We start from the raw sequence: 71,707 nt of genomic DNA, 5'->3' as shown, positions 1-71,707 counted from the left end.
GAATTCTTCTTATTAATCATTTTTCCTTTCACCATTCTTTCTGGAGGTCTAAGGCGGTTCAGTTTAAGTACCCACTCCGGAAGCTTAATTTCTCCTATAACATCAATAAAAGAAAACACCTCCCACACGCATGTGGGATAAAAAGAAAATAGGAGAGCATTAGTGTGGGTAAAAAATATATCAAGAAATGAATCACATCTAATAAAATCAATGAATGGTACCTTTATAAAATTTTCTGGTAAATCACAAGAAATACTTATCATGTTGAAAGGTACCTAAAGGTTCTAGACTGGTGTTTATTACCTCCTCATCATCAACTAATAGCTCAAACTCCAGTTCTAGTGAATGTTCAGCTTCATGTAGTGATTCTTGGGTTCTTGGCTCCATAGCACAAGTCCCTACACTTACATCCTCATGATCATCAAATCCAGGTGATTCTTGAGGTAATGCTTCCAATAAGCATTCCCTTACACTTAAATCATCTTCAATAACAATACCTGCATTATTCTCAACATCTAAAGTAACAACATTAGCAAAATCAGAAATTTGAACAATTACATCATCACAACAAATAATTCTAGAAAATTCTTGTGAAGAAATGAGAGTAGGGTTAGGCCTGACAGAATCTCTACTATCCATCTCCCCATTGGAGTTCTGTGTTTGCAAATGATTGATGGATGATGTAATTTGATCCAATTGTAATAGTATGTTTTGAATACTTGCAAATTGTTGCTCTTGATGTTCTCTCATTTGTTGCATAACTTCATTGAATTTCCATATTGACTCTGCAAATTGTTCTTGTACAACCTCATACTGATATTCAAGCGCATAAATCCTAGTCTGAGGCTGATAATAATAACTCTGACTCCAATATCCAAAATGCTGATAATATAAATCCATAATAAAAAGAATTTCCTATTCTTACACTAAAAACTAGCAAATAAAATCAGAAGACTCATGGATAAATAAAATCAAACACATGGATATATAATCATGAAAGCAATTGAAAAACCAAAATTTTTTAAGTTTTCAAAATGAAGAACAATCCTAAAATCACCAAACACCGCTACAATTTCCCCGGCAATGACGCCAAAATTTGATAACAAATCTGTCACACTCGTAAAATAAATTAACAATGTATATTCACTGAACCCCTTAACTACACAATAATGTTGTAATAACGAGCCCAAGATCGATCTCTCGAGGAACTAACGGTAGGATGTAATCTTATGATCATATTTTATTTCTATTTTTAGGGTTTTTAATATGTAAACGGGAGAGTTTAAGCTTTGAATATAAATCTAACAATTGACAAGCAAGTAAATAAGAAACTGATCTAATGCATAAATGAAATCTACCTAGGTGCCAACAATTAAACCATAACACATTGTCACTCTACGTTGTGATTAAATCATTAACACACTCAATCTAAAAATGAAATACAAAACACAAGATAAATCTGATCTAAAGCATAATTAAAACCCTAACTTAGAAATTAAACACTTAACAATTAATTAAGCATCAAACAAGAATTAAACTAAATTGTATCAACGAAATTACAACTACTAAATATGAATTAAACTTCAATAAAGCAAAGAAATGCTAAATTACTTGCATAAAAATATAACAAACATAAAAGGAATCTGTTCTAAGCTATAAAATAGTAGCAAAATGAAATAAAACCCTAAACCATCTCAACACCAAATCACTTCTAACGGTAACTTCTCCTTGCCGTCACACAAGGAAGCTCGGTGAAACCTCACTTCGGCAATCGTTGAAAACATTCTCAGTAGCTAAACTCAGCTCAACCTTTACCAAATTCACCGGACACCTCTCCAAGCGAAGCTGATGAAGATCGAAGCCACCCAACTCAGGAAATCTGACAATCTGTGAGCTGCAACCTCGGATCTGATGTGGAGAAGATGATGGATGGAATGCCATCGGGAATGGTCTAGAAGCAGTGGAGGAACACCGCCAATACTCTCTGATGGAGATCGGAACCACCGATTGAAAGAACGCCTCCAAATCGGGCGATAGCAGAACAGAGGTTTGCGAACAGAATTCTCGTCGTAGGAACGCCTTGGAGCGAGGTCAGATCACCGGAAGATGGTCGCAAGTATCTGAGAACGTCGTCGCCGATGAAGTTGGCCGGAGAATAGATCTAGAAGTGGAGAGGGGTCGGAATCTCCGAGTTGTGCCGCGACACGAAGCGCAGGGAATTGACGAAGAGAAAACACTGTAGCTTCTCTGTTTTAAATCTGATCCAGATCTGAACGGACAGCTGAAATCGATTTGGAGCTTGATCAACGATGGAAAGTCACTTAAAATCTGATCCGAAGGTACTGATCTTGATCTAGGGTATGGATCTACTCTCCCTTAGATCGGATGGACTAGATCTTCACTGGATGGCTCAGATCTATCAAATATTTGATGAACGACCCATAATGCTTCGTAGCTTGATCTTCTCGTTTAAACTCCGATTCGAGCACAAATTCGGTTCGAATAGATCTAAATCCAAGATCCTTTGATGCCTACAAAATAAGAATAAAATATTAGCATCAAATACCATGATAATTAACTAATTTACAATTATGTCCAAAATAAATGAAATGCATGAAATGTGATGTAACCATGATTTAAACCTATGAAATCAACATCAAACCATGCATATATGAATCAAAATAATACAATAAAATCATGGTTATCACCCCTCTGACCAAATCCTGGGTGATCCAACTCTAGGAGTCATAACTAGGTCATCTTATAGAAACCTAAGTCAAATAGTCCTCATTTCAAAAATTGAACCTAAAACTATAGATGAAGCCCTACCAGACCCAGACTGGACATTAGCAATGCAAGAAGAATTAGCCCAATTTGAAAGAAACCAGGTTTGAGAATTAGTACCTAAACCCACTAACAAGTCCATAATTGATACTAAATGGGGTTTTGGGAACAAGTTAAATGATCAGGGTGAAATAGTTAGAAACAAAGTAAGGTTAGTAGCTAAAGGGTTCAACCAAGTAGAAGGGTTGGACTATGATGAGACTTATGTCCCTGTAGCCAGATTTGAATCCATTAGGATACTGCTAGCCTATGCAGCACATAAAGGATTCAAGCTTTATCAAATGGATGTAAAATTCACCTTCCTAAATGGATTTATCAAAGAAAAAGTATATGTAGGTCAACCCCCCAGATTTGAGGACTTAGGATATCCAAATCATGTCTATAGGCTAAAAAAGACCCTATATGGACTAAAACAAGCACCTAGGGCTTGGTTTGAACGTTTATCCAATTATCTAATATCTAAAGGATTCAACCAAGGTCAAATAGATCCAACCCTATTTGTAAAAACCCTAGAAAAAAAAATTTTTATAGCTCAAATATATGTAGATGATATAATTTTTGGTTCAATGAATTCTAAATTTTTAAAATAATTTACCAAATTAATGGAAAATGAATTTAAAATGAGTCTAGTAGGTGAACTTAACTTTTCTTAGGTTTACAAATTAAACAAACCAAAGATAGAATTTACATCTATCAAACTAAATATGCTAAGGAATTAGTTAGAAAATTCGGAATGGAAAACTCAAAAAATATTAATACACCAATGGCTACTAATATTAAAATTGACTCAGACATAGAAGGTAAACCAGTAGACTTGAAATACTATCGAAGTGCGATAGGGAGTCTACTGTACCTAACTGCAAGCCGTCCAGATATTTTTTTTACAGTAGGTAGTGTGCAAGATAGTAATCTTGTGCAAAAGAGTCTCACTTAACCTTTATCAAAAGAATATTTAGGTATATTAAGGGAACCCTAAATGTAGGATTATAGTACCCTAGGTCTTGCACCCTTGACCTGACTAACTATTCTGACTCAGACTATATCGGGTGCAAGCTAGATAGGAAAAGCACAAGTGGTAGCTGTCAATTTATAGGTCAGTGCCTAGTAAGTTGGTCAAGCAGAAAGCAACACTGTGTTGCTTTATCTACCACTGAAGCTGAATATATAGCCCTAGGTGAATGTGCATCTCAATTATTATGGATGATGCATACCCTAAAAGACTATCAACTAGAATATCAGAAAACTAAAATTTCAATTGATAATATACGTTTAATTAATCTAACCAAAAACCCAATTCACCACTCAAGGACTAAACATATAGAAGTAAAGCATCACTTTGTAAGGGATCACGTAGCTAAGGGTGATATTGTATTTAACTATGTTGAGTCAAAATTAAACCTAGCTGACATATTCATAAAGCCCTTACCTGAACTTGAGTTCAATTCACTTAGAAGACAAATAGGGATGTGCTTAGTAGAATAGAACTTATTTTCTGCTTATTATATTTGCTCAACTTGTTTTTAAAATTGGTTTTAAAATCCTAGGAAAAATATTTTTCAAAATTCCAACTCTTGTTAGTTTTTCAAAAATCTGGTTTAGCCTAGGATTTTACCTCCTATAAATCATGTACACCTAGTTCCAGCCAGAGCATCTCACAAGTACACTAGGATTAACTTGCTTGTGTTTGAAACACTTAGAATGGTGTGAGATACATAGAGTATTGCCTAGACTTCAGTATGTTTATGTCTATGCATCGACATAAGTCTGGACGTTAAATACCAAATAACATTAATCAAGTTAAGTTATCCAGACTTAGTCAAATATAACTGGATCACTAACTTAACTTGACTAACCAAGTGAAAATTATTGCCCTATAAGTAAATAGCTAGTAGTTAATGGTTAGACATGCGACCAAGAAAATTAAGTATTAAGTTTACTCATGCTTGAACTATAGGATTTTTTGATTTTTTTTTTTTTGTAAGGGTGACCTTAACTAAAATTATTTAAATCAAGCTAAAAATTAAATCAACCTTTTAACCCTAAAAGAGCTCTTTTCTAGAAGTTTTTTTTTATTTATTTAAACTTTTATCATCTTTTTACAAACTGTTTAGCTAAGTTACTTTTCAAATCAAAACTTTCCCTTAGCTAAATTTATTTCAAAAATTAATTTTTCCTGCAAGAAAATTTCCTATTTAATGCTAAGTGTGGTAGTTCCTATCAAACTCCCTTCTTTAAAAACTGGCTAAGTACTTTAAATTTGACTAAGTACTTTTCAAAAAGTTTTTCAAAATGGACTAAATACCTTTCAAAAAGTTTTTCAAAATTGGCTAAGTACTCAAATGTGGCTAAGTACTTCAAAATTGGCTAAGTACTTTAAATTTGACTAAATACTTTTCAAAAAGTTTTCAAAATTGACTAAGTACCTTTCAAAAAGTTTTTCAAAATTGGCTAAGTACTCATATGTGGCTAAGTACTTCAAATTTGGCTAAGTATTTTTCAAAAGCCTTTTCAATTTTAACTAAATATTTTGCAAAACCCTTTCAAATTTATTTAAGCACTTTTCAAGGCTTTTCAAAATTTAAAGTTTTTTTTTAAAAAAAAATCCTTGAAGTTCACTTAACTAAAAGTATTACAAGAAAATTTATTCTAAAAAGCTAAGTTGTTATGAAAGTATTTCTAATTCTCTATTTTAGACGTTCTAAAATGATCTCTCAAAAAGAAATTATTCTTAGCTAAGGCCATTGATCACTTTCCTAATTTTTCTTTGTTGTCTTGCTTATTTTGATGTATGACAAAGGGGGAGAGTATGAGAAAATTCAAAATAAAATTTTAAAAGGAGCTTTGATTAAGGGGGAGTTTTGATTAGGGGGGGCTTTGTATTAAATTTATGCTTGCGCTATTTTTTCAGTTATGCTTGCACTGTTATCTTTACAACACTTCTTTATTGTGTCTTTTTGCTTAACTTTGAATTTTAGTTGCCATAATAAAAAAGGTGGAGATTGTTGGTACGGGAAGCATCTGACGATCGAACCCAAGTTTTGATAATGGAAAAGGAATTCAAAAGTTAAATTGTTTTGTTATCTAACATGTGCGAATGAGTTTTTTCAGGAAAGACCTAATTACGGTTAGACAGGTCGAAAACCCTAGGGGGTGGTAACCCTAGGTCCTAGAGGGCGGTAACCCTAGGTGAAGGAAAACCTTAGGGGGTGGTAACCCTAGGTGGAGGAAATCCTAAGGGGGGGGGGGGGGTAACCTTAGGTCCTAGGGGGAGGTAACCCTAGGTGGCGAAAAAACCTAGGGGGTGGTAACCCTAGGTCCTAGGGGTTGGTAACCCTAGGCATAAAGTCCAGTCGGTCTGGAGGACCAGACTGACATCAGGTATGCTCTCCTGAGTGGAGTAGGTGAGGTCGCGTTCCCCAGAAGAGGGAACAGTAGGCGTCGGTTCGACCTAGGGGTTCCGGTCGGAAATCCGAAGTCAGAACCGGACAGTCTGTGACTGTCAAAACTTTCATATTATTATGTTTATTTTGTGTGCTAACTTTGTTTTGCAGGATACGTGGTTGTGTTGTGGACTAACCTATCTTGCAGGGATAAAAGAGCATATTCGGCCTCAGATGAACAGTACCCGAGGCGTCCTCATGGAGCTTTGAGGCGCCTTCAAGGCTTATGGAGGCACCTTCAAAAGGATCAGCGAGGACTTCTTCAGCGTTTATCCGCGCGGCTGACTCGGCTCATTGGAGGCGCCCTCAAGGGGCTTTGAGGCGCCTCCAACAACCTTTATATAGGGTATTCGACCAGCAACTCAGATCATCAATTTCAAAGCTATTCATCCTTTGTGTGCTGCTCAAGAAATGACCTGGCTAAGCTACGACAAGTCCCCGACGACCCGGAACTTCTAAATTTCCATTTTGTTGTCGGTATAGCATTTATTACACTTATTGTAATATTCAATTGTACCTTTTGCGCTATATTATTTGTTGCCCAAAGTAAATGCTCAAGGAGCGTGAGCCTTGGAGTAGCAGTCGCCCAAGGCTCCGAACCAAGTAAATCTTGGTATCTTTGTGTCTTGTTTTTATTTATTATTCCGCTGCTTTACTCTTGTCGATTTTCGAATCCAAAACATGTGAAAGCCATGAGCGCTATTCACCCCCTCCCCCCTCTAGCGCTTCTCGATCCAACAGATCAAACACAATAGGACCTAACTAAACTTAGTTGATACATCAAAACTACCTGGGGATACTAACAGTAAGTCTCTTATTACATAAAGCCGATCAGATAAGGGTCTGGTCGGATCACCTTCAAGAGACAACATTGATAGGAGATCATAGAATAACAACTATTCATCATGGAATATTCTAATATCTGACATATACAAGCTATAGAAACTTATTATGAGATATGCTACTCAGCTTCTATCATTATTACAGAGGTTATAAAAGACTATTCATCATGTATAATGGACGATTTCTCAGAGGAAGACGAGGAAGACTATACGCTTTCCATCACCCGATAGCTTCTAGCATCGAATATTCCTTGAATGGCATTACTAGACCATAGTATAGTTACCGATTGATACTCATGCATTTACATCACATTTCAATTATATAATTAGCCTTGTACCTATAAGTACACCCCTGTATACCTACTCAAGTGTATATATGTTAACGAAACTATACCTACCTACACTTGATAGATATTATATCCTAACAAAGGGGTAGAGTATTCCATTGGCTAGATCCTGAATATACATTTGTTGTAGTGTTGTATATATGGAAATTGTAAACAAGGTAGATCTTGAATATAAATGATTCCTGATTTTTTTTAATTACTAACGGAATCAATATTCTATCGGTAAATATCGATTGTTTTTCAACGAAAACAACATTTCCATCGATAATATCAAAATGAACTTTCCGACAGAAACTCCATTTTGATATTACTGATGGAAAGATTGTTTTCGTCAGGAAAATTTGCTACAGAAAATAAATTTTCACAGTAAATTTTACCAACGGACCTAAATTCCATCTGTAAAATCATTTCCGATGAATAACCTTTCGGCAAATAATTTTCTGTCATAATTTTGTCCCTAAACCACTTCACCGATGGAATTACGATGGAATATTCTGTTGGTAATCTCGATTTTTTTTGTAGTGTTAAAAATTGAGAATGAACAATTGTTTATGATTGTTTTGAAGATGCTCATGAAAGCCATTGCTTGGGAAGAAGGAGCTAAATCTACCTTTGAACATGTATAATCTTAACACAAATACCTCCTTAACATCATACTTTGTACATCGTAAGTAGCCCTCGAAGCTAGGGTGAAGTGGAAGGGTACTCAGTTATCACATAGACACCCACGGTTTGATTCTCAGCTACGGGGCATTTGCAGGATTTTTTTTTTCTAAAAATGGGACTCGCCACCAAGGGATGCTAGGCTTCTAGGCCGCCAACTGCAAGCACTTCCCGATTTACTCTGACAGTCGGTGGGAAATTTTCGTAGGACCGGGTATTCTCTTTTTTTTTTTTATGTTTGCCAATTCATTATATAAGCTAAAGAAATCAAAAAATGAAATGGGACATAAAACAATCTCTCCCTACACCTAAGCTACCCATGGAGCTAGCTAGGAAATTTCCAATTTCCACCATAGGAAAATAAAATTTCTAACTTTAGACTTTTCCCTTCTCCCCATTGCACATACCTCAAAGGTATGCACAGACAATCTCTTCTTTATATTTAATGCATCTAAGGTCATGAATAACTTGTATTCAAAATATCCCAAATGGATTATAATTAATTGGGTAAGTCTATTATGTTGGGAGAAGTAGGTTGGTCAATTGTATTTGGTGAGCGGGGCAGATTTCATTTTATGAGAGGACCAAGTGGGTTAGCTAAGCTAATTAAGCATGTCAATCAGGCTAGTAGTAGGCAATGGTTTCAATCAAGCTAAGTATGCCGAACAAGCTAAATGAAATTATCGCATCGTCGTGCTAGGTGGCTCAAAAAGATTCGTCATGGCAAATTCGATCGACTAATTATGTCCAAGACGATTCAAGAAAGCCAAATGAGTTAGACATATAATTAGAGGGATGGACAAATCACATCGATAGTACATATAATAAATCAAACAAGCTAGATGTGTTATGAAAATCTTAGTTGAAGTGAGCATGTCGACAAAGCTAGGTATGTTGAGAAAAAAGGTTGGGCGGATGTACCATGCATAAACTTTTTCATTGATTAATTAAGTCTAGTTCAATCATATATATATAATTGCAGCTTAATTTGTAATTTAAAAGGTACAATTAAACACCATAATTTATAAAATTGACGCTTTTGTCTTTGTTAGCATGATTAAACCTAGGTTTCAAACAAAATGGAATTCGTATTATATCATTATTCAAATAAAATATCTCATCATCATCATCATCATCATCATCATCATCATCATCATCATCTTTATTATTGAAATAAATTAAATGGCTACATGACAAATTACTTTATTAAGTAAGTCAATTATACTGGTTATAATAACCCATGCATAGTAACGATAATATTGATAATATATATGATATTCAAACGTCTCATATATATCTAATTGTTGTTATCCATCCAGAATTGAGCTTGGAGTCGGTCAACAATCTTCCAATCCACCTGGAAAGCCTTAGTGAGAACTTCATCGGATATGGAGGGTTTTGAGCCAAAAACTGCATTTGCAATGGTTATGGTACCGGGGTTTTGGCTACTTAGAGCAGCGATTGCAGTAGCTCTTGTATGGCCACGGTTGAATTGGAAGTGGACAAGGCCTTGAGGGAACACAAACACATCACCCTTCTTCAGAATCTTGGTGAAAAGGCGGTTGGTTTGGCCGATGTTGGATGTCACAAAGCCAACATAGAGCTCTCCTTCTAGCACGGTGAGGATCTCAGTGGCGCGAGGGTGAGTGTGGGGTGGGTTGAGTCCGCGAGGGGCGAAGTCGATGCGAGCCATGGAGATGCCGAGCGTGTTGAGCCCAGGAATTGTATTCACATTGACTGCACGGACGTTGGAGCCTAGCTTGTTTATGGTGTTGCCGGGCTTGTCGAGGCCATAGGTGAAGAAGTCTTCGGCTTTCACGTCATCCATGCTCTTGCAAACGAATCCATTGACAAACACTGTAAATCAGGGAACCAATGAATATATAAGATATAATTAGACAAGCCACTCTAAATTAAATCAACCAAGCTAAGCTAAGCTAAGGGAGAAGAAGTTATGTTTATAAACCTTTGGAGCTGTTATCGGCGACGCAAAAGTCTTGAAGTGGACTAGGATCAGATGCCCATACTACACGAGAGGTAGCCAATTGCAAAGCAAAGAGAGCAGCAATGACCAGAAGAATTTTAGCCGTCATCTTAGCTAATTAATTTGTTTAGGAGATTAATATATAAAAGAGTAGAAACGCTGCAATGAATGAATGATATGCGAATAGGTTAGAGGAAAGGGATGTATATATATAGACTATCAGACTAGAAGGTTTGAACTAATCTTACCTTACTTTGACTTTGACTTATTATAAATGTATAATTCAAATATAAACATTAATGGGAACGTGGATTAGTTAAGTACAAGCCAATATAATCAATTAATTAATACGATGATAAACGCATTAATTATATTGTGTTGCCCATTCTAATTTGCTTCTATGTTGGCCAAGTAAATTAATATAAAGGACGTAGAGGATCACTAAGTCAATTAGCTTTAATTAATTGTGCATGTCTTGTATTTGGTAGCTAGCACCATATGATATGGTCAAATTCTCAGGCGAAAATTAAACTTTTAATTGGTCAAGTAATAAGATAAGACCAAGTAGTTAATTACTCTGATGATTAAGGAGCAGGTGAAGACTGAGCATGTCATGCGCTTTTAGTTTACCATTTCATGATCTCTCTTCTCACGCCACGCTACCAAATGAAAGCTGAGCAGAGCAGGGCAGGGAAGAATGTTTCAACTTTCAAGCCTACTTAGCTTCTTCTCTATATAAACCTATTAATGCATGCATAGCAATACCAATATACCATTGCTCAGCTCAGTGATACAATTAATCAAAGACATGGCTATGAAACTGCTCCTCGTCGCACTCCTCGCCTTGGCTTTCGCTCATGCTGTATTGGCTTCAGATCCTAGTCCCCTTCAGGACTTCTGCGTCGCAGATGATAGCTCCAAAGGTGCATAGCTTTACAATTAATTAAGCTAAGCGCTTTCATTTCCATTTTCCAGTACGCATGGATGCATATGTTTACCAATCGGACCTTAATTACCTTTTTGCAGTGTTCGTCAACGGCGCCGTATGCAAGAACATGAACGACGTCACAGCCGACGACTTCTACACTTCTGGCCTCGACAAGCCCGGCAACACCGTCAACAATGTCCGCTCCAACGTCACCGCCGTCAACGTGAATAAGATCCCCGGGCTGAACACCCTCGGCATCTCCTTGGCTCGCATAGACTTCGCGCCTAATGGGCTCAACCCTCCTCACACCCACCCTCGCGCCACTGAGATCCTCGTCGTGCTAGAAGGAGAGCTCTACGTCGGCTTTGTGACGTCCAACATCGGCCAAACCAACCGCCTCTTCACTAAGAATTTGAAGAAGGGTGACGTCTTTGTGTTCCCCCAAGGCCTCATCCACTTCCAACTCAACACGGGCAAATACAATGCCGTTGCGCTCGCCGGTCTCAGCAGTCAAAACCCGGGCGTCATTTCCATTGCCAAGGCTGTGTTCGGATCGACGCCGCCCATTTCCGATGATGTGCTCGCCAAGGCTTTTCAGGTGGACAAACGCCTCGTTGACTGGCTCCAAGCTCAACAATGGACGGACAACAACAATTAGCAACTTTCACTTTCTCAACCAACCCTCACTCACTTGCTTAATTAATTAATTAATTAATTAATTAATTGCCAATAAATCATCTGCATGATGTATTCGTTGTTGTTACTCTACGTTGCAATTCTGTTGCTTTACTATTTTTGGATTCCAAATCAATAAAAGAAGCTAAGGGAAAATTAAAGAATATATCATTATTTATCTTTCAATGTTAACCGTGCTAATTAATGTCGCTTTTGAGTTGACTTCATCATTCCTGAAGCTAATGTCTCTCTTAACAAATATTATCCCAAGCTATGAAAATTTATCTGTTTATGGAAGTCTCCCCTGAACTCCTACTATCCTAGGCTATGAGAACCTCTTTGCTCATGGAAGTCTCCCCTAGACTCCTACTATCTCAAGCTGTAAGAACCTCCCTGCCTGTGGAAATCTCGTCTGAGCCTCAATTATGACTACAAGAACCTCTCTGCCTGTGGAGATCACCCGTAGACCTCAGCTATCCTAGGATACGAGAGCCTCCTTGCCTTTGGATATATCCCCTGAACATCAACTATCCCAAGTTGCCAGAGCCTTTCTGCCTTTGAATATCTCCCCTGACCTCAACTATCCTAGGCTACGAGAGTCTCCCTGCATGCCTTTGAAGATATTCCTTGTACCTCAACTATCCTATGCTGCAAGAGCGTCCCTACCTTTAGAGATTGATCTTGTCCGAGTGCTGAGTCGATGGACGCTGGGGACGTGACACTCTTGTTGATTGGTCGAAGAATCCAAAGATGTAGATCCCTTGCCGTTGTGGACCTGCAAACACAGTGTCGAGACGGGGAGGGGTTCACTGACGATGGCCCTCCGACGCTCAAGGCAAACCTCCGACAGAAAGAAAGAAAGAAGTAGAGCAGAAGCGAGAACTGTAACTACAGTAGAGATGTGTGAATACCTCCACCGTACGATTCTCTGTCCGACCAGGCCGCTGGCCATGCCTCTTATCAACGACACTGGTTGCCAGGAAGATCTCTCCACCCGCTCCCTTTGTCCTTTACTGGGCCGAGCGGAGGAACCGCTCGGCCAGTGCCTTTCCTGGGCCGAGCGAAGGAACCACTCGGCTAGTACGTTTCCCAGGCCGAGCGGAGGCCCATCGGCAGACGGCCTTCAGGCGGATGCTCGCTCGTCCGAATGCCGCGTCTACTGTTAGCCGAGCGAGATGGCCGTTCGGCCTCCATTTCTTCCCACTTTGCTTTATGAGCGTCGGAAACTTGGCGTTAGGTTGAGCTGTCGAGATGCCGGGTAGGCTAATCCTCCTGCTAATCAAGAAGATAGCCTGCCCGATCGAACGTCTGCCGGGTGTTGACCAGTTTGACCTTCCGCTGGGCCGACCCCCTCTTCTTACCGCCGGATCACATGTCTTCCCTTCAAGTCTAGTCGAAGGAGGCTGAAAGTCCAACTGACTGGACAAATAACCTGGTGAGTGGTTGGCCGGTCGGTTATTAGCTGAGTGGGATCCCGCTCGGTCTCCACTGGACTGATCTTTCTCCCCCGGTCGGCGATTCATGCCTATGCACCTGACTATTTTGGATACTTTTCCTTGCCGGTTTCGAAGGGGTGCGGGCCGGTCGACTAATGCTGACGCCGTCCAAATCTCCCCATGATGCGTGCAAATCCTTTCCATTAAGGTCGAGCACGCACCCATTAAATGCTAACCTGTGGGACGACACCACATGCCGCTGGCGCAGTTGCCGCACGTCCGAGGTGACAGCTACTGATGTGACATTTGACGGTTCGAATTCAATGGTCGAATGTGCGCCCTGATTCCTGCGCCCTAATCGGACGACCCCGATCAGCCACGCCCATCTTTATAAAGTCGTGGGGCGGCTACCGTTGCATCACTTTCGTCTTCCACAAGCTCCAGCGGTTCTGTGCGCATGCTGTGCTCCGGCAGTTCTGTGTCTCAGTGCTCCGGCGACCCTTATTACGTAAGCTCCTCCTCCCTCCACCACTGCGTTGTTTTTGGCTTGGTGAGCCCGCCTTCAGTCGATCTTTCTTTTTGCTTTTTCCGGCAATCTTCTGTATCGAACCCTCCGCCCTTGTTTTCCGACGATGGTTAGTTCCTTGCAGCTCGCTGACCTTACTCCCGGCCCATGGTACACCGCCATGGAGACTCGGTTCGATGCAAGTGACGCAGTGAGCCTGGTAGGTGCCTTTGAAATCCCTTCTGACCATGAAATAATTTTGGCCTCACCTTCTGACCGGCCGCATATCCCGCCGAACGACACCCTTTTCTTTTACCGTGACCAATTTGTGGCCGGTCTGCGATTCCCCATCCATCCCTTTATCATTGAAGTCTGTAACAATTTTAGCCTTCCGCTTGCCCAGCTTGTCCCTAACTCCTTCCGTCTCCTGTGCGGGGTTGTGGTACTGTTCAAAGTCCACAACATTCCCCTTAAGCCTCAAATATTCCACTACTTCTATTACCCTAAGCAGTCCGAGCTGGGCACTTATCTCTTCTAGTCTCGGATCGGCTTAGTCTTTTTAAATAAAATGCCCACTTCCAATAAACATTGGAAGGACTACTTCTTTTATATAAGGCTCCCTAAGTTGCCTCCTTTCTGAACCAAGTGGCAGGTTGGACTCCCCCCTCCCCCCGAGCTGAAAAGATACAAGACCCAGCCAGCGTACCTCCATGCGGCCAACATGCTAGCCGGCCTAAAGCTGGATATCAATAAGTTGTTACCGGAGGGCATGCTATACATGTTCAGGCTGAGTCCGATCCGAACGTATCTCCCGGGCGGCTTAGGTGAGAAATTTCCTTGACTTTTTTCTTTGGATCTAACTGATTTCCTCTCTTTTTCTTGCAGCTAACACCATGATGAAGTTTGTGGCGCTCAACCTGCTAAAACTTAAAGCTGTCGAGGCTGAGGTAGCTGCTGCGAAGGAGATGGAGAGGCTCGGGCTGACGCCAGCCGGCTCCCATGAGGGTGAGAGCGAGGAAGCTCTAACTACTGGTGGTGGGTCCGTCGCCCGGACGTCACATATTGAGGTTGCTGGGGAGGCTGCCCCCTCCGGCGTGCAGCCGACTGCTCGACCTGAAGAAACCGAGTCTGCTAGCGATGAAGAGCCACTGAACAGACGCAAACGACGCCGAATGGGCACGCCAACCCCTTCGGCTTCCTCGGCGGTGAGAGCGTCCGAGGAGACGAGTGCCCCCCCTTGGCCACGGAGATCGTGGAAACTATCTCCTCCGATAGGACACCTTTGCAGTGCGACCTCCCATCTGATCTGGTCGCCGCTCAGCCGCTCAACGTCTTGCCCCCCACTCGCAAGAGGATTCTTCGATTAGGAATCCATTCCACTCCGATCGGCTCCTCCTTCAGCCCGGCGGTATCTGCTCAGTCCACCCAGAGCGGTCGTCGGTCGATAAAGGCGACCTTGCATCTCCCGACTTAGGAGTTCTGTTGGTGGCCGATCAACCAACCTCCCCCGAACATCAAATAGTTATCCGGGGGCAGCTGGCTAAGGTTTGGGAGGAGGCTCGAGCTCGGGTTGCGACCATGTCGCCGGGGCTGCTCGGCAATAGCCATATGCAGATGGCAACCGGGGTAAGTTGTCTATTTTATGATTTATTTTCAACTTGGTATTAACCTTCCGCCGATCGACTCCAGTACTAGGTGGAAAGCGTGGTGGTATGCAACCGCCTGGCACTATTGGAGGAGGAGCTCAAGGGGCTTAAAATTTCTGGGGTGGGTCCCTCCCAGGGCCCTACATATGCCAAGTTGCAGGCGAACCTGGCTAAGACCCAGAAGTTATTAGAGGAGGAGCGGAGGAACTCCTCCGACCTGCAGACCATGGTGGGTCGGCTTGAGACCCAGGTCAAGTCGTATGACCAGAAGATCGATCTGGCCACCACCAGGAAGAACAGGGCCGTCGCCGACCTGGAGGTGAAGAACATGGAGGCCCGAGCTTTGGATCAAAAGGTTATGGAGCTGATGAGTCTGTTGGATGCCGAGCAAAAGGGTCGCTCGACGGAGGTGGTTGTTCTTCGAGAGGACTTGAAGACCTTCCAGGACACGTTCGAGGCCTCCCGTCTCGCCTTTAAGGAATACCAGGATGCTCAGCCGAGCCGTTTTGCTGTAATTAGGCAAAACTACATCCGTTCGGAACAATTTGTCAAGAAGACGTGCGAACGGCTTGTCAGTGCCTTTGAGCTGGCCATCGATGCCACGGTTACCTACTTGAAAGCAAAGGGTCACCTTCCCGAAGCCACAGCCATTCCGGTTTTGGACCGTGCCGAGCTGCTCACCACCATTCCTGACGAGATCTTCGATTACTTGGAGTGAGGAGTGGTATTGTAAAAAAATTTTTGATGTCTCGTATGTATGCCTGCCGCTCGGCAGGGATTTACACTAGTTAATGGAGTTCCTTTTTGGTTTTTCGTATGTCCCTTGCCCTTAGTTGACTCTATAAGCCTGGGCGGATCGCCTACTCGAATCTCGTTCCTTGTCATATTCGTTATCTCCTGTCCTTTGGACAATCGTTCGAGCTTCGATTTTACACACGCTCTCCTTTTGTTCCTGAGCACAGAGTTGCCATTTTACTCAGGTTTATGGTCATGAATGACCCTGGGGTTTAACGTCGCCGCTTGACTCTCTTCAACGCAGGGTATTTATGATCTCCGCTCCGACCCTGGGGTTTAACGTTGCCGCTCGACGGTCTTCAGTGCGAGGCATTTATTGTCGCAGCTCCGACCCTGGGGTTTAACGTCGCCCCTCGACAGTCTTCAGCGCTGGGTATTTATGGTCGCCGCTCCAACCCTAGGGTTTAACGTCACCGCTCGACGGTCTTCAGCGCGGGGTATTTATGGTCGCCGCTCCAACCCTGGGGTTTAACGTCGCTGCTCGACGGTCTTTGGCTTTAAGCTTGCCGTTCGACAGTAATTTTGATAACCTTTGCCTTTGATTCAATACTGCAATTTGAAAGGGACAAGAACATAGGAGACACGACATTGATTACATCAGCGCACCTTTCAGCCAGCTCGGTACGGCTGGAGATGGTTCACGCTCCAAAGGCGTTCGAGCCGCCGCCCATCCTCGTCCTCCAAGTAATAAGTGCCCAAGCGGAGCTTCTCCACAACTTTGAAAGGTCTGGCCCAGGGAGCCTCCAGCTTGGTGATGTCATCGACTGGCTTCACCTTCTTCCATACGAGATCGCCTACCAGAAAGGATCGAGGTATCACTCATCGATTATAGTTCTGATGCATCCTTTTTCGGTAGGATGTCAGCCATACGGCAGCCCTGGTTCGTGCTTCGTCCACCAAGTCCAACTCCAGCTATCTCCGCTCGGCATTGTCCTCATGGTATCGCTGCACCCGATCAGACTCCACCCCCACCTCGACCGGGACGACTGCTTCTCCTCCATACACTAAGTGGAACGGGGTTACTCCTGTTCCCTCCTTTGGAGTCGTGCAAATCGCCCATAGGACTCCCGGAAGCTCGTCCACCTAGCTGCCTCCTATATGGTCAAGCCGAACTCGAAAGATCGGTAAGATCTCCCGATTGGCGACTTCCGCTTGTCCGTTGCTCTGGGGGTATGCTACGAAGGTGAAGGCCAGATGGATGTCATACCCTTTGCACCATTCTCTGAGTTGCTGGCCAATGAACTGCCTTCCGTTGTTCGAGACGAGCCGATGCGGGATGCCAAACCGACAGATGATGTGTTGCCAAATGAACTTTTTGACCATCTGCTCGGTTATCCTTGCCAACGGCTCGACCTCGACCCACTTGGAGAAGTAGTCGACTACCACAAGCAGGAATTTCCATTGTCCGATCGCCATTGGGAACGGTCCTACGTTGTCCATTCCCTACTGGTCGAACGGGCAGGACACCATGGACGACTTCATCTCTTCCGTAGGCCGGTGAGAAGAGTTATGGTACCTTTGGCAGGATAGACAGGTTGTCACTTTTTGAGCGGCATCTTCCTGGAGAGTCGGCCAAAAGTATCCTGCCAACATAATCTTCCGTGCTAGTGAATGGCCGCTCGGATGCCCCCACATGACCCTTGGTGCACTTCTTGCAGTATGTAGTCGCTGTTCTCCGGCCCGACGCACTTGAGCAGCGGTCGGGAGAAAGCTTTCTTTTATAGCAGATCTCCGATCAACGTGAACCGACTCGCCCTTCTTCTCAGTCGATGGGCCTCTTCCCGGTCGGGAGGCGTCGCTCCGGATTGCAAAAACTCTATCAGCAAAGTTCTCCAGTCACTCGGGAAGGTGAGCCCCTCCATTCGGTCGATGTGTGCCACCAGGGAGACTTGCTCGATCGACTGCTGGAGGACGACCGACGATATGGAGCTGGCTAGTTTTGCCAGCTCATCCGCCGCTTGGTTTTCTGCCCGGGGTATCTTTTGTATAACTACCTCCCGGAAGTCAGCCTTCAATTTCTCAAAGGCCTCGGCGTAAAGTCTGAGCCTCAAATTGTTGATCTTGAATGCCCCAGTAAGTTGTTGTGCGGCCAGCTGGGAATCTGAGTGAATCAAAACCTTGATAGCTCCGACGTGCCGGGTGGCCTGCAGGCTGGCTATGAGTGTCGCGTACTCGGTTTCGTTGTTGGTTGCCCGGTACTCCAACCGAATGGACAAATGAATTCATTCTTCTTGGGGGGAGATTAGCAGCACCACAACTCCACTTCCCTGCCGAGTGGATGATCCACCCACGTATATCTTCCAAGCGACCTCTGGTTCGGGAGTCTGCACCTCAGTAACGAAGTCTGCCAAGGACTGCGCCTTAATGGTCGTTCGGAGCAGATACTAGATGTCGAATTCGCTGAGCTCCTCGTCCACTTGATTAACCGCCCTGACGCTTCTAGATTGAGGAGGACTCCCCCAGGGGGTTATTGGTCATTACAATGATTGTGTGCGCGAGGAAGTACGGGCGAAGCCTCCTAGCGGTGAGTACTAGTGCGAAAGAAACTTTCTCGAGACCAGTATATCGAGATTTGGCATCTTTTAAAATATGGCTCAAGAAATACACCGACTGCTCCTCGCTGTTTGGCCTTACAAGGGCCGAGCCGACTGCATGCTCGGTCGAAGACAGATAGATCTTGAGAGACTCTCCGACGACTGTCTTGGCTAGTACCGGTAGTGAATTGAGATAGGCTTTAAGCTCTTCGAACGCTTGATCGCACTCCTCGTCCCATTGGTACTTGATGGCTCGGCGCAAGATCTTGAAGAAAGGTAGACTCCGGTCGACCATCTTGGAGATGAATCGGGATAAGGCCGTTATCCGACGGTGAGGCACTGAACTTCCTTCAAATTCCTTGGAGGTGGCATATCTTGCAGTGCTTTTACTTTGCTAGGGTTCGCCTCGATACCCTGCTCGGTAACTATATAGCACAAAAATTTCCCGCTCTTCGTGCCGAATAGACACTTGCCCAAGTTCAGCTTGATCCCGTACACTCGGAGTGTTCGGCAGGTTTCTTTGATGCCTGCGTAGAGGTCAGTAGCTCAGAGGGATTTAATAAGTATATCATCGACGTATACCTCCATATTCCGACCAATCTGCTTCCGGAAGACTTTGTTCATGAGCCGTTGGTACATGGCGTCGGCGTTCTTTAAGTCGAACGACATTACATTGTAGCAATAGGTGTCATCCGCCGTGATGAAGCTCACCTTCTCCTGATCTTCCCGGGCTAGCGGCACCTGATGGTATCCTTGGTATGCATCCAGCATGCATATCAGCTCGCACCCAGCGGTCGAGTCCACCATCTGATCGATTCTGAGTAGGGGATAGAAGTCCTTCGGGCACGCTTTGTTCAGGTCCCAAAAGTCGATGCAGACTCTCCACTTGTTGTTCGGCTTGGAGACGAGTACTACTTTCGCTAGCCAGCTCGGGAAATGGACGTCCCGTATGTGGCCGGCTTCCAACAGCTTCTCGACCTCCGCCCGGATAATCTGATTCTGCTCGGCGCTGAAATCTCTCTTTCTTTGCTTTACTAGCCGAGCATCTGATCGGACATGAAGCTCATGCTGCGCGATGCTAGGGGAGATGCCGGGCAGCTTGTGTGTTGACCACGCAAAGACATCATGGTTCTGCTGGAGGTAGCTGATTAGCTCAGCTTTTTGGTCGACTCCCAGATTAGATGCTATGAAAGTCATGGCCTCTGGTCGGCCAGGATGTATCTGCACTTCCTCCTTTCCTTCATAAACTAAGGTAGGGGGTTTCTCGGTTATAGTGTTTACCTCGATCTAAGGGGCCTTTCGGGCGGACTTAGCCTTCGCCTTTACCGTCTCGACGTAGCAGCGCCGAGCAGCCAGTTGATTCCCTTTGACTTCTCCGACCCGATCTTCAACCGGGAATTTAATTTTTTGGCAAAATGTTGAGACAATTGCTCGGAAGTCATTAAGGGCTGGTCAACCCAATATGTCGTTGTAAGCGGACGGGTCGTCTACAACGATGAAGGTAGTCGTCCTTGTTCTTCGGAGCGACTCTTCTCCGAGGGATATGGCCAGCTTTATCTGGCCGATCGGTTGGACCTCATTACTGGTAAACCCATACAATGGAGTCGTCATCGGTAGCATCTCGGTCTGGTCTATCTGGAGTTGGTCGAATGCCTTCCCGAAGATGATGCTGATTGAACTCCCTGTATCAATAAATATGTGGTGGATTGTGTGTTGGGATTTTCGAGCCGCAAAAATCACTTTTTGCGTTGCAGAAGCCCCGAAATCCCATGCCACCGGATCCGTGCGAAGTTATAAAAACAAAATTTTCGTGTACATGTTTTCTAAACCTAGATCTACATGGTAGAGAGATTACCCTTGATGCGAAGCCCTTCGCTTATCCCGCTCGTCCAAGTTTGCCGGATCTTGAGAGTGTTCAAGTGGGCACTCCTCTATACGTATCCACATAAACGATTAGGTAGAGAAAAAACCAAACAAAAGGTGTGCTAGCACCTTTGAAGGTTCGACCAAGGTGGAGGAGAGGGAGAAGAAGATGAGAGGAGGAATAAGAAGGAGGTTACGAAACCAAAATGAAACTCACACAAGAGTTAAGTGGCCGACCACTACAAAAAGCTTTTAAACCTCCATGGGGTATCAAGAGTCAAGGCTCTTGATCTCCCTCATGAGGTGACACACACATGTGCTAGCCTTGATGATGTGGCACATCATCATTAGTCCACTTAATGCCAACTCACAAATGAGGTGGCAATGGTCAAGTCAAACTTGACCTTTCATCTTCCTCTCAAGTCAAGTCAAACTTGACCACTTCTTTCCCATGGTTGATCAAATCTAATCATTGGTTCAAGTCAATTTTAATTTAATGAATCTCTATTCATTGAATTAAATTAGCTCAATGAGTCTAAGTCCAAATTAGACTCATTTAACACATGAACCAAATTGAGTCCAACTCAATTAGTTTACTTTGGATTACTCTTAATCCAATTTGGTTTATCACATGAACCTAATCCTCTTGGTTCATCAAATGAACCTAATCTCCATCTAATTGCCCTTTGTGTGTGACCCTATAGGTTCTTGTAACGTTGGCAATGCTCCTAAACCATTTAGAAGCATGAGTAATGAGCGGTATCTAGCAACACATCATTACTACCCAAGTTACAAGAATGTTGAGATCCAACATCACCTTGTGACTACTAATTGTGACTCTTCACAATATGTGACAATATCCTTCTATCCTAGACATCTAGATTGATCAATGTGAGGCATAGACCGTGTCATCCTCTAATCAATCTAAATCTTGAACTCCAAGTAGACTCACTATAATCAAATGAGCTCAATATCTCATATTGACTTATTTGGGCATGACCATTCACTTAGTGGTCTCACTCTATCAAGAATAACGATGTCACTCCCGTTATATAGGAGGGATAGATCCCATCTACATCACTCACATCCCTCCGCATAATTTGTTATATACCCAGTAATCGCCTTTATAGTCCACCCAGTTACGGGTGACGTTTGACGAAGCCAAAGTATGTAACTCTTTATGTAGGGAACCATGGTGACTTCAGGTCCAAGGGCTAATAGTCATACTAATAGCCATATGAGAAAGTATATGACACTCATCTAATGATCCATGATACTTTCTCATGGCGGGTCATTCAGTATACATTCTCCAATGCATACCCATGTGTCAACTTGATATCTCTATATCCATGACTTGTGAGATCAAGTCATCGAGTTGACCTACATGCTAGTCTCGTCGTATTAACATTGTCCCTGAATCTTAATACTTGACTAGGAATGATTAAGAGTAGTGTTCTCTATATCATCTCACTATCGATTCAATCAATCGATTGATATAGATAAGAACCTTCTACTCAAGGACATTATTATACTTAGTTATTTGGCACCAATACAAGTAAGTATAATAACCAAAAAGAAATGTCTTTATATACATAGGAATATGATACAATGCGTCCATACAACAATCATCATATGAGCGGCTCTAGGGCTCTAACTAACATTGTGTAGTTAGCAATTACCGCTCGGATGATGAGGGCGTCGTCATGCGGTACTTAGATTCCCTCTAAATCTCTAGGACCGAAGCGGATCTCTGGTCCGCTCGCCCTTTCTTGGCTGCAGCCTACCGCGTGGATTTCCAGACGCCGCGCGTATGTCTTGCGGGCTCGGTTGGAGTCACCGCTGGTCGGCCCGCCAGCGATGATGTTGATCTCTCCCCAAGCGACATTGTTTCTGTTCTCCTCCTCCTGAGCGGAGTGCCCGACTTGTCCATGCGAAGCTGGGGCGTGGTCGTCTTCATGCTGATGCCGCTGCTTGGGTGACCGCCTGATCTCCCCTCGTCGTTCGGTGCTCGACCGCCTATATCACAATTTGGGGGAAGGCGATCGGCGGCGATAACTCTTGGGAGTCGGCTGAGCGACTGCGGGGACTCCGCGGCAGTCTCGTGTGTTGTGGTTGGTGGATTGATGGACAGTACAGAACATAGGAGTCCATACCTTTCCCTTGGGCCTTGGCCGTTCGGCCGCCACGTGTTGGATGGCGTATGGCCTTGCTTCCTGCTGTGGGCATGCCATATCGGCTCGGGGCCCTCTTGGAGGCTGATGGCTGACTGGTGGTCAACGATCGGCATGCACAGCCGATTCTGATGGCGCTTCTTTCCTTCGGGCCGCCTGAGCTTCCTCCACGTTGATATACTCGCTGACCTTCTTTAGTATATGGTCGTAATCGCGGGGCGGCTTCCTGATGAGCGAATAGAAGAAGTCCCCGTCGATGAGCCCTTGGGCGAAGGCGTGCATCATTGTTTCGGACGAGACCGTGGGGACGTCCATGGCTGCCTAGTTAAAGCATTGAATGTATGTCCGAAGAGTCTCTCTCAGCCCTTGCTTTATAGAAAACAAACTGACGCTGGTCTTCTGATAGCGCCTACTGCTCGTGAAGTGGTGGAGGAAGGTCGTCCTGAAGTCCTTGAAGCTTTGAATCGACCCATCCAGCAACCTTCGAAACCAGCGTTGTGCGGAGCCGGACAAAGTAGTGAGGAAGACTCGGTACTTAACTCCATCCGTGTACTGATGAAGGGTTGCCGCGTTGTCGAACTTGCCGAGGTGGTCGTCTGGGTCTGTCGATCCGTTGTACTTACCGATCGCCAAGGGTGTGTAGTGCCTTGGCAGAGGGTCCTGCAGAATTGCTTCGGAGAATTGACGGTTGATGAGTCAGCTCGAGGCGCTTTGCCCTTTCTTGCATCCCGAGCGGGGGCTTCGTCTGAGGAAGACCGGTCTCGATTTACTTGCGCGATCTCAGAGGGTGTCTGGAACAAGGCCCTGTGGAATGAGATCGGCGCGGGTGGTGCCTCTACTTGCGTACCGATTGGACCTTTGTTTTGACCCCATTTGGATAGCTGTTCCGGAGGTCCTTGTGCACGGCTCGGCCTCCAGATGCTGAAGTTTCTTGTTGTGCCAGCCACACGGCTAGCGCCTTCTATTGCTGCTCTATCATCTTGGTCGCTCGCGCTTGCACAAGCGGGTCAAGTTCCTCTTGAGAGAGCATCACCGTGTGTCACCGTCCAACTTCTTACATCTTCTTGACTCGGATTCAGGTGCGTGTACGAGGAGCGTGCACGCGCCTATGGGGAGTCCTATATAAGGACCCCCAGACGCCGATGGAGGGATGCACACATCTCTACTGTAGCTACAGTTCTCACTTCTACTCTACTTCTTTCTTTCTTTCTGCCAGATGTTTGACTTGAGCGTCGGAGGGCCATCGTCGGGGAACCCCTCCCTGGCTCGACACAGTGTTTGCAGGTCCACGGCGGCAAGGGATCCGTCTTTGGAGTCTTCGACTAGTCAACAGGAGCGCCACATCCCCAGCGTCCATCAACTCAGCACTCAGACAGGATCAGAGATCTTTCCTGAACTTCAACTATCACAGGCTGCGAAAGCCTCCCTGCCTTTACATATCTCCCCTGTACCTCGACTATCACATGCTGTGAAAGTCTCCATATCTTTGGAGATCTCTCCCCTGGACCTCAACTATCCCAGGCCGCAAAAGCCTTCTAGCTTGCTGAAGTCTCCTCTAGATTGTAACTCCTTCAATGATCTTATTTTATTAATTTTATAAACACTTCTCAAGCTAATATCCTCTTAGGTGGTGTTGTCCCTCAAGCTACGAGATTATCCCCACCTGTAGATATCCCTCGCGGACCTAGTTTCACAGACTACTTTACTTCATTATCGTTGTTAGTCATTCTTAGACCAGGAGCTAATTAAATAGTGAGAAGTGAACTAAACATGGCTATAGTGAAGGTTAACCAAGGGAGGTGATGGCAACAGTGTCGGCGAACTGGGCAAGCAGGAGGATTTGTACCCTCACTAGTATTTATTAGACGTGTAAGTAAGAGGTTGTTTAATAGAAGAGAAAATAACAACCATACTTCTTTCCATGTAGGGAGTTGATTGCAACAAACATATGAGATGATGGACAAGGCATGGAGGAGTCCATGTGGAAGGAAGCTTCATGCCAATATAAGATAAAGGAAGTTCGCAAAGAAGAAGGTTCTCTCTTCCATGCATGCTCTCTACTGAATACAAATTCTATGAGTATTTTCCATTCAACGCAGCAATTGATCGGCTCCACCACTATTCTAATTTTTCATCCTTGCTCCACCAAATATCCCTTCCTCAATAGAAGGCACTTGCTTTCACAGCTTGCTATAGCTCTTCCCTAGCGGAAGCCACTTTCTTTTCAAGCATAAGCCCTTCCCCTTAGAGAAGGTAAATTTTATTTCCAAGATTATCCTCACTTAAGTATTGAAGGGAGTCGGCTTTGCTGGTCATAGGCGAAATCTGCAAGTGCACGACTTTCAACAAGTAATAAAATATCTATCATATAGGATCAAAATCAATGCTAGAGGGGAGTGAATAATGTTACAAATTAAAAATGAGCAAATAGTAAAATAAATAGTTGAATCAATCAGAGTTAGCACGAAAAAAATAAATTTAACTTTAGACTGATTCAATCAAGTAAGACAAAATAGTAAATATGCAGTAAATTAAGCTAACAATTTCAGCATGCAAGTTTATCAATCAAATCACAAGTAAGCATACACAATAATATAAAAAAAAATATGATTCTTATTTCTAATTTCTCTTAGGTGGGGAAACCTTTTAGAAAAAAAATATAAAAATCAAATCACAATAATAACACATAAGACAACACTAAAATAAATGAAATTGTTACTCTAGATATTGCTAATCAGAAATAAAGCACAAGTTACAATGTGTCATAGTACAAAAGGAGAAAAAGAACTTAGAGTATCAAAACAAGAGAGAATTGATACTAGATGAGTTGTGTTGAAGCTCTGCTTTGAAACTCCTTATATATACTTCATTAGTCACTCGGAACCTTTTCGATTGCCTATACAAATACTGACATGGCCACAACTTCTATCAATAATATACCGTTAACAAAGCTCTCAAGTTGCTTGTACACCCCGTCGGACACCTAGGTAAAGGCCAATCTTCATCATGATCATTTTATTCTAATTGTGGATAACACCATCCCTCAGACGCCTGGAAGCTACTCCGGTCACCTGTACACTCTGGTTGCTTGGACTTGTACGATCGCCTTGATCTTGTTAAATCCTTTCGTTGAGAGTTAATACCAGCCAATCACCTCCGGACTCCATCTGGTTGACTAGAACTGACGAAAATGCTTCACTATAGTGGTTATACGTAATGAGTATGATATAGAATGTAAAGTTACAATTATGTTGGAACTAGATGTTTAGCCTCCAACTGACTCATCTAGATTGAGTTGCCAAGCCACAGCTCCCAGCTGCTTCCACCTATAATTGTTTGCCAAGCCTTCAGCTCTCAGTTGACTCTACCTAGACTTAATTCACTTAGCACCTAGCTAGAAATTTTACTACCAAGCCTTAATCACTTGGAAATGATTCACCTAGCCCTAAGTTACAAATTTAACTACCAATCCTTAATCACTTGGACTTGATTCACCTAGTATCTAGCAAGGAATTTGTTGTTTGGTCTCCAACCAAGACTTAACTCATGCTTGATCCAAATTAGGACTTTGGATGCTTATATTCACTATGACTTAGTCACCTCCTGGTTCACAACCAGGACTTTTAATATCTGTCAAGTAACCTGCACCTACAAACTTGACACAACTAGTTAGATCATAACTAATCTAATTTTAACCTTATTCATATATCAAAACTCTAGATTAAATATTGTGCACTCAGCACAAGCAATCTCCCACTTTTTGATGATATAAAAACTAAGTTCAAATTAGTAATTAATAATCAAAAATAAGTTTGAAATTTAGATTAATATTCAATGCATGAAAGAAGATAGAGTTAGTGCAGTCATACATGAATATAATAATTGAAAATATGTCTCTCCCAAATTTTTGCTCCCCTTAATCATATAAGGAATATTAATTTGGGAAAATAATTCTTTTATCTCACGTTTTTTATTTCTCTCCTCCTTTTTCATGTATAAAAAAAATATGATCCCCCTTAAATTTTGCTCCTCCTTAATCAGATAAGGAATATTAAGTTTGGGGAAATAATTCTTTTATCTCACTTTTTTCTCCCCATTTTTTATATATAAAAAATGGGTAAAAAGAAATATGACATTAAAAAATGAATTAGGTAACATCGAACTTGGAGGAACCAGCCATGCCCCATGAAAGGTTTCCACCAGTCGCTAGGGTAAATTGAGAAGTACACGCGATGGGCAGCCAGAAGCCCAGCATTCCATGATTATGCGCTCATTTGATGGGAAAATTCATACAAATGCGTCTTTACTGGGGATTGAATCGCTGGTCCTTGGGTGACAACGTGATGCCCTTACACTGTACTATAGCCCCAAGGGAAAGACAAGAAAAAAGCAATATGATATATAGTAAAGAAATAAGGCGGTTAATAATAAGCTTATGTTAGACCATAATTGGATAGTTAAACAAGCAAACTCAAATCATATATCGAAATGAAAGTCAAGAATAAATAAATGTAATTAAGTCTAGGACATATCAAGTAATATGTCAACTTCAAGTCAAAGCATAATAAAGCACAGATGGTTCGACAAAGCCGAGGAAAAAGTTCTCCCTCGCATTAGCCAACTACAACTTCCCAATTTACCTCTTCATAGAGAGTGGTGGGGCCGACCGTGTGGGGCTGCTGGGGTAGCAGGTTCCACCTTTTGCTACAATAATAAAGCATAGATGAATTAAAATTCAAAATATAAGCAAAAGTAGTAGAAGTCCGATACTAGATAATAAAAATAATTGTTGGGATAGAATTTGTGGTGGTTGCCTAATAACTATCATTTTATCATATTTTTTAGGATCATATAATCGTATTTTTTGAGTTGATTTTGTGTTTAAATTCGCATTTATATTATATTTCATGAGTTTTGAATCATTTAGAGTTTTGATATGATTTAAATTATTTTGTGGAATTATGTGCTAATTTATGGAATTTATTTTATAGGAAATTAGGGAGGACTAATTTTTATTGATCTAAATTGTTCATCTAAGATTTGAAGGAATCTAAGCCATCCATCATGATCTAGTCCATCCAAATCAAAGAGAGAGTAGATCATGACCATTGACCTAGATTTGGAGCCTTTGATCTAGATCTAAATTAATCTATTCGTTGATTAAGATCTGAAACATTCTGGACCATCCATTCAGATATGATGGGATTCAAATGGGAAGCTACAGTAATGAGAAAATGATCATTAATTTTCTATAGGGGCGAGGAGATTACTATTCCACCACAATCACTAGCCACCGGAGCTTGATGCTTCCCATTCATTGAGGTCTAGGGCTTTTCCTACATCGTCCATCTTCATTTTTGCATCCATTGAAGGTTTGGCTATCATCTTCACCATCAGTGAGGCGCGTGATAGAGAATGAAGAGGAAGAATAGTGATCCAGATCTGACAATTCCTTGGGATTTTCTAACTCACCGGAACCCTAACTTCACATCTTCACAACTTTGATGACCATCACTGCCATCTTCACATTTATGATCAGTCCTCAATCATCGTAGAATTTATAGGTAGTAATCCTAAACATCTCACACCATTCTATGTTTTACAAACACAAGAAAGATATACCATTGATATTTTATGAGATACTAGCTACCTAGATCTATAGGAACATGTTGTCTATGGTAGATCTTAAGCTAAGTCCATTTCAACTTGATAAGAAGTAAAACAAAATTCTTTATGAGATTAAAATACTATAATTTTTGAAATCATATTTTGAAACTAATAAACATGAAAATATGATTGGAGCAACTCCTAGTCTAATTGTTCAAAAATTAGCTCCTCCTAGGTTAGAGCTCTAATAGTTATACTATTATTACAAAATAACATATATGTATGCATGAACATATGAACATACTAATATAAACAAGATAATAGTTATACTATTAGTACAAAACCTCATTGATTCAATGAAGGAAAGAAAATAATAAACAGCGGTAGTAAAACAAAAAAAATAAAATAACTCGAACATAGATCTAAACTTGAGTGAAATCGACAGTCAGTGTAGGATCGAGACGTGCTAGAGGGGGAGGTGAATAGCACTCGTGACTTTTTCACTTTTTGTAAACACAATTAGAGATAAACACAACGAAATAACAACAAGTAGAGAAAACAACGACACAAGTTGGTTAGTTGGTTTTACTTGGTTCGGAACCTGTGACGACTCCTACTCCAAGGCCCACACTCATTGAGTATTTACTTTGGGAAATTCACTAATAAATTAGAGAATTGCAAGTACAACAATTTAAATAAAATAATTAAAATTATATCAACTGATATGGGTTATGATAAGTGGACCCTTTGTAGGAGAGAAAAAGGGGACAATAAGGAAGACGGGAAAAAGATTTGACTTGGTAAGAGTGTTGCTACATGTTGGGTAGGCAGAGACTGATCGAACATAATGGACCGGCCGAGCATATGAGTTCGGCAGGCAAAGAACGGCCAAGTGGAAGAGACCGACTGAACATAGAAATAGTTAGCCTTAAGTTGTCCAGAAGACTTATATATGCCCGACTGGTTAATCTCGGTCGATAAGGTAGGACCGACCGAGCTCAATAGACTGGACGAGCACAGAGGCATTTAGTCTCGCACGATCCTTAGCATACGACCGACCAAGGGAAGGTCTACTGGGCAATAGTATTTGTATACGCCCGAATGGTTAATCTCGGTCGATAAGGTAGGACCGACCGAGCTCAATAGACCAGTCGAGCACAGAGGCATTTAATCTCGCACGATCCTTAGCCTACGACCGACCGAGGGAAGGTCTACCGGGCAATAGTGTTTATATACGCTCGACTGATTAATCTCGGTCGATAAGGTAGGATCGGCCGAGCTCAATAGACCGGCCGAGCATGGAAAGTAGATCGAGCATAAAGGTCTTCAACCTAGCAAGGTTGCTGACATATTTATAATAGTAAAGTCTTGGTCGGGTATAAATAACCGATAGAGTATAGAATTTCTAGGAAATGAATTGTGTGTACCTTAGCGAATCTCAGTTACTTACCTTTTCTCCGAGATTCGAAAGTCCGGTGATGATTTCCTTAATATTCGAGTGCAGATGTGCGACTGTTCCATTTTCTTCAAGTCGCAGGTTGGTGAGCTGGTTGCGAAGTAAATCCTGTCTTATGAGCTTGGCTTCGGACGTTCCTTCGTGCATCTTAAGGAACTTTTCCCACAGTTCATTTGCTGAGTCGTAGTTGCTGATCCGGCTGACTTATTGTGGCGGAAGAACGCTCAGCAGATGGAATTCTGCCTTGCTGTTTACCACGTAGTCGGCCTGCTCCTTTTTCGTCCATTGGTATTTTTCTTTACCTTCTGGTGCTATAAAACCAAACTCCATTATTAATAATAAATCGAAATCGGTTTTAAAATAATACCTGCATTCGCTTTTTCCAGCTAGTGAATTACCCTTCGAATTTCGACGGATAGATGCTTGGTCCGACCATTGATTCGGTACTTCATTCGGCGATTAGTCCTCCTGAAGTGGCTCTGATACCACTTGTTGGACCACGTTGGCCGGCTAGAAGGGGGTTGAATTGCCTTGCAAAAGTAAAAGAAAACTACCCTTCTCGAACTATCAGAATAGCACTTGCATAAAATAAATAAAAGCAATAAACTAAAAGTAGAGGCACCGGATTTGACTTGGTTACAACCGGGGAGGTTGTTAATCCATGGAATGTGTCACACTAGTATCTCTTTCAGGCGGAGAAGCCTCTTATAGCAATGACTGATGTGCGTAGATATATGATCATTTATGCATGCTTTAACGCACATCTACTGGCATTTCATTAGCATAATCTATGTTTATTGCACCCTATTTCATTATAATATCATACTTCCATTATATTTTGTTCGGAGATCTACTCTTTGCTTGTTTTGATTGATAGGACGCTATTTTGAGCGAAAATGGAGCAAAAACGCACACAGGAGCTTGGGTCATGCCATTATCATGCCTTGGCCGTGCCAAGAATGGATGAGAAGAAAGCCACGGCCGTGTGCCCCCACACGGCAGTGCCATTATTCCCATGGCCAAGCAACACACGGACGTGCCAACGATCCAGAGGAGAGAAAGGTCACGGCCGTGTGAATCCACATGGCCGTGTGACCTTGGCACAGAAGAAAAAGGCCACGGCCGTGTGAGTTCCACACAGCCGTGTGACTCAACCCGAGAAGAAGCCATGTGAGGCCATGTGGATTCCACACGGTCATGTGACGAAGAACACGGGCCGTGCCACGCCAAAATAGGGCTGTGCTGAATTCTGGGCAGATTGCAGACCGTTCGTAATTTCTCCATACCTTTGCACTCTATTGGAGTTTCGGAATGTTCTTTATACCGAAACGTAGCTGACTTCAAGATCTACAACTTTGCTTTAGATCCAAAAGAGAGAAAGCATTGTCTGCCAATGTTAAATGGCACGGCCGTGCCTCCCAACAGCGGGTTCAACTGGACCTCCGCCCAGACCGTAGACCAAACTTCGAACCACCATAACTTTCGGCTCGGTTGGAGCCAGGGCTCAATCCAAGTATCAGATTGAAGATAATTTCAAGAGATACAACTTTGGTTTAGGGTAAATCATGAGAAAACCTGGTTTAATGGGTGAAAATCTCGGTTTACCGGACCCCTGTAATCCTGGTTTTCCTAGACAGCTTGAAGGAGGTATAAAAGGGTCAAGAACCCAATTCTTGGAGGATCTTTGGTTTGGTATTTCACCCCATCTCCTTGGGAAAGGGTTCTCCCCTTCGGGGGAAACCCGAGAGCTTCATCCGCCACCATCTCTTGACGTTCCGTCCATCTCCAGAGAAAGGAGGCATCACCAAGACATCGGAAACCTCGGCAAGCATCTCTTCTTCCCCTTCTTCTCACATCAAGGGTTGTAAGTGTTCTTTACTTTATTTTTTGGGGGTTGTTCCTCTCTCGCAATGGAGTAGATCTCCTTTTCTATGGATGTAGGGAGTAATTTTTGATAGGGTATGATGTAAGACTCATGTTCGTGCCTTTACTTTTTGGATGATTTCTCTTGCTTCGTTTCTATTTGATGTGCATGAGACTTGTTGCCTTGTCATGTTAAGTGATAGTGTAGGAATTTCTAATTTTGTACATCCGAGGGGCCCTAGTGACAGGGGTAACCCGTTCATGGACGTCTAGGATATTCCCTTGAAAGGAGAGACAACTTCTCCACAAGGAAGTAAGAGACCAAACCAAACCCCTATCTTTATCCCTAATGATACCGATTAGATTTGTATTCTTATGATCTACCGAGGTGCCCTAGTGACAGGGGTTAACCGTAACAGGATTTCACAGGGATCTTCTCTGATTAGTACTTAAGGATAATAGCTTTAACTTCCGGCGAAGGTATGTTGATTGACAATGAGTAAAAGATCGAACATGATGCATCAGGTTCCACCATAACGAAACCGAAATCCTAGAATCCATTTCCCAAAGCTCAATTCCCTCCAAAATCTATTCTCTCATTCTTCTCTTTCTCTCTTCAATCACTCTCGTTAGTTTACAAGCGCCAAAGCCAACTTTCGATCGTCTAGATAACTTACTTTGCGACATCTCTAGTGCTTAATCATTAGTCTCTGTGGTTCGACAATCTTATATATTACTGACGACGAATCCGTGCACTTGCGGAATCGTAATAAATTTTTGGCGCCGTTGTCGGGGACTGTTCGCATTAACATTAGTTGATTAGCATATGAGTTACTCTAGACGTTTTTCTTTTTCCTTTTGCTTTTTCTTCCTTGTTTTCTTTATGCACTTTCTTTCTTGAAATTTAAATTTTGCATTGTCCTTCTTGTTTTTCATATAGCATTTTATTTCTTGCCCTTAATTCTTCATTTTTATTTTTTATCATAATTTTTTTTAGATATCCGTGAGCACTAACATGTCAAGCAGGGCCTTAAGAGAATTTTTCACACCCATGAGTGTAAGACCCAGATCTCCCATTGATGAAGGCTATGATCCAGATGAGCAACTTGAGTTCCTTTGTGGAGGATGTGGTAGCACGTCTCATCTGTCTGCCATATGCCACCTCTTTCAAAAGGAAGATGACCCTCCCACAGAACCAACTGATGATATCTGCACGGCTTGTGGTAGTCCATTCCATCCAGCTGCTTTATGTTACTTCTTCCAAAATACAGCTAGCTCTTTCACGGAACTTCAACACTTATTCCAACCTCAACACCAAGATGCGTATGAGCAGGTTCCTGATACTTATGGCTATGACTGAGGGGATTATCAAATTCAGAACTTTCAACCACAGTTAATTCTATAGCAGAGTGAGCAGTCATTTTACCAGCAACAGAACTCTGACCCAACTCAGCCCTACAATCAGGATTGGAGGAATTATCAAAATTTTGATTATAGAAGCGTGCAAGGTGTTGATCATTCTTTTTAAGCATCTAAGAGTTTCTCAGAGTTTCGGGATGATTTTTCATTGGACAGATCACATCATTTACAACCAGATGAGTCGGTTGACTTGGAGGACTCCCAACACACAAATATCCCTGCTCCAAGTCAGATGGAGACACAACACAAGTTTTTGAAGAGCTAATGGTGCAACGGGGGATCTCAGCTTTACGAATATTACTTCAAATTTCTAATAATGTTGTTGATCTCTCTATTGATGACATTAGTGTTAGTGGACTCTTCCCCACTTATGATGATGATGTGATAGATAAAAGTGTAGGGGCATGTACTATGGAGGAAATGTCCTAAGGATCACCTCTCTTGGTCGCACAACAACTCGATACTATGGAATTTGCAAGAATGGAATTGGTTGATGATAATTGTGTAGGGACTTGTGCAATAGAAGCAAAGCCCCAAGAATCACTACTTTTAGAGGCACCACCACTTGAGCCAGAGCTAGAGCCAATGCAAGATTCAGAAGTCACATCCACATGTTTAGAACTTTCAGGTATCTCTCAGCAAAGCAAGGTTAGTATCCTTTGTGATCTTTTGGAAAATTTCATAGATGTACCAATAGTATATTTTGTTGGATGTGATTCAATCTGTGATACATACTCAATTCATCTTAATAAGGTTCTAGTTCTATCTAATATAGCATGCTTGGGAGAGGTATATTTTTCTTTTGGGTGTGCAGATTTTCATGAGGCCTATATTTGGAAGCTCAGACTGAACCATCTTCGACCACCTGAAAGAACTTCAAAGAAGACGAAGATGGAGAAAGTTATACTTTACTCTGTAGCTCCTTTGATGAAAGCTCTCTCCATAATAAGAGCCCTTGGTAGGAGAGTATTGAAATATCTTACCTCTCCTAGAGCGAGATTTCGATGAATTTAATGAGGTGGTCGAGCTAATGACCTTAAACAAGCCCTTCTTGGGAGGCAACCCAAGTTCATTTTCTTCATTTTCATTCATTCCTTTAGTTCTTTCTAGTTTCATTTCTTTATAATAAACATGTATCCTCTACTTAATTTTTATTGTCTACATTCTTTTATAGGATTCAAAGATTAGGAGGAGGGCAACTATATGGTGGAGAAGTTAATGACATCATTTGGTAACTTCTCTTACTTTTTATCTCCTCCACATTGTTTTTAGTTTTCATTGGGACAATGAAAAGTTTAAGTCTGGGGGGATGCATTAGATGCATTTGGTTTAGTTTAGTTTTTGCTTATTTCTTTTTTGCTTAATAAAATTTTTGCTAGTTGCATCTTACATCACATCATGATTGTTTGTTCCTTATTACAAAATACTAGTACGTTTATTGTAGATTCCATGTGGTTTATTGGCTACTTATGGTGCTATTATATTTAGTTATCTATATTTTTCTATCTATGATAGCATGAAGTGAGCAATATTTTTACTACAAGAGTTTAAGTATTGACCTTATTTTAGGATCTCTATGCACTATGCCTATTTTTTATGGTTGATAACTCTAAAATAGTCATGATTCATAGAATTGGACTAGTACTTGTGCTTCTATGGTGACCTCTCAACTACATTTTGGTTACTGGATAAACTCAGATCATGTAAGCTCATTTGGAAAAATTAATCCCAAAAAAAAAAATAAAAAAAATAAAAACATGACAAAATGAAGGTTTGTTCAAGTTTGATATGCTGCAAACATTAAAAAAAAAAGGATAAAAAAATAGTTGTCGTGAGTGGAAACTAGCAATTCACCCCTTTGAGACCGAGTTAGGTTACTGGGGAAATGAATGCTATGTTTCTCTTGATACTGAGTATTCCTTTGAGACTTTGTGTAGACGATGCATAGCATTTTTGTGGGGAACGAACCTTGCGTGTGGTAGGTAAGTGCCTATCACGAAAGTATAAGGAACACAATTTTATGACGATTTAACTAGACTTAGAGATTGAAACTTGATAAATTTAGGCCACTTTCGCACTGAGCACGGAGGATTACTACATAGGTCATACTCAAACTACTTTTGTATCTTGCTCACCAATGAAATCATCTGATAGGATTAGATTGATTTGCTAGAGATTATGATGCACTATTTAACCACATAAATATAGATTGCGGGTTTTGCTTGAGGACAAGCAAAGGTTTAAGTCTGGGGGTGTGATGTGCGTATATTATATGATCATTTGTGCATGCTTTGACACACATCTACTTGCATTTCATTAGCATAATCTATGTTTATTGCACCCTATTTCATTATAATGTCATACTTACATTATATTTTGTTCGGAGTTCTACCCTTTGCTTGTTTTGATTGATAGGACGCTATTTGGAGCGAAAATGGAGCAAAAACGCACACAGGAGCTTGGGTCGTGCCATTATCATGTCTTGGCCGTGCCAGCACCCGATGCGAAGAAAGCCACAGCCGTGTACCCCCACACGGCCGTGCCATTATCCCCGTGGCCAAGCAACACGTGGTCGTGCCAAATGGCACGGCCGTGCCAATGATCCAGAGGAGAGAAAGGTCACGGCCGTATGAATCCACACGACCGTGTGACCTTGGCAGAGAAGAAAAAGGCCACGGCCGTGTGAGTTTCACACAGCCGTGTGACTCAACCCGAGAAGAAGCCCTGTGAGGCCGTGTGGATTCCACACGGTCGTGTGATGAAGAACACGGGTCGTGCCACGCCAAAACAGGACTGTGCTGAATTCTGGGTAGATTGTAGACCGTTCGTAATTTGTCCATAACTTTGCGCTCCGTTGGAGTTTCAGGATGTTCTTTATACGAAAACGTAGCTGACTTCAAGATTTACAACTTTCCTTTAGATCCAATAGAGAGAAAGCAATGTCTACCCATGCTAAATGGCACGGCCGTGCCTCCCAACCGCGGGTTCAACTAGACCTCCACCCAGAAGGCAGACCAAACTTCGAACCGCCATAACTTTCGGTTCGGTTGGAGCCAGGGCTTCATCCAAGTATCAGATTGAATATAAGTTCAAGAGCTACAACTTTGATTCAGGTTAAATCATGAGAAAACCTTGTTTAATGGGTGAAAAACATAATTTACTGGACCCCTATAATCCTAGTTTTCTTGGACTGCTTGGAGGAGGTATAAAAGGGTCAAGAACCCTATTCTTGGAGGATTTTTGGTTTGGGATTTCACCCCCCTCTCCTTGGGAAAGGGTTCTCCCTTTCGGGGGAAACCCGAGAGGTTCATCCGCAGCCATCTCTTGACGTTCCATCCATCTCCAGAGCAAGGAGGCATCACCAAGACATCGGAAACCTTGGCAAGCATCTCTTCTTCCCCTTCTTCTCACATCAGGGTTGTAAGTGTACTTTACTTTATGTTTTGGGGTTGTTCCTCTCTCGCAATGGAGTAGATCTCCTTTTCTATGGATGTAGGGAGTAGTTTTGGATAGGGTTTGATGTAAGACTCATGTTCGTGCCTTTACTTGTTGGATGATTTCTCTTGCTTCATTTCTATTTGATGTGCATGAGACTTGTTGCCTTGTCATGTTAATTGATTGTGTAGGAATTGTTAATTTCGTAAAAACAGGATCTTAGATTGTACACCCAAGGGGCCCTAGTGACAGGGGTAACCCATTCACGGACGTCTAGGATATTCCCTTGAAAGGAGAGGCAACTTCTCCACAAGGAAGTAAGAAACCAAACCAAACCCCTATCTCTATCCCTAATGATACCGATTAGATTTGTATTCTTGTGATCTACCGAGGCACCCTAGTGACAGGGGTTAACCGTAACAGGATTTCACAGGGATCTTCTCTGATTAGTACTTAAGGATAGTAGCTTTAACTTCCGACGAAGATATATTGATTGACAATGAGTAAAAGATCGAACATGATGAATCAGGTTCCACCATAATGAAATCGAAATCCTTGAATCCATTTCCCAAAACTCAATTCCCTCCAAGATCAATTCTCTCATCCTTCTCTTTCTCTCTTCAATCACTCTCGTTAGTTTACAAGCGCCAAAGCTAACTTTCGACCGTCTAGATAACTTACTTTGCGACATCTCTAGTGCTTAATTAACAGTCCATGTGGTTCGACAATCTTATATATTACTAACGACGAATCCGTGCACTTGTGGAATCGTAACAATGACGCACAGAAAAAAGAAGCAAAACTCTAAAGAAAGCGTACAAGTGTTCGAAATGCTAATTGCTTGTGTTGATTGAGCTTATTGAGGCTATATTTATAGCCTTGGTCAGGGCGTCTGGAAGGGTTCCAGGCGCCTGGGAGGGAATAAAACTTTATCCCTTCTCGCATAGATCGTGTTTGACCGTGATCTGGATAAAATTTCAGGTCCGGGCACCTGGAAGGGGTTCCGAGCAGCCCGGATTGGTCTGGGTGCCCGGAATAGTTCCGGGTGCCCGGACCACAATAGTCAACAAAGTTGACTTTTGGTATGGTCCCTCTGCTCCGGTGCTGCTCGCCTCGGTTCCAATCTTCCGCTCCGATTACGCTCGCTTGGGTGATTTCAGCCAACCGAAATAAGGCTCACCCCGAACCCAATTTTGGCCTTCTCGAGAAACCTTCTACTCCGGCTTCTCGTCCCTCGAAAATGCTACATGCCTTCTTCTCGTCCGCCCGTGTACTCTTCCGCAGCACCTCGTACCTCAGACGCACCGAGTCCGTCGGGTCTCTTTCGTGTCGTCTTTCACGCTAGCTGCATCTTTTGCTGGACTCCCTGTGCTCCTAAGCTCCTGCACACTTAGACACAAGGTTAAAATACCACAGGACCTAACTTAACTTGTTGATCACATCAAAACAACCTTGGGGTTCCAACAATATTAGTTTTGGCTTTCAGGCACAATCTTATCAGTGTTATAATATAACTTTTAGCATAAAAATGATCGGCCCTAAGAACAGGGCAAATTGGGAGGATTTATCAATCCACTTGATGCTAAGATATACAAAATAAACCTAAACAACCCTAATGTTGGTAGGGTAAATATGGTTTAGTGCCGACCAATATAAGATCCGGTCTAAACTTCCAGATCCCAGCATAGCAGTGTAGGGGTAAGTCTAATTATATATAGCTGCTCAGTCTAAAGTATCTGACGTACCTATGGTTGAGCTCCCAACTTCCCAGCAAAAGCACTCTAAGAATACTACTAGTTGGGCGCAACATCGTTTGAACTTAAAGGACAACTCATTTCTCACTATTAAAATACAACTTAATATATAGTCTGGTCATCCTAATTGTCGGTCAAAATGAATGAACTCAGTTCCCCATCCTTGTTAGTGTTGGTGCAGCAGAGCCAGCAAGAGGCGAGTGAATTGCCTTAAAAAAACAACCCCTTTCTCAATCCTTTGATTAAATTAGATTAGCACAATATTAATAATGAATTAATTGAATAACTAAATAAAAGAAAGTAATTGAATAATTCTATTTACTTTGTTACAACCTAGGTAGTTGTTAATCCAATGCGTTGAAGAAAACTCCACTAGAATTCTCCTTTGTTGCAGGCGGAGAAACCTCTTACAGAAGTTGGTTACTCAAAAGAAAGACTAGGAAAGTGCATAATGCTTGTTGTTCAAGTTGTTGAATTATTCCTAACTTCAAAGGTCTTTTTATAGCCCCTAGAAAATTTCATCCGAAGCTGGATGGTGCCTTCAATTGGGTGGAAGGCGCCTCCAGCGTGGCAAATCTTATCACCGAAGACCAAATTTTATCTACGGCTAATAGCTAGGGAAGAAGCCTTCAATAGGTTGGAAGATGCCTTCGTACTATTCATCTTAGGCGCCTTCCAGCCATGGATGGCGTCTATCACAAGGCAACTCAGCTGAAAAGTTGATCTCTTCACGTAGTTCTTCACATAGGTGATTCTCCGGATAAACGGAGTTGAGGTCACTCGAACCCAACTCCGACCTTCTCTTCGAGTATCCTTTCTCCCCGGCATCTCATCCCTCGGTCCGCCGCGCGCGTTCTTCTCGTTCGCTGGTGTACTCTTCCATATCATCTCGTCCTTCAATGCACCGATCCCGTCAACTCTCTTCCCGTGTCATTCTTCTCGCTAGAAGCATCTTTCGCTTGACTTCTTGTGTTCCTAAGCTCTTTGACACTTAAACACAAAGATCAAATACAAAAGGACCTAACTAAACTTAGTTGACACATCAAAACTACTCCGGGATACTAGCAGTAAGTCTCCTATTACATATAACCAATCAGATAAGGGTCCGGTTGGATCACCTCCAAGATAGAACATTGTCAGGAAATCATAACGACCAGTCAGAGAATAACAGCTATTCATTAAGGAATATTCTAATATCTGACATATACAAGCAATAGAACTTTATTATGAGATAGGCTACTCAGCTTCTATCATTGTTATTGAGGTTATAAAAGACTATTCATACACGTATAACAGAAGATTTCTCGGAGGAAGACTATACACCTTCGATCACCCAACAGCTTCTAGCACCGAATATTCCTTATATAACATTACTATACCATAGTATAGTTACCGATTGATACTCGTGCATTTACATCACATTTCAATTATATACTTAGGTTTGTACCTATAAGTACACTCCTGTATACCTACGCAAGTGTATATATGTTAACGAAACTATACCTACATACATGTGATAGATATCATATCCTAACAGAGGAGTAGAGTATTCCATTGGGTAGATCCTGATTATACATTTGTTGTAGTGTTGTATATATGGAAATTATAAACAAGGTAGATCTTGAATATAAATGATTCTTGATTTTTTTAATTATTGATGGAATCAGTATTCCATCGGTAAATATCGATTGTTTTTCAACGAAAGCAACATTTCTATCGGTAATATCAAAATGAACTTTCTGACAGAAACTCGATTTTGATATTACTGACGGAATGATTGTTTTCATCAGGAAAATTTTCTACGGAAAATAAATTTTCATAGTAAAATTTACCAACGGACCTAAATTCCGTCTTTAAAATCATTTCCGATGAATCACCTTCCGACAAATAATTTTCTGTCATAATTTTGTCCCTAAACCACTTCACCGACGGAATTACAATGGAATATTCCGTTGGTAATCTCGATTTTTTTTTGTAGTGTTAGAAATTGAGAATGAACAATTGTTTATGAATGTTTCGAAGATGCTCATGAAAGCCATTGCTTGGGAAGAAGGAGCTAAATGTACCTTTGATCATGTAGCACACATCTCTGTGTTTGATAAAAAAAATATTAGGTAAGAACAAGGTATTATGACCTTTATATCCGCTTTTTGCTAGTGTGCTCATGACACCGTCATTGCCTGCTTTAGGGATTATGATGTAATGTTGGTTGGTCTTCCATCTCTTTTGAACATCAGAGATGTAGTGTCAATGGCTAAGATGATGAAATGTTTTTCTTGAGGATGCAATAGGAAGTACCGTCTCTTAGTTATCTAAAATTATAGTTTCATGTGATTTTATTGCTATAGATTATATTGATTTAAAAGCCATATAAATGGTATGACGGTTGAATAAGGTATGATAATTGTTTGAGGAGTGTGGTGCTGATAGTTTTGCTCAAGTGTGTTGCTAAGGGTTGATCATGGTATGAGAATTATTTGAATTTTGATTCTATTTTTATTCCAATTTTGGTTTATAATAGCGTTAATAGAACATTTATAGCCCACGAATAAATATAACTGTAGCGCACAATAGACGACATCAATAATCTTAACACAAATACCTCCTTAACATCATATTTTGTACATCGTAAGTAGCCCTCGAAGCTAGGGTGAAGTGGAAGGGTACTCAGTTATCACATAGACACCCACGGTTTGATTCTCAGCTACGGGGCATTTGCAGGATTTTTTTTTTTCTAAAAATGGGACTCGCCACCAAGGGATGCTAGGCTTCTAGGCCGCCAACTGCAAGCACTTCCCGATTTACTCTGACAGTCGGTGGGAAATTTTCGTGGGACCGGGTATTCTCTTTTTTTTTTTTATGTTTGCCAATTCATTATATAAGCTAAAGAAATCAAAAAATGAAATGGGACATAAAACAATCTCTCCCTACACCTAAGCTACCCATGGAGCTAGCTAGGAAATTTCCAATTTCCACCATAGGAAAATAAAATTTCTAACTTTAGACTTTTCCCTTCTCCCCATTGCACATACCTCAAAGGTATGCACAGACAATCTCTTCTTTATATTTAATGCATCTAAGGTCATGAATAACTTGTATTCAAAATATCCCAAATGGATTATAATTAATTGGGTAAGTCTATTATGTTGGGAGAAGTAGGTTGGTCAATTGTATTTGGTGAGCGGGGCAGATTTCATTTTATGAGAGGACCAAGTGGGTTAGCTAAGCTAATTAAGCATGTCAATCAGGCTAGTAGTAGGCAATGGTTTCAATCAAGCTAAGTATGCCGAACAAGCTAAATGAAATTATCGCATCGTCGTGCTAGGTGGCTCAAAAAGATTCGTCATGGCAAATTCGATCGACTAATTATGTCCAAGACGATTCAAGAAAGCCAAATGAGTTAGACATATAATTAGAGGGATGGACAAATCACATCGATAGTACATATAATAAATCAAACAAGCTAGATGTGTTATGAAAATCTTAGTTGAAGTGAGCATGTCGACAAAGCTAGGTATGTTGAGAAAAAAGGTTGGGCGGATGTACCATGCATAAACTTTTTCATTGATTAATTAAGTCTAGTTCAATCATATATATATAATTGCAGCTTAATTTGTAATTTAAAAGGTACAATTAAACACCATAATTTATAAAATTGACGCTTTTGTCTTTGTTAGCATGATTAAACCTAGGTTTCAAACAAAATGGAATTCGTATTATATCATTATTCAAATAAAATATCTCATCATCATCATCATCATCATCATCATCATCATCATCATCATCTTTATTATTGAAATAAATTAAATGGCTACATGACAAATTACTTTATTAAGTAAGTCAATTATACTGGTTATAATAACCCATGCATAGTAACGATAATATTGATAATATATATGATATTCAAACGTCTCATATATATCTAATTGTTGTTATCCATCCAGAATTGAGCTTGGAGTCGGTCAACAATCTTCCAATCCACCTGGAAAGCCTTAGTGAGAACTTCATCGGATATGGAGGGTTTTGAGCCAAAAACTGCATTTGCAATGGTTATGGTACCGGGGTTTTGGCTACTTAGAGCAGCGATTGCAGTAGCTCTTGTATGGCCACGGTTGAATTGGAAGTGGACAAGGCCTTGAGGGAACACAAACACATCACCCTTCTTCAGAATCTTGGTGAAAAGGCGGTTGGTTTGGCCGATGTTGGATGTCACAAAGCCAACATAGAGCTCTCCTTCTAGCACGGTGAGGATCTCGGTGGCGCGAGGGTGAGTGTGGGGTGGGTTGAGTCCGCGAGGGCCGAAGTCGATGCGAGCCATGGAGATGCCGAGCGTGTTGAGCCCAGGAATTGTATTCACATTGACTGCACGGACGTTGGAGCCTAGCTTGTTTATGGTGTTGCCGGGCTTGTCGAGGCCATAGGTGAAGAAGTCTTCGGCTTTCACGTCATCCATGCTCTTGCAAACGAATCCATTGACAAACACTGTAAATCAGGGAACCAATGAATATATAAGATATAATTAGACAAGCCACTCTAAATTAAATCAACCAAGCTAAGCTAAGCTAAGGGAGAAGAAGTTATGTTTATAAACCTTTGGAGCTGTTATCGGCGACGCAAAAGTCTTGAAGTGGACTAGGATCAGATGCCCATACTACACGAGAGGTAGCCAATTGCAAAGCAAAGAGAGCAGCAATGACCAGAAGAATTTTAGCCGTCATCTTAGCTAATTAATTTGTTTAGGAGATTAATATATAAAAGAGTAGAAACGCTGCAATGAATGAATGATATGCGAATAGGTTAGAGGAAAGGGATGTATATATATAGACTATCAGACTAGAAGGTTTGAACTAATCTTACCTTACTTTGACTTTGACTTATTATAAATGTATAATTCAAATATAAACATTAATGGGAACGTGGATTAGTTAAGTACAAGCCAATATAATCAATTAATTAATACGATGATAAACGCATTAATTATATTGTGTTGCCCATTCTAATTTGCTTCTATGTTGGCCAAGTAAATTAATATAAAGGACGTAGAGGATCACTAAGTCAATTAGCTTTAATTAATTGTGCATGTCTTGTATTTGGTAGCTAGCACCATATGATATGGTCAAATTCTCAGGCGAAAATTAAACTTTTAATTGGTCAAGTAATAAGATAAGACCAAGTAGTTAATTACTCTGATGATTAAGGAGACTGAGCATGTCATGCGCTTTTAGTTTACCATTTCATGATCTCTCTTCTCACGCACGCTACCAAATGAAAGCAGAGCAGGGCAGGGAAGAATGTTTCAACTTTCAAGCCTAGTACTTCTTCTCTATATAAACCTATTAATGCATGCATAGCAATACCAATATACCATTGCTCAGCTCAGTGATACAATTAATCAAAGACATGGCTATGAAACTGCTCCTCGTCGCACTCCTCGCCTTGGCTTTCGCTCATGCTGCTGTATTGGCTTCAGATCCTAGTCCCCTTCAGGACTTCTGCGTCGCAGATGATAGCTCCAAAGGTGCATAGCTTTACAATTAATTAAGCTAAGCGCTTTCATTTCCATTTTCCAGTACGCATGCATGCATATGTTTACCAATCGGACCTTACCTTTTCGCAGTGTTCGTCAACGGCGCCGTATGCAAGAACATGAACGACGTCACAGCCGACGACTTCTACACTTCTGGCCTCGACAAGCCCGGCAACACCGTCAACAATGTCCGCTCCAACGTCACCGCCGTCAACGTGAATAAGATCCCCGGGCTGAACACCCTCGGCATCTCCTTGGCTCGCATAGACTTCGCGCCTAATGGGCTCAACCCTCCTCACACCCACCCTCGCGCCACTGAGATCCTCGTCGTGCTAGAAGGAGAGCTCTACGTCGGCTTTGTGACGTCCAACATCGGCCAAACCAACCGCCTCTTCACTAAGAATTTGAAGAAGGGTGACGTCTTTGTGTTCCCCCAAGGCCTCATCCACTTCCAACTCAACACGGGCAAATACAATGCCGTTGCGCTCGCCGGTCTCAGCAGTCAAAACCCGGGCGTCATTACCATTGCCAAGGCTGTGTTCGGATCGACGCCGCCCATTTCCGATGATGTGCTCGCCAAGGCTTTTCAGGTGGACAAACGCCTCGTTGACTGGCTCCAAGCTCAACAATGGACGGACAACAACAATTAGCAACTTTCACTTTCTCAACCAACCCTCACTCACTTGCTTAATTAATTAATTAATTAATTAATTGCCAATAAATCATCTGCATGATGTATTCGTTGTTGTTACTCTACGTTGCAAACTTGCAATTCTGTTGCTTTACTATTTTTGGATTCCAAATCAATAAAAGAAGCTAAGGGAAAAATAAAGAATCATTATTTATCTTTGAATGTTAACCGTGCTACATCATCATTCCTGCAGCTGATGTCTCTCTAACAAATGATATCCCAAGTTATGAAAATTTCTCTGTTTATGGAAGTCTCCCCTGAACTTCTATTATCCTAGGTTGTGAGAACCACCTTGCCCATGGAAGTCTCCCCTAGACTCCTACTATCTCAACCTGTAAGAACCTCCCTGTCTGTGGAGATCTCCTCTGAACCTCAACTATGGCTGCAAGAACTTCTATGCCTGTGGAGATCTCCTGTAGACCTCAACTATCCTAGACTACGTGAGCCTCCTTGCCTTTGGATATATCCCCTGAACTTCAATTATCCCAGGTTGTCATAGCCTCCCTGCCTTTGAATATCTCCCCTGACCTCAATTATCCTAGGCTACGAGAGTTTCCTTGCCTTTGAAGATATTCCTTGTACCTCAACTATCCTAGGCTGCGAGAGCGTCCCTACCTTTGGAGATCTTTCCTGAACTTCAATTATCCCTGGCTTTGAAAGCCTCCCTGCCTTTACATATCTACCCTGTACCTCGACTATCACAGGCTGTGAAAGTCTCCCTATCTTTGGAGATCTCTCCACTAGACCTCAACTATCCTAGGCCGCAAAAGACTTCTAGCTTGCTGAAGTCTCCTCTAGATTACAACTCCTTCGGTGATCTTATTTTATCAATTTTATAAACACTTCTCTAGCTAATAACCTCTTAGGTGGTGTTGTCCCTCAAGCTACGAGATTATCCCCATCTGTAGATATCCCTCGTGGACTCTGGTTTCACAGACTACTTTACTTCATTATCGTTGTTAGTCATTCTTAGATCAGGAGCTAATTAAATAGTGAGCAGTGAACTAAACATGGCTATAGTGAAGTAAGATTATGTCGTTTCCTCCACAAAAGTAAGATTATTATGGCTATAGTGAACTAAACTTGGCTATAGTGAAGTAAGATTAAATAGTGAGCAGTGAACCAAATTATCAATACCCACATCCATTTCCAAATATGTCGTTTCCTCCACAAAAGTAATATTATTATTAAAAATAATAATAATAATTTAAATATTTTAAAACATATTTAAAATATATTTATTTAATATTATATAATTTTAAAATGATTGAGTGGATTGTGAGACCTATAAATAATGAATGTTAATGTTAAAAAGAATGTGGGTGAAAGAAGGACTTTTGACCCCTTCCTGTCTGACCCAGCCCATCTTGTAACTGGGCCTCTTGAGCTACCCGTAAACAAGCTCTTCGATTTCCACGTAAGTCGGACTTTTGACCCCATGTAGGCTTGACTTATGACCGCCACGTAATCTTGACTTCTGACCGCCACATAAGCTTGACTTTTGACTGCCACGTAATCTTGACTTCTGACTGTCACATATGCTTGACTTCTGACTACCACATAAGGTTGACTTCTGACTGCCTCGCAGTCGCGACTTCTGACCACCACGTCTTACTGCACCATCATGCACTGTATCACCGTTGTATATTAGTGATTTTTGTGGGTCAAAGACAACGCTTTTTGAAAAGCGTTGTCTATTATCAATTTTTTAGTGTCTACGACAACGATATTTAAAAAGCGTTGTCTATTGTCAAGTTATCATCTCAATCTGGGATGTTATGAACCGTTGGATCAAGTAAGGAGTAATAAAACCCTTGGTTTCACTCGGCACCTACCTATCTCCCGAACCCCTTGGTTTCACTCAGATTTAATCTCAGCTGCTCCATCAGATCTGGATTGATCACGGTCGTCGGATCGGATTTGGGGAAATAAACTCTTCTCTTCCTCTCTCGTTCGTTTTTCTGCCTTCACGCATAGAGAAGCTACGCAAGCCGCCTTCTCCTATACTTCCTCTCCTTCACCACCGGTCGACGGCACCTTTGCTCATCAATCGTCGTCAGCCGGAACTCCCCCTCACATCCTCATCCTCTCCATCTCACCATATTCTTCATCCACTCTGCCCTTCACGATTTTCTGCCCCGACGCAACCGCAAGTATCGCCGCCCACTTCACCGTAATCCGACAGCCCCTTCCTCTTCGGGTTAGAGGAGGAAGCTAGGGCACGCAACTTCAATTCTGACGCACATCAACCCCGACGCCATCCTGCTCGCCATTACCGAAGCTACTGCCACTTCCTTCATCTGGACCAGATCTGAGCAGAACAAGTTCCGATTTCACTTCAGACCCGGACACCATCTACCATCTTCGAGCATCCTTCATCCGGTTTAGATCTGGACAGAACAAGCTCCAACTTCTGATCAGATATGATCTTCTACAAGTATCCAACAACAACTTCTTTGTCACCATTATTCATCTATTTCTTTGATTGTTGATTGCTTCTTTGGTTTTTATGTTTTGAATGATTGTTGATTGTAATTGAATTCAAGTTCCCATGTTCTAGATTCTCTAGATTAGGCTTAAGTTGAATGTTGCTCACAAGTTGTTCGATGTAATGCCCCAAACATCTTTTATAGCTTTATTAATGCATTTTAGTTTCTTAATTTATTTCAATGCTTTGTTTGGTTAAATGTTAGTGATAGTTGTCCTTAGATTGAATGCAATTAGGATAAATTAGATTTCTTTAATGCTTACTTGATGTTACTTTAATTTTCTTGCAATCATAGTTTAAGTTAAACTGGATTTTTTTACTTGCATTGTCTTTCATTTACTAGATTAGGTTTCATTTAATATTTTTCTATTTCATTCCTTAGTTTAATTCCATCTACAACAGCCATCATCTACAAGATCCGTCCAAAGCTTGGGTTCATCCATAAACACTTGTGGTTTCTTATGTGTTTGATTTCTTTCATGTTGAGTCATGTTTTATGTGAATGTTAAGTGCTTGTATTAATTTGACCTCCTATGTTTCAATTTGCACAAATTATGTTTTCATTGACTCATGTCCATCAAGTGTTTGATTAAATGTCTCTTCCATTATATAGGTTTTAGTTGATACAATTTCTTTAGTTTAATTCCATGTAATGCTTGTTAGTTTAGTGATTTATGCTCCCATGATGTGTGTTCTTTATTTGAATATAATTAGTTTAGGTTTTGTTACATGCTCTAGTTTTTGTTTCACTAGATGTTTACTTGATGTGTTTTTACTTTCCAAGCTCTAGGTTAGATTGGATCAAAAATCCAGACTACGAATAAGTGAGTTTCCTACTTTCCCTTGTAAATTGTTGACATACATATATAGTTTGTCATTGGATGATTATCTCATCTATAATAATTTTTTTAAGAATTCAGTCTGCTCAAATTCTTATTATCTTGAATCTGTTAGTTCTTTTATTTTTCTAGAAGTTGTGTAAGCATACTGAATTGGTTTATATTTTGAATCATGTTTTTTCTTCTATTTTATATTTCATGTCTATTATCTAATACTTGAATTTTCTTTGTTCATATATTCTTTTCTTTTCCCACAAAATGGATTTGCATCATTGCTGGAGTTAGTTTTGGGTGACAAAACTTTAATTGAGTTTATATCTCAACATTATGAATCTATAAACAACTACATAGAACAGATACTAGTTATCCCAGTCAGACCTTGCCATGTGGACTACAGAAACAATCTTACATGTCATCTGCAAGGTATTTACTTTCCCTATGTTTGCCTTTATGTTTAGTTGATAGTTTTATTCCAGTTGACTCTGTTATGATGCATTAATTTCTTAACTTTTTTGAAATAAGTTTTTGACTTCTTGGATGATAGAAGTTGAGATTGTGAACATTTCACATGTCGTTTGCTTATTCCTGTTGGCTTTCATTAAATATTGAGATTTTGGAAATTTTACATGTAGTGTCTTTTCAGATATTTTGAATGGTGAATGGAGGTATTCAGAAATTTCGGCTGAACAACTTGGATATGGATGATTATAGGAGCAACAACTACATGTTATGTGGCACTGCATCCAAACTTCAAGGGTGTGACTGGAAAGTACTTTGACGAAGAACTATTAAGAAGACTTTGGGATTTAAACGAGAAGATGGTTAAAGGCAATGAGTAAAGAACATTCAAGTTAAGAGGATAAGTATCATCTATCAAAATTCTTTAAGTTCATGCAATAAGATGTAGTTGATAAGAGTAGTTTTGAGTGTCTCCTAATTAAAATTTATTTGTATGCAAGTAATTATGTTTGTTATAGAAGTGTAAGGATGATAATTTCTATATTGATCTTAGTTGTTTATTTAATGATATGTTGTTGATTAAAATAGATTTATTTTGCATTTATCTTTTATTTGTCTTTGGTATTAAAAGACAATAGTTTAAAACTTCTTATCTTTTACTAAAAAAACAACGCTTTTTTATGTATTGTGAAATTGTTGTCTTTGCTGAAAAAGACAACACTTTTTTATGCGTTGTCTTTAACAATGACAACGCTTTTTATGTATTGTCTTTAACAAAGACAACGTTTTTTATGCGTTGTCTTTGTAAAAAATGGCAACGCTTTTAAAGCGTTGCAAAAGCATTGTCTTTGCTACAAATGACAACACTTTTAAAGCGTTGTCTTTGAGCAGACTTTTAACAACAGTGCTTTTAACAACGCTTTTTCAGCCACATAGACAACGCATTTAAAGCATTGTCTGTTAGCTTTTTTCTTGTAGTGCAAGGGAGGTGATGGCAACAGTGTCGGTGAACTGGGCAAGCAGGAGGATTTGTACCCTCGATCACTAGTATTTATTAGACGTGTAAGTAAGAGGTTGTCTAATAGAAGAGAAAATAACAACCATACTTCTTTCCATGTAGGGAGTTGACTGCAACACACATATGAGATGATGGACAAGGCATGGAGGAGTCCACATGGAAGGAAGCTTCATGCCAATATAAGATAAAGGAAGTTCGCCAAGAAGAAGGTTCTCTCTTCCATGCATGCTCTCTACTGAATTCCTTGACTTTTGCAGCCAACATGCTAGCCGACCTAAAGCTGGATATCAACAAGTTATTACCGGAGGGCGTGCTATACATGTTCAGGCTGAGTCCGATCCGAACGTATCTCTCGAGCGGCTTAGGTGAGAAATTTCCTTGACTTTTTTCTATGGATCTAACTGATTTCCTCTCTTTTTCTTGCAGCTAACACCATGATGAAGTCGGTGGCGCTCGACCTGCTAAAAATTAAAGCTGCCGAGGCTGAGGCAGCTGCTGCGAAGGAGATGGAGAGGCTCGGGCTGACGCCGGTCGGCTCCCATGAGGGTGAGAGCGAGGAAGCTCCGACTACTGGTGGTGGGTCCGCCGCCCGAACGTCACATAGTGAGGTTGCTGGGGAGGCTGCCCCCTCCGGCGTGCAGCCGACTGCTCGACCTAAAGAAACTGAGTTTGCTGGCGATGCAGAGCCACTGAACAGACGCAAACGACGCCGAATGGGCACGCCAACCCGTTCGGCTTCCTCGGCGGTGAGAGCGTCCGAGGAGACGGGTGACCCCCCTTGGCCACGGAGACCGTGGAAACTATCTCCTCCGATAGGACACCTTCGCAGTGTGACCTCCCGTCTGATCTGGTCGTCGCTCAGCCGCTCAACGTCTTGGCCCCCACTCGCAAGAGGATTCTTCGATGAGGAATCCATTCCACTCCGATCGGCCCCTCCTTCAGCCTGGCGGTATCTGCTCCAACCACCCAGAGTGGTCATCGGTCGATAAAGGCGACCTTGCATCTCCCGACTGAGGAGCTTCTGTTGGCGGCTGATCAGCCAACCTCCCCCGAACATCAAATAGTTAACCGGGGGCAGCTGGCCAAGGTTTGGGAGGAGGCTCGAGTTGCGACCATGCTGCCGGGGCTGCTCGGCAATAGCCATATGCAGATGGCAACCGGGGTAAGTTGTCTATTTTATGATTTATTTTCAACTTGGTATTAACCTTCCGTCAATCGACTCTAGTACTAGGTGGAAAGCGTGGTGGTATGCAACCGCCTGGCGCTATTCGAGGAGGAGCTCAAGGGGCTTAAAATTTCTGGGGTGGGTCCCTCCCAGGGCCCTACATATGCCGAGCTGCAGGCGAACCTGGCTAAAACCCAGAAGTTATTAGAGGAGGAGCGGAGGAACTCCTCCGGCCTGCAGACCATGGTGGGTCGGCTCGAGACCCAGGTCAAGTCGTATGACCAGAAGATCGATCTGGCCACCACTAGGAAGAACAGGGTCATCGCCGACCTGGAGGCGAAGAACATGGAGGCCCGAGCTTTGGATCAAAAGGTTAAGGAGCTTATGAGTCTGTTGGACGCCAAGCAAAAGGGTCGCTCGGCGGAGGCGGTTGTTCTTCGAGAGGACTTGAAGACCTTCCAGGACATGCTCGAGGCCTCCCGTCTCGCCTTTAAGGAATACCAGGACGCTGAGCCGAGCCGTTTTGCTGTAATTAGGCAAAACTACATCCGTTCGGAACAATTTGTCAAGAAGATGTGCGAACGACTTGTCAGTGCCTTTGAGCTGGCCATCGATGCCACAGTTACCTACTTGAAAGCAAAGGGTCACCTTCCCGAAGCCACAGCCATTCCGATTTTGGACCGTGCCGAGCTCCTCTCCACCATTCCTGACGAGATCTTCGATTACTTGGAGTGAGGAGTGGTATTGTAAAATTTTTTTTGATGTCTCGTATGTATGCCTGCCGCTCGACAGGGATTTATACTAGTTAATGGAGTTCCTTTTTGTTTTTTCGTATGTCCCTTGCCCTTAGTTGACTCTATAAGTCTGGGCGGATCGCCTACTCGAATCTCGTTCCCTGTCATATTCGTTATCTCCTGTCCTTTGGACAACCGTTCAAGCTTCGATTTTACACACGCTCTCCTTTTGTTCATGAGCACAGAGTTGCCATTTTACTCGGGTTTATGGTTATGAACGACCATGGGGTTTAACGTCGCCGCTCGACGGTCTTCAGTGCGGGGTATTTATGGTCACCGCTCTGACCCTGGGGTTTAACGTCGTCGCTCGACGGTCTTCAGCGCGAGGCATTTATGGTCGCCGCTCCGACCTTGGGGTTTAGCGTCGCCCCTTGATAGTCTTCGGCGTGGGGTATTTATGGTCGCCGCTCCGACCCTGGGGTTTAACGTCACCGCTCGACGGTCTTCAGCGCGGGGTATTTATGGTCGCCGCTCCGACCTTGGGGTTTAACGTTGCCGCTTGACGGTGTTCGGCTTTAAGCTTGCCGTTCGGCAGTAATTTTGATAACCTTTGCCTTTGATTCAATACTGCAATTTGAAAGGGACAAGAACATAGGAGACACGACATTGATTACATCAGCGCACCTTTCAGCCAGCTCGGTACGGCTGGAGATGGTTCGCACTCCAAAGGCGTTCGAGCCGCCGTCCGTCCTCGTCCTCCAAGTAATAAGTGCCCAAGCGGAGCTTCACCACGACTTTGAAAGGTCCGGCCTAGGGAGCCTCCAGCTTGGTGACGTCGCCGACCGGCTTCACCTTCTTCCATACGAGATCGCCTACTAGAAAGGATCGAGGTTTTACTCATCGATTATAGTTCTGATGCATCCTTTGTCGGTAGGATGTCAACCGTACGGCAGCCCTGGCGCGTGCTTCGTCCACCAAGTCCAACTCCAGCTGTCTCCGCTCGACATTGTCCTCATCGTATCGCTGCACCCGATCGGACTCCACCCCCACCTCGACCGGGACGACTGCTTCTCCTCCATACACCAAGTGGAACGGGGTTACTCCTGTTCCCTCCTTTGGAGTCGTGCGAATCGTCCATAGGACTCCCGGGAGCTCGTCCACCTAGCTGCCTCCTATATGGTCGAGCCGAACTCGAAGGATCCGTAAGATCTCCTGATTGGCGACTTTCGCTTGTCCGTTGCTCTGGGGGTATGCTACGAAGGTGAAGGCCAAATGGATGTCGTACCCTTTGCACCATTCTCTAAGTTGTTGACCAATGAACTGCCTTCCGTTGTTCGAGACGAGCCGACGCGGGATGCTGAACCGACAGATGATGTGCTGCCAAATGAACTTTTTGACCATCTACTCTGTTATCCTTGCCAACGGCTCGGCCTCGACCCACTTGGAGAAGTAGTCGACTGCCACAAGCAGGAATTTTCATTGTCCGATCGCCATTGGGAACGGTCCTACGTTGTCCATTCCCCACTGGTCGAACGGGCAGGACACCATGGACGACTTCATCTCTTCCGTAGGCCGGTGAGAAGAGTTATAGTACCTTGGCAGGATAGACAAGTTGCCACTTTTCGAGCGGCATCTTCCTGGAGAGTCAACCAAAAGTATCCTGCCAACATAATCTTTCGTGTTAGTGAACGGCCACCCGGATGCCCTCCACATGACCCTTGGTGCACTTCTTGGAGTATGTAGTCGTTGTTCTTCAGTTCGATGCACTTGAGCAGCGGTCGGGAGAAAGCTTTCTTTTATAGCTGATCTCCGATCAACGTGAATCGACTCGCCCTTCTTCTCAGTCGATGGGCCTCTTCCCGGTCGGGAGGCGTCACTCCGGATTGCAGAAACTCTTTCAGTGAAGTCCTCCAGTCACTCAGGAAGGTGAGCCCCTCCATTCGGTCGATGTGTGCCACCAGGGAGACCTGCTCGATCGGCTGCTGGACGACGACCGACGATATGGAGCTGGCAAGTTTTGCCAGCTCATCCGCCGTTTGGTTTTCCACCCAGGGTATCTTCTGTATAACCACCTCCCAGAAGTCAGCCTTCAATTTCTCAAAGGCCTCGGCGTAAAGTCTGAGCCTCAAGTTGTTGATCTCGAATGCCCAGTAAGTTGTTGTGCGGCCAGCTGGGAATTTGAGTGAATCAAAACCTTGATAGCACCGACGTGCCGGGCGACCTGCAGGCTGGCTATGAGTGCCGTGTACTCAGCTTTGTTGTTGGTTGCCCGGTAGTCCAACCGAACGGACAAATGCATTCGTTCTTCTTGGGGGGAGATTAGCAGCACCCAACTCCACTTCCCTGCCGAGTGGATGATCCGCCCACGTATATCTTCCAAGTTACCTCTAGTTCGGGAGTCTGCACCTCAGTAACATAGTTTGCCAAGGACTACGCCTTAATGGTCGTTCGGAGCTGATACTGGATGTCGAATTCGCTGAGCTCCGTCGTCCACTTGATTAGCCGCCCTGATGCTTCTGGATTGAGGAGGACTCTCCCCAGGGGGTTGTTGGTCATTACAATGATCGTGTGCACGAGGAAGTACAGGCGAAGCCTCCTAGCGGCGAGTTCCAGTGTGAAAGAAACTTTCTCGAGACCAGTATAGTGAGATTTGGCATCTTTTAAAATATGGCTCAAGAAATACACCAGTTGCTCCTCGCCGTTCGACCTTACAAGGGCCAAGCTGACTACATGCTCAATCTTGAGAGACTCTCTGACGACTGTCTTGGCTAGTACCGGTAGTGAATTGAGATAGGCTTTGAGCTCTTCAAACGCTCGATCGCACTCCTCGTCCCACTAGAACTTGATGGCTCGGCGCAAGATCTTGAAGAAAGGTAGACTCCGGTCGACCGTCTTGGAGATGAATCGGGATAAGGCCGTTATCCGATGGTGAGGCACTGAACTTCCTTCAAATTCCTTGGAGGTGGCATATCTTGCAGTGCTTTTACTTTGCTAGGGTTCGCCTCGATACCCTGCTCGGTAACTATATAGCACAAAAATTTCCTGCTCTTCGTGCCAAACAAAAACTTGCCCAAGTTCAGCTTGATCCTGTACACTCAGAGTGTTCGGCAGGTTTCTTTGATGTCTGCGTAGAGGTCAGTAGCTCGGAGGGATTTAATAAGTATATCATCGATGTATACCTCCATATTCAGTCCAATATGCTTCCGGAAGACTTTGTTCATGAGCCGTCGGTACGTGGCCCCGACATTCTTTAAGTCGAACGACATTACATTGTAGCAATAGGTGCCATCCGCCGTGATGAAGCTCACCTTCTCCTGATCTTCCCGGGCGAGCGGCACTTGATGGTATCCTTGGTATGCATCCAGCATGCATATCAGTTCACACCCAGCGGTCGAGTCTACCATCTGATCGATTCTGAGTAGGTGATAGAAGTCCTTCGGGCACGATCTGTTTAGGTCCCAAAAGTCGATGCAGACACTCCACTTGTTGTTCGGCTTGGAGACGAGTACTATGTTCGCTAGCCAGCTCAGGAAATGGACCTCCCGTATGTGGCCGACTTCCAACAGCTTCTCGACCTCCGCCCGGATAATCTGATTCTGCTCGGCGCTAAAATCTCTCATTCTTTGCTTTACTAGCCAAGCATCTGATCGAACATGAAGCTCATGCTGCGCGACGCTAGGGGAGATGCCGGGCAGCTCGTGTGTTGACCACGCGAAGACATCATGGTTCTATTGGAGGCAGCTGATTAGCTCGACTTTTTGGTCGGCTCCCAGATCAGATGCTATGAAAGTCGTCGCATCTGGTCGGCCAGGATGTATCTGCACTTCCTCCTTTTCTTCATAAACTAAGGTAGGGGGTTTCTCGGTTATAGTGTTTACCTCGATCTAAGGGGCCTTTCGGGCGGACTTAGCCTCCGCCTTTACCGTCTCGACGTAGTAGCGCCGAGCAGCCAGTTGATTCCCTTTGACTTCTCCGACCCGATCTTCAACCGGGAATTTAATTTTCTGGTAAAATGTTAAGACAACTGCTCGGAACTCATTAATGGCTAGTCAACCCAATATGTCATTGTAAGCGGACGGGGTGTCTACAACGATTAAGGTAGTCGTCTTTATTCTTCGGAGCGGCTCTTCTCCGAGGGATATGGCCAGCTTTATCTGGCCGATCGGCTGGACCTCATTACCTGTAAACTCGTACAATGGATTCATCATTGGCAGCAGCTTGGTCTGGTCTATCTGGAGTTGGTCGAATGCCTTCCTAAAGATGATGCTGACTGAACTCCTTGTATCGATAAATATGTGGTGGATTGTGTAGTTAGCAATTACCGCTCGGATGATGAGGGCGTCGTCATGCGGTACTTAGATTCCCTCTAAATCTCTGGGACCGAAGCGGATCTCTGGTCCGCTCGCCCTTTCTTGGCTGCAGCCTACCGCGTGGATTTCCAAACGCCGCGCGTATGTCTTGCTGGCTCGGTTGGAGTCACCGCTGGTCGGCCCACCAGCGATGATGTTGATCTCTCCCCGAGCGACAATGTTTCTGTTCTCCTCCTCCTCAGCGGAGTGCCCGACTTGTCCACGCGAAGCTGGGGCGCGGTCGTCTTCATGTTGATGCCGCCGCTCGGTTGACCGCCTGATCTCCCCTTGCCGTTCGGTGCTCGGCCACCTATATCACAGTTCGGGGGAAGGCGATTGGCGATGATAACTCTTGGGAGTCAGCTGAGCGACTGCGGGGACTCCATGGCAGTCTCGTGTGTTGTGGTTGGCGGATTGATGGATGGTACAGAACATAGGAGTCCATACCTTTCCCTTGGGCCTTGGTCATTCGGCCGCCACGTGCTGGACGACGTGTGGCCTTGCTTCCTGCTTTGGGCGTGCCATATCGGCTCGGGGCCCTCTTGGAGGCTGATGGCTGATTGTTGGTCTCCGATCGGCATGCGCAGCCGATTCTGATGGCGCTTTTTTCCTTCGGGCCGCCTGAGCTTCCTCCACGTTGATATACCCGCTGACCTTCTTTAGCATATGGTCGTAATCGTGGGGCGGCTTCCTGATGAGCGAATGGAAGAAGTCCCCGTCGATGAGCCCTTGGGTGAAGGCGTGCATCATTGTTTCGGACGAGACCATGAGGATGTCCATGGCTGCCTGGTTAAAGTGTTGAATGTATGTCCGAAGAGTCTCTCTCGGCACTTGCTTCATAGAAAACAAACTGACGCTGGTCTTTTGATAGCGCCTGCTGCTCGCGAAGTGGTGGAGGAAGGTCGTCCTGAAGTTCTTGAAGCTTTGAATCGACCCATCCAGCAACCTTCGAAACCAGCGTTGTGCGGAGCCGGATAAAGTAGTGAGGAAGACTCGGTACTTAACTCCATCCGTGTACTGATAAAGGGTTGCCGCATTGTCGAACTTGCCGAGGTGGTCGTCTGGGTCTGTCGATCCGTTGTACTCGCCGATCGCCAAGGGTGCGTAGTGCCTTGGTTGAGGGTCCTGCAAAATTGCTTCGTAGAATTGACGGTTGATCCGCTTGTGTGATGAGTCAGCTCGGGGCGCTTTGCACTTTCTTGCATCCTGAGCGGGGGCTTCGTCTGAGGAAGACCGGTCTCGATTTGCTTGCGCAATCTCAGAGGGTGTCTGGAACAATGCCCGGTGGAATGAGATCAGCGTGGGTGGTGCCTCTACTTGCGTACCGATTGGACCTTTGTTTTGACCCCATTTGGAGAGCTGTTCCGGACGGTCCTCGTGCGCTGCTCGGCCTCCAGATGCTGAAGTTGCTTGTTCTACCAGCCGCTCGGCTAGCGCCTTCTATTGCTGCTTTATCATCTTGGTCGCTCGCGCCTGCACAAGCGCGTCAAGTTCCTCTTGAGAGAGCGTCACCGTGTGTTGTCGTCCAACTTCTTACATCTTCTTGACTCGGATTCAGGTGTGTGTACGGGGAGCGTGCACGCGCCTCTGGGGAGCCCTTTATAAGGACCCCTAGACACCGATGGAGGGATGCAAACATCTCTACTGTAGCTACAGTTCTCGCTTCTACTCTACTTCTTTCTTTCTTTCTGCCAGAGGTTTGACTTCAGCGTCGGAGGGCCATCACCGGGGAATCCCTCCCTGGCTCGGCACTGTGTTTGCAGGTCCACGGCGGCAAGGGATCCGTCTTTGGAGTCTTCGACCAGTCAACAGGAGCGCCACGTCCCCAGCATCCATCAACTTTGCACTCAGACAGGATTAGAGATCTTTCCTGAACTCAACTATCCCAGGCTGCGTAAGCCTCCCTGCCTTTACATATCTCCCCTGTACCTCGACTATCACAGGCTGTGAAAGTCTCCCTATCTTTGGAGATCTCTCCCCTGGACCTCAACTATCCCAGGCCGCAAAAGCCTTCTAGCTTGCTGAAGTCTCCTCTAGATTGTAACTCCTTCGATGATCTTATTTTATCAATTCTATAAAGACTGCTCAAGCTAATATCCTCTTAGGTGGTGTTGTCCCTCAAGCTACGAGATTATCCCCACCTGTAGATAGATATCCCTCGTGGACTATAGTTTCACAGACTACTTTACTTCATTATCGCTGTTAGTCATTCTTAGACCAGGAGCTAATTAAATAGTGAGCAGCGAACTAAACATGGCTATAGTGAAGGTTAACCAAGGGAGGTGATGGCAACAGTGTCGGCGAACTGGGCAAGCAAGAGAATTTGTACCCTCACTAGTATTTATTAGACGTGTAAGAGGTTGTCTAATATAAGAGAAAATAACAACCATACTTCTTTCCATGTAGGGAGTTGAATGCAACACACATATGAGATGATGGACAAGGCATGGAGGAGTCCATGTGGAAGGAAGCTTCATGCCAATATAAGATAAAGGAAGTTAGCAAAGAAGAAGGTTCTCTCTTCCATGCATGCTCTCTACTGAATACAAATTCTATGAGTATTTTCCATTCAACGTAGCAATTGATCGGCTCCACCACTATTCTAATTTTTCATCCTTGCTCCACCAAATATCCCTTCCTCAACAGAAGGCACATGCTTTCATAGCTTGCTATAGCTCTTCCCTAGCGGAAGACACTTTCTTTTCAAGCATAAGCCCTTCCCCTTAGAGAAGGTAAATTTTATTTCGAAGATTATCCTCACTTAGGTATTGAAGGGAGTCGGCTTTGCTGGTCATAGGCGAAATCTACAAGTGCACGACTTTCAACAAGTAATAAAATATCTATCATATAGGATCAAAATCAATGCTAGAGGGGAGTGAATAATGTTACAAATTAAAAATGAGCTAATAGTAAAATTAAATAGTTGAATCAATCAGAGTTAGCACGACAAAAATAAATTTAACTTTAGACTGATTCAATCAAGTAAGACAAAAGAGTAAATATGCAGTAAATTAAGCTAACAATTTTAGCATGCAAGTTTATCAATCAAATCACAAGTAAGCATACACAATAATATAAAAAATGTGATTCTTATTTCTAATTTCTCTTAGGTGGGGAAACCTTTAAGAAAAAATATATAAAAATTAAATCACAATAATAACACATAAGGCAACACTAAAATTAATGAAATTGTTACTCTAGATATTGCTAATCAGAAATAAAGCACAAGTTACAATGTGTCATAGTACAAAAGGAGAAGAAGAACTTAGAGTATCAAAACAAGAGCGAATTGATACTAGATGAGTTGTGTTGAAGCTCTGCTTTGAAACTCCTTATATATACTCCATCAGTCACTCAGAACCTTTTTGATTGCCTATACAAATACTGACATGGCCACAACTTCTATCAATAATATACCGTTAACAAAGCTCTCAGGTTGCTTGTACACCCCGTCGGTCACCTAGGTAAAGGTCAATCTTCATCATGATCATTTTATTCTAATTGTGGATAACACCATCCCCCAGTCGCCTGGAAGCTACTCCGGTCACCTGTACACTCTGGTTGCCTAGACTTGTACGATCGCCTAGACCTTGTTAAATCCTTTCGTTGAGAGTTAATACCAGCCAGTCACCTCCGGACTCCATCTGGTTGACTAGAACTGACGAAAATGCTTCACTATAGTGGTTACACGTAATGAGTATGATATAGAATGTAAAGTTACAATTATGTTGGAACTAGATGTTTAGCCTCCAGCCGACTCATTTAGATTGAGTTGCCAAGCCACAGCTCCCAGTTGCTTCCACCTATATTTGTTTGCCAAGCCTTCAGCTCTTAGTTGACTCTACTTGGACTTAATTCACTTAGCACCTAGCTAGAAATTTTACTACCAAGCCTTAATCACTTGGACATGATTCACCTAGCCCCAAGTTACAAATTTAACTACCAATCCTTAATCATTTGGACTTGATTCACCTAGTATCTAGCAAGGAATTTGTTGTTTGGTCTCCAACCAAGACTTAACTCATGCTTGATCCAAATTAGGACTTTGGATTCTTATATTCACTATGACTTAGTCACTTCCTGGTTCACAACCAGGACTTTTAATATCTATCAAGTAACCTGCACCTACAAACTTGACACAACTAGTTAGATCATAACTAATCTAATTTTAACCTTAGTCGTATATCAAAACTCTAGATTAAATATTATGCACTCAGTACAAGCAATCTCCAACTTTTTGATGATATAAAAACTAAATTCAAATTAGTAATCAATAATCAAAAATAAGTTTGAAATTTAGATTAATATTCAATGCATGAAAGAAGATAGAGTTAGTGCAGTCATACATGAATATAATAATTGAAAATATGTCTCCCCCTAATTTTTGCTCCCCATAATCATATAAGGAATATTAATTTGGGAAAATAATTCTTTTATCTCACTTTTTTTTATTTCTCTCCTCCTTTTTCATGTATAAAAAAAAATTTAAAAATATGATTCCCCTTAAATTTTGCTCCTCCTTAATCAGATAAGGAATATTAAGTTTGGGGAAATAATTCTTTTACCTCACTTTTTTCTCCCCATTTTTTATATATAAAAAATGGGTAAAAAGAAATATGACATTAAAAAATGAATTAGGTAACATCGAATTTGGAGGAACCAGCCATGCCCCATGAAAGTTTTCCTCCAGTCGCTAAGGTAAATCGAGAAGTACTCTCGATGGGCAGCCAGAAGCCCAGCATCCCATGGTTACGCGCTCATTTGATGGAAAAATACATACAAATGCGTCTTTACTGGGGATTTAATCGCTGGTCCTTGGGTGACAACGTGATGCCCTTACACTGTACTATATCCCCAAGGGCAAGACAAGAAAAAAGCAATATGATATATAGTAAAGAAATAAGGAGGTTAATAATAAGCTTAAATTAGACCATAATTGGATAGTTAAACAAGCAAACTCAAATCATATATCGAAATGAAAGTCAAGAATAAATAAATGTAATTAAGTCTAGGACATATCAAGTAATATGTCAACTTCAAGTCAAAGCATAATAAAGCACAGATAGTTCGACAAAGCCGAGGAAAAAGTTCTCCCTCGCATTAGCCAACTACAGCTTCCCAATTTACCTCTTCATAGATAGTGGTGGGACCGACCATGTGGAGCCACTGGGGTGGCAGGTTCCACTTTTTGCTACAATAATAAAGCATAGATGGATTAAAATTCAAAATATAAGAAGAAGTAGTAGAAATCCGATACTAGATAATAAAAATAATTGTTGGGATAGAATTTGTGGTGGTTGCCTAATAACTATCATTTTATCATATTTTTTAGGATCATATAATCATATTTTTTGAGTTGATTTTGTGTTTAAATTCGCATTTATATTATATTTCATGAGTTTGGATTCATTTTAGAGTTTTGATATGATTTAAATTATTTTATGGAATTATGTGCTAATTTATGGAATTGATTTTATAGGAAATTAGGGAGGACTAATTTTTATTGATCTAAATTGTTCATCTAAGATCTGAAGGAATCTAAGCCATCCATCATGATCTAGTCCATCCAAATCAAAGAGAGAGTAGATCATGACCATTGACCTAGATTTGGAGCCTTTGATCTAGATCTAAATTAATCTATTCGTTGATCAAGATCTGAAACATTCTGGACCATCGATTCAGATATGATGGGATTCAAATGAGAAGCTACAGTAACGAGAAAAGGATCATTAATTTTCTACAGGGGCGAGGAGATTACTATTCCACCACAATCACTAGCCACCGGAGCTTGATGCTTCCCATTCATTGAGGTCTAGGGCTTTTCCTACATCGTCCATCTTCATTTTTGTATCCATTGAAGGTTTGGCTATCATCTTCACCATCAGTGAGGTGCATGATAGAGAATGAAGAGGAAGAATAGTGATCTAGATCCGACAATTCCTTGAGATTTTCTAACTCACCGGAACCCTAACTTCACATCTTCACAACTTTGATGACCATCACTGCCATCTTCACATTTATGATCAGTCCTTAGTCATCGTAGAATTTAGAGGTAGTAATCCTAAACATCTCACACCATTCTATGTTTTACAAACACAAGAAAGTTATACCATTGATATTTTATGAGATACTAGCTACCTAGATCTATAGGAACATGTTGTCTATGGTAGATCTTAAGCTAAGTCCTTTTCAACTTGATAAGAAGTAAAACAAAATTCTTTATGAGATTAAAATACTATAATTTTTGAAATCATATTTTGAAACTAATAAACATGAAAATATGATTGGAACAACTCCTAGTCTAATTGTTCAAAAATTAGCTTTTCTTAGGTTAGAGCTCTAACAGTTATACTATTATCACAAAATAACATATATGTATGCATGAACATATGAACATACTAATATACACAAGATAATAGTTATACTATTATTACAAAACCTCATTGATTCAATGAAGGAAAGAAAATAATAAACAGCGGCAGTAGAACAAAAAAAATAAAATAACTCGAACATAAATCTAAACTCGAGTGAAATCGGCAGTCAGTGTAGGATCGAGACGTGCTAGAGGGGGAGGTGAATAGCACTCGTGGCTTTTTCACTTTTTGTAAACACAATCAGAGATAAACACAACGAAATAAAAACAAGTAGAGAAAACAACGACACAAGTTGGTTAGTTGGCTTTACTTGGTTCGGAGCCTGTGACGACTCCTACTCTAAGGCCCACACTCATTGAGTATTTACTTTGGAAAATTCACTAATAAATTAGAGAATTGCAAGTACAATAATTTAAATAAAATAATTAAAATTATATCGACCGATATGGGTTATGATAAGTGGACCCTTTGTAGGAGAGAAAAAGGGAACAATAAGGAAGACGGGAAAAAGGTTAGACTTGGTAAGAGTGTTGCTACACGTTGGGTAGGCAGAGACCGATCGAACATAATGGACCGGCCGAGCATATGAGTTTGGCAGGCAAAGAATGGCCAAGTGGAAGAGACCGACCGAACGTAGAAATAGTTAGCCTTAAGTTGTCCAGAAGGCTTACATACGCCCCGACTGGTTAATCTCGGTTGATAAGGTAGGACCGGCCGAGCTCAATAGACCGGCTGAACCTAGAGGCATTTAGTCTCACACGATTCTTAGCATACGACCGACCAAGGGAAGGTCTACTGGGCAATAGTATTTGTATACACCCGAATGGTTAATCTCGGTCGATAAGGTAGGACCGACCGAGCTCAATAGACCGGCCGAGGACAGAGGCATTTAATCTCGCACGATCCTTAGCCTAAGACCGACCGAGGGAAGGTCTACCGGGCAATGACGTTTATATACGCTCGACTGATTAATCTCGGTCGATAAGGTATGATCGGCGGAGCTCAATAGATCGACCGAGTATGGAAAGTAGATCGAGCATAAAGGTCTTCAACCTGGCAAGGTTTCTGGCATATTTATAATAGTAAAGTCTTGGTCGGGTATAAATAACAGATCGAGTATAGAATACCGGCCGAGAGTAGCACAACAAAAGATATTCTTCATTTATATACAATTTCTAGTAAATGAATTGTGAGTACCTTAATGAATCTCAGTTACTTACCTTTTCTCCGAGATTCGAAAGTCTGGTGATGATTTCCTTAATATTCGAGTGTAGATGTGCGACTGTTTTGTTTTCTTCAAGTCGCAGGTTGGTGAGCTGGTTACGAAGTAAATTCCGTCTTGCTAGCTTGGCTTCGGACGTTCCTTCATGCAGCTCAAGGAACTTTACCCACAGTTCATTTGCTGAGCCGTAGTTGTCGATCCGGTTGACTTCTTGTGGTGGACGAACGCTCAGCAGATGGAATTCTGCCTTGCCATTTGCCACATAGTCGGCCTGCTCCTTTTTCATCCATTGGTATTTTTCTATACCTTCTGGTGCTATAAAACCAAACTCCATTATTAATAATAAATCGAAATCAGTTTTAAAAAAATACCTGCATTCGCTTTTTCCAGCTAGTGAATTTCCCTTCAAATTTCGGCGGGTAGATGCTTGGTCCGGCCATTGATTCGGTGCTTTATTCAGCGATTAGTCCTCCTGAAGCGTCCTGACTCTGATACCACTTGTTGGACCACGTTGGCTGGCTAGAAAGGGGTTGAATAACCCTGCAAAAGTAAAAGAAAACTACCGTTCTCGAACTATCAGAATAGCACTTGCATAAAATAAATAAAAGCAATAAACTAAAAGTAGTTGCACTGGATTTGACTTGGTTACAACCGGGGAGGTTGTTAATCCAAGGAATCTGTCACACTAGTATCTCTTTCAGGGGAGAAGCCTCTTACAGCAATGACTGATCTACTCTTTGCTTGTTTTGATTGATAGGACGCTATTTGGAGCGAAAATGGCGCAAAAACGCACACAAGAGCTTTGGTCGTGCCGTTATCATGCCTTGGCCGTGCCAGCACCCGATGCGAAGAAAGTCACGGTCGTGTGCCCCCACACAGCCGTTCCATTATCCCCGTGGCCAAGCAACACACGACCGTGCCAACGATTCAGAGGAGAGAAAGGTCATGGTCGTATGAATCCACACGGTCGTGTGACCTTGGCAGAGAAGAAAAAGGCCACGCCCATGTGAGTTTCACATAGCCGTGTGACTCAACCCGAGAAGAAGCCGTGTGAGGCCGTGTAGATTCCACATGGCCGTGTGACGAAGAACACGGGTCGTGCCACGCCAAAACAGGGCTGTGCTGAATTCTGGGCAGATTGCAGACCGTTAGTAATTTGTCCATAACTTTGCGCTCCGTTGGAGTTTCAGGATGTTCTTTATACCAAAACGTAGATAACCTCAAGATCTACAACTTTACTTCAGATCCAACAGAGAGAAAGCATTGTCTGCCCATGCTAAATGGCACGGCCGTGACTCCCAACCGCGGGTTCAACTGGACCTCCGCCCAGACCGCAGACCTAACTTCGAACCGCCATAACTTTCGGATCGGTTGGAGCCAGGGCTTGATCCAAGTATCAGATTGAAGATAAGTTCAAGAGATACAACTTTGGTTCAGGTTAAATCATGAGAAAACCTTGTTTAATGGGTGAAAAACTTAGTTTACTGGACCCCTGTAATCCTGGTTTTCTTGGACAGCTTGGAGGAGGTATAAAAGGGTCAAGAACCCTATTCTTGGAGGATCTTTGGTTTGGGATTTGGCCCCCTCTCCTTGGGAAAGGGTTCTCCCCTTCGGGGAAAACTTGATAGCTTCATCCGCCGCCATCTCTTGACGTTCCGTCCATCTTTAGAGCAAGGGGGCATCACCAAGACATCGGAAACCTCGGCAAGCATCTCTTCTTCCCCTTCTTCTCACACACTACAACAAAAACCCTCATAGACATCGGTTTTCCACCGGTGTCTATTTCATTTTCGACCGATGTCTATGAAGCCGATGTAAAAGGTCTGCCATTTTAGACATCGGTTTAAAACCGGTGTAGTATCACTTAACGACACCGGTCTTCGAATCGGTTATTAACCGGTGTAGTATCATTTAACGACACCGTTTCATCAACGGTGTAAAACCGATGTAATATTGTATGTTAATAACACCAGTTTTGGCAGCGGTGGAAAACCGATGTAATATGGATATTTTTTAACAATTTGATTTCCGAAACAATGAAAAACCGACAATAATAAAAAAAAAACACAAATATTCACAAATTATACAAATATTCTTCATTCAACAATATCCATAAAATACATAAAAATTCACAAATTATATAAATAATCTTCTTACAACAGTATCCATAAAATATCCAAACATTCTTTTTACATCAAAAGCTAGCTAATAGATATCAAAATCAAGGTAGAACATTCTTTTAACAACACATCAAGGTAGAACCGCACTTCAAATGTAATCTAGCATGCATTCAGCCCACTCGATCCGTACTTCATCAATTTCAACTCTGGAGTACTTGAGATTTGTAAACTGTAAAAACACATAAATAATATATTAGTAAACCAAGACAAAAAATCATAGTTGAAAAAGCAGTAAGGGCACCAGGTAACAAGATGACTAACTGAAATGCTTAAAAAAAGAAATATTCATCAACTATCACATAAATATAAGGGATTAATTTGTAACAACAACTCAACAAAATGTACTACCTCCCTAAACTAAGGGATTGGTGTGCATTGAGATCAAGAAAGGTGAAACAAACAACTGTATATATCCACTAATGAACTTGAGCTTTTCTGACTTGTAATTCTCTCCCCTAAACAATCCAAAACTCTTGTACGTATAAAAAGTGACAAAGAATAAATTTCCTTTAGAACCAACCGAACTATGAGATCAACTTGATAATCAAATTACTAATATTATGGTCAATATATAACTGTATATAATTTCCAATGCCTATAATATATGGATGAGGATGCTCAATAATACATCAAGTAAAACAAGAAATAAGTAAAGAAGTAAATTCACCATATATCATCATTGCTTATTGTATATTGTTTATAATGTGCATGTGTAGATCATATCATAAAAGAATGATATTATATCTGCTATAATACTACCCTGTTTACTTGATGATATGGACAGGATGGAAGGCAGAAATTTATGCACAGGCACAGGGGGATTAGCAATGGATAAACAGGAGGGTAACATTTGCTACTTTCATTATGCCAAAAATGCAAAGCCCGAACTCTGACAAAGGAAAGGCGATGGATCGATATCTGCTATATCTATTTCTGTCATTGACTTTGAGATATCATCGACCAAAAATGGAATGCTGCATCAAAGGAGAATGTAAATCTAATTTATAGTAACTAATATGTAGAACAGAGGAAGAAAAAGTTTAAGGCCTACCTGGAATCATCATCTAACAAGAAAGAATTATTTGAGCCCTCGACCATCACAAGTCTCATACTTGAAATGATCTATGAAATTGAAAAGGAAAAAAAAAAACTCTACGTCATTACTTGGAAAGACCTAAAAGTGCAACACAACAGTTTGAAGTCATTGCAAAATAAGGTTGATACCATTTGTCCCAAAGGCAAGCTATGAGATGGAAGACTTGGTATAGGCCAATATATTCCCAATTGTCTTCCATCAGTTGGTTATGTCAACAAGAATATTACTAGATGTTAGAAACACACCATTATTGCGTCACTAGACTGGCCCCGTCTTGGTGCCTTAATTGCTCTCTATTTTGTCCCCACACAAACTGAGTTGGTACCACACTTAGCTATTCCATTGTGAATATGAAAATTATGCATGTGATATATATATATATATATATATATATATATATATATATATAAACAGAATGCAACTTAAGAACATATCTAAGTGAAATCAGACCTCTGATGTAACACTCTGCGTGCCATACTTGTCATCCCAGTACATAGTACTGATTCTGTATAACTGTTGTATGCTAAGAACCTAAAAACAAAATCAAACCAAAAAAACAGTTCGTTACTGACAATCTAAATGACTGAAACTTTGAATATTTATAAGTGGTCTCAACTGGGCATAAATCTTTGGTTATCTCCTTCAGTGTCTTCTTTGGTTTCTGATGTAAAACCTATATCACGATATAATATTAATAGTTCAAAGATAAGTTACTGGACAACAAGTACAGTATACAATAAGCAATCTTGATGTCTGGTAAGTACGTGTTGAATCGCTCAAACTCATGGCAAATCTGCACAAATATAATATGAATCAAAATTCTAGAACCACCAAAATCAACATAAATCATTCTTTAAAAATAAAGTCAAACCTAGAAGGCCAATTCTCTTGTATGAGACATCACAAGTGCAGCAACTTGGCCTGCTGTTGGCTCAATTTACTGAAGAGTAGAAAGTACAAAAACCGCCGTTTTACCCATTCCAGACTTTGCTTGACAAATAACATCCATTCCCAGAATAGCTTGTGGAATACATTCATGTTGTACTGATGAAAATTGAGGAGTATCCCAGTAAGTAAAAAATAATCTTCTGGATCCTTTAATGGAAAGGTTTACCTTATTCTCCACCAAACTGAGAAACATGCAAGTGATCTTTACCTGCAAAATACAATAAAGATTTATGCATCTATCCACTCTATGATGAAACGAGATATCTATTTAAATTTAAATAGGGTTCTCCTGATTTGCTCTCAAATTAAGAAAGTAAAATGAGCAGAGGACAAGTCTATAGTTCTAGTACTTTAATTGAAAAAAACCACTTCCATAAAATTTCACTGATTACCTCATACGCCTAAGATAAAAGAAGCATGGACTTTAATTGAAATTACTAGGCATGATAATGATAATGATCCTCTTTTTTGCACCATCACTGACCAAGGCACAAAGTTCTTCCTAGTGTTTAGTGACTGTGGCTTTTGATTGTGCCAAATAGTAGAGATAAACAGACTAAAAAATGTCTCTGAGAAGATCTTAACTACAAATATAAGTTGATGATTCACTCTGATCCAACATTTCTCACTGAATTAAAGGGTATATCCATTTTCAGTAGTCAAAAACCGCATCAAACTATTTATTCTCAGGTTTGTGTGAAACAATCAGAGAGAAGGTCAACAAGTAGAATATTTTCACTTCTCTCTGCAATATGGATAAGAACCCATGTTAGCCAACACAAAGAAAGAGATTGAGGATAAGATAATATTGGAATTCATCGTTTTAAGCCAAAGTGAAAGATAAACTTATAGCTAAACTATTTAAGGAACATTGATACTAATTCATAACAACAACAAATTTTCCCAACACACACATCTAGAAGTTATCCAACACTATTTTAATGTTGAAAAAGAATAAAAATAAGGTGTCGGAAAGATAAAAACAAGGAAACATTCTAACCCAGCAATAAACGTTGAAGTTGCCGCAAAATGTGGTTGGTGCACCAAGCGAGGTGCGGTACCATAGTACGTCATTTTCCACAAAGCACCATGCTTTACCAAAAAATTGTAGCTTCTCGGTAATTGATTAAATGGCCAGGGCGTATGCTCCGTCCACAAGTCAGTCACAAAGACCTACACTAGCACAAGATTTTGATCCATAGAGCAAGGGGAAAAAGCTACTTTCTGGACCACTTGGAGACAAGACCACTAATTAAATTTCTAATTCACCTGGTACTCATCGCCGAATTCCTGGTTGAAGGCAGCCCTGATGGCCTCCGCCGACGCACGATGCCCACCACCAGTATCACTCATCAAAATCAAAACCTTCTTCGGCCTCTCACACTCTGCCACGCCGTTAAGGGGGGCGTCGTTGTCCTCGGCAATTAGAGGGCTCTCATCCTCCAGACAGATCTCGTCGTTCGAGAGGCTGGCGGAGGCAACCTCGATGGGGGCACGAGGCTCGCTGTGGAAATGCATGAATCGGTTGAAGTGGCTCCAGAGGCGATGGAGCTCGGAGGAACCGGGGGAAAGTGAGGCAAAGGCGGCAGGCCGGCTGCAGCTTCTAGTATGCGAGGGAAAGGAACAACGTCGAGGAAAAGCAGAGAGGGAGGAAGGAGAAGGAGAGGTGAAGAAGGGGATCCGAGCGACGAGGGAGTCGAAGGGGAGGAGGAAGAGAAGGTCTTCTTTGGCGACAGAAGAGGGAGTCATGGTGGCGGGATTTTAATTAGGGTTTAATTGAAGGGGATCCTTGGCCTGCTTTTCTGACTTTTACTCGTCTTTCTTCGCATAGACTGATAAAATCCCATTCTTACTTTTTCACTGCTTCACCAGAAACCTTGGCAGCGACTGAATCCGGAGCTTTCTCTTCCTCCTCTTCATAGTCCAGGAGCTCCTTCTCGTAAACATCATTATCCTTGGCTTCTCCCATACTATCTCGAATCAAGAGAAAAAAAGATCAAGACAAGATAATATCAAAATATACAACGAAAACGCATCTATCACACCAAAAAACTAAAAAGAAAATGAAAAGAATCACCTTGGCGGACGAAAACTGGAAAGTGGAGCTAGATAGAGTCTGCAAGAGAAACAAATCAGGAGACGACGAGGGTTTTGAGAAAATATCCTAAATGGGAGAGATCCGAGGAGGCTAGGGTTTGGAGGATGAATGGGAGGACTGGAGGAGAGGGGAAAGTTGGATAATAAAGGGTTGACGAAGCCAATCCAATGGCGGACTGGATGAGTGGCGAACGAGAGCAGCGTGATCTTCGCAGCTCGTGTGTTGATGCTGTGTGGTTGGACGGAGAAGCAAGGGCGTCGTGTGTTGATCCTGATCGGGAGAGGAAGGGGCGTCGATCTAGGAAGGGGGAAGAGGGAGATGAGGTTGAGAGAGATGGTCGGAGGTTTAGGTTTAGGTTTAGGCGAGAGAGATGGTCGGAGGAAGGGGCGCGATATAGATTTAGGTTTGGAGAGAACTTCACAGTGTTGCAAATTTTGGCTGGTGGGAAAATTAAAATATTTTATTTTGGTTCATTAACACCGGGTTTTAAAAACTGCTGTTAAAATCGATGTCTATTAACGAAAAAAGGGTGCTTATAGACATCGCCTAAAAAATCGATGTCTATGAGCGAAAATCTGCGCTCATAGACACCGGTTTTTGAAAAAATCGGTATAAAATACACAAAGACATCGGTTTTTGCTTAAAACTGTTGTTGTTCCACTGATGCCTATGAGGCTTTTTGTTGTAGTGACATCAAGGTTTGTAAGTGTGCTTTACTTTATGTTTTTGGGTTGTTCCTCTCTCGCAATGGAGTAGATCTCCTTTTCTATGGGTGTACGGAGTAGTTTTGGATAGAGTTTGATGTAAGACTCATGTTCGTGCCTTTACTTGTTGGATGATTTCTCTTGCTTCGTTTCTATTTGATGTGCATGAGACTTGTTGCCTTGTCATGTTAATTGATTGTGTAGGAATTGCTAATTTCGTAAAAAGAGGATCTTAGATTGTACACCCGAGGGGCCCTAGTGACAGGGGTAACCCATTCACGGACGTCTAGGACATTCCCTTGAAAGGAGAGGCAACTTCTCCACAAGGAAGTAAGAGACCAAACCAAACCCCTATCTCTATCCCTAATGATACCGATTAGATTTGTATTCTTGTGATCTACCGAGGCGCCCTAGTGACAGGGATTAGTACTTAAGGATAATAGCTTTAACTTCCAGCGAAGGTATGTTGATTGACAATGAGTAAAAGATAGAACATGATGCATCAGATTCCACCATAATGAAACCGAAATCCTTGAATCCATTTCCCAAAGCTCAATTCCCTTCAAGATCGATTATCTCATCCTTCTCTTTCTCTCTTCAATCACTCTCGTTAGTTTGCAAGCGCCAAAGCCAACTTTCGACAGTCTAGATAACTTACTTTGCGACATCTCTAGTGCTTAATCAACAGTCCCTGTGGTTCGACAATCTTATATATTACTGACGACGAATCCGTGCACTTGCAGAATCGTAACAATGACGCACATAAAAATAGAAGCAAAACTTTAAAGAAAGCGTACAAGTGTTCGAAATACTAATTGCTTGTGTTGATTGAGCTTCTTGGACTAAGGCTATATATATAGCCTTGGTCAGGGTGCCTGGAAGGGTTCCAGGCGCCTGGGAGGGAATAAAACTTTATCCCTTCTCGCATAGATCGTGTTTGACTATGATCAGGATAAAATTTCAGGTCTGGGCACCCGGAAGGGGTTCCGAGCAGCCCGGGTGCCCGGACCACAATAGTCAACAAAGTTGACTTTTGGTCTGGTCCCTCTGCTCCGGTGCTGCTCGCCTCGGTCCCGATCTTCCTCTCCGATTCCGCTCGCTTGGGTGATTTCAACCAACCGAAATAAGGCTCACCCCGAACCCAATTTTGGCCTTCTCGAGCAACCTTCTACTTCGGCTTCTCGTCCCTCGGAAATGCTACATGCCTCCTTCTCGTCCGCCCGTGTAATCTTCCGCAGCACCTCGTATCTCAGATGCACCGAGCCCATTAGGTCTCTTTCGTGTCATCCTTCTCACTAGCTGCGTCTATTGCTCGACTCCCTGTGCTCCGAAGCTCCTGCACACTTAGACACAAGGTTAAAATACCATAGGACCTAACTTAACTTGTTGATCACATTAAAATAACCTTGAGATTCCAACAATATTATTTTGGCTTACAGGCACAATCTTATCAGTGTTATAATATAACTTTTAGTATAAAAATGACCAACCCTAAGAACAGGGCAAATTGGGAGGATTTATCAATCCACTTGATGCTAAGATTTACAAAATAAACCTAAACAACCCTAATGTTGGTAGGGTAAATTGGGTTTAGTGCCGACCAATATA

General features: G+C 42.3%; 4 protein-coding genes and 2 long non-coding RNA genes across 7 annotated transcripts; 3 read left to right on the top strand and 3 right to left on the bottom strand.

Moving 5' to 3' along the window:
- Positions 1–9,277: 9,277 nt before the first annotated feature.
- Positions 9,278–10,295, bottom strand: LOC122025778 (putative germin-like protein 2-3). The gene is made up of 2 exons (XM_042584652.1): positions 10,103–10,295; positions 9,278–9,993 (listed from the first exon to the last, which is right to left on the bottom strand). The coding sequence occupies exons 1-2, from the start codon at positions 10,227–10,229 to the stop codon at positions 9,434–9,436; spliced, it is 687 nt and encodes a 228-aa protein (XP_042440586.1). The 5' UTR covers positions 10,230–10,295; the 3' UTR covers positions 9,278–9,433.
- A 575-nt stretch (positions 10,296–10,870) lies between these two features.
- LOC122025777 (putative germin-like protein 2-2) lies at positions 10,871–11,889 on the top strand. The gene is made up of 2 exons (XM_042584651.1): positions 10,871–11,043; positions 11,147–11,889. The coding sequence occupies exons 1-2, from the start codon at positions 10,872–10,874 to the stop codon at positions 11,704–11,706; spliced, it is 732 nt and encodes a 243-aa protein (XP_042440585.1). The 5' UTR covers position 10,871; the 3' UTR covers positions 11,707–11,889.
- A 30,084-nt stretch (positions 11,890–41,973) lies between these two features.
- LOC122024760 (putative germin-like protein 2-3) lies at positions 41,974–42,991 on the bottom strand. The gene is made up of 2 exons (XM_042583447.1): positions 42,799–42,991; positions 41,974–42,689 (listed from the first exon to the last, which is right to left on the bottom strand). Exons 1-2 carry the CDS (start codon positions 42,923–42,925, stop codon positions 42,130–42,132), a joined length of 687 nt encoding a protein of 228 aa, XP_042439381.1. The 5' UTR covers positions 42,926–42,991; the 3' UTR covers positions 41,974–42,129.
- A 577-nt stretch (positions 42,992–43,568) lies between these two features.
- LOC122025057 (putative germin-like protein 2-1) lies at positions 43,569–44,572 on the top strand. Its single transcript, XM_042583811.1, has 2 exons — positions 43,569–43,725; positions 43,825–44,572. The coding sequence occupies exons 1-2, from the start codon at positions 43,608–43,610 to the stop codon at positions 44,382–44,384; spliced, it is 678 nt and encodes a 225-aa protein (XP_042439745.1). The 5' UTR covers positions 43,569–43,607; the 3' UTR covers positions 44,385–44,572.
- Positions 44,573–46,329: 1,757 nt separating this feature from the next.
- On the top strand, positions 46,330–48,796 carry LOC122025058. 2 transcript variants are annotated; one of them, XR_006123591.1, is made up of 2 exons: positions 46,330–46,862; positions 48,396–48,796. It is a non-coding gene; the product is annotated as an uncharacterized LOC122025058 (long non-coding RNA). The 2 variants fall into 2 exon arrangements; XR_006123590.1 differs by having other exon boundaries at positions 48,385–48,796.
- A 17,551-nt stretch (positions 48,797–66,347) lies between these two features.
- On the bottom strand, positions 66,348–67,131 carry LOC122022646. Its single transcript, XR_006123050.1, has 3 exons — positions 66,966–67,131; positions 66,800–66,880; positions 66,348–66,375 (listed from the first exon to the last, which is right to left on the bottom strand). It is a non-coding gene; the product is annotated as an uncharacterized LOC122022646 (long non-coding RNA).
- Positions 67,132–71,707: the final 4,576 nt, after the last annotated feature.

This window comes from Zingiber officinale, chromosome 9B, assembly GCF_018446385.1.
Source record: "Zingiber officinale cultivar Zhangliang chromosome 9B, Zo_v1.1, whole genome shotgun sequence".
In the NCBI taxonomy this organism is placed as follows: Eukaryota; Viridiplantae; Streptophyta; class Magnoliopsida; order Zingiberales; family Zingiberaceae; genus Zingiber; species Zingiber officinale.
The sequence above is the reverse complement of the archived record's forward strand: the minus strand, read 5'-3'. Positions and strand labels throughout refer to the sequence as shown.

Excerpts from the sequence above, each read along its gene's own strand:
- LOC122025778 (XM_042584652.1), bottom strand. The coding sequence starts at position 10,229 with ATGACGGCTAAAATTCTTCTGGTCATTGCTGCTCTCTTTGCTTTGCAA. Across the intron at positions 9,994-10,102 it reads CGCCGATAACAGCTCCAAAG|TGTTTGTCAATGGATTCGTT; the intron begins GTTTATAAACAT and ends CCTGATTTACAG.
- LOC122025777 (XM_042584651.1), top strand. The coding sequence starts at position 10,872 with ATGCATAGCAATACCAATATACCATTGCTCAGCTCAGTGATACAATTA. Across the intron at positions 11,044-11,146 it reads CGCAGATGATAGCTCCAAAG|TGTTCGTCAACGGCGCCGTA; the intron begins GTGCATAGCTTT and ends ACCTTTTTGCAG.
- LOC122024760 (XM_042583447.1), bottom strand. The coding sequence starts at position 42,925 with ATGACGGCTAAAATTCTTCTGGTCATTGCTGCTCTCTTTGCTTTGCAA. Across the intron at positions 42,690-42,798 it reads CGCCGATAACAGCTCCAAAG|TGTTTGTCAATGGATTCGTT; the intron begins GTTTATAAACAT and ends CCTGATTTACAG.
- LOC122025057 (XM_042583811.1), top strand. The coding sequence starts at position 43,608 with ATGGCTATGAAACTGCTCCTCGTCGCACTCCTCGCCTTGGCTTTCGCT. Across the intron at positions 43,726-43,824 it reads CGCAGATGATAGCTCCAAAG|TGTTCGTCAACGGCGCCGTA; the intron begins GTGCATAGCTTT and ends ACCTTTTCGCAG.